The 72,089-nt window shown below is 38.3% G+C and overlaps 1 protein-coding gene and 1 pseudogene across 3 annotated transcripts; one reads left to right on the plus strand and one right to left on the minus strand.

Moving 5' to 3' along the window:
- The first annotated feature begins 17,855 nt into the window (after positions 1-17,855).
- Positions 17,856-21,698, plus strand: LOC137242204 (uncharacterized). Of its 3 annotated transcripts, none has more exons than XR_010950131.1 (5): positions 17,856-18,600; positions 20,472-20,553; positions 20,764-21,065; positions 21,129-21,288; positions 21,508-21,698. XR_010950131.1 is itself a non-coding variant. In XM_067769579.1 (4 exons), the coding sequence occupies exon 1, from the start codon at positions 19,010-19,012 to the stop codon at positions 19,937-19,939; it is 930 nt and encodes a 309-aa protein (XP_067625680.1). In that variant the 5' UTR covers positions 18,680-19,009; the 3' UTR covers positions 19,940-20,553; positions 20,764-21,065; positions 21,129-21,288; positions 21,508-21,698. The 3 variants fall into 3 exon arrangements, 1 of the variants encoding a protein (XP_067625680.1); XR_010950129.1 differs by having other exon boundaries at positions 17,856-18,588; XM_067769579.1 differs by lacking the exon at positions 17,856-18,600 and having other exon boundaries at positions 18,680-20,553.
- Positions 21,699-25,912: 4,214 nt separating this feature from the next.
- Positions 25,913-43,112, minus strand: LOC137240389 (vacuolar protein sorting-associated protein 33A-like; annotated as a pseudogene).
- Positions 43,113-72,089: the final 28,977 nt, after the last annotated feature.

The following is a 72,089-nucleotide window of genomic DNA, read 5'->3' on the forward strand; positions in this document are numbered from 1 at the left end:
GAGAAAGATGGTGTGGGGATTGTCGGGCGGTATGTCGCCAAGAAAGAAATAAATACCGGTTGTGGTTGGTGTTGCGCCGCCAATATAGCAAAAATGGTGTAGTTGTTGTTGGGCGTTATGCCACCAATGTAAAACAGATGATGTTGTGGTTTTTGTTGGGCGGGATGCCGCCAATTTGGCCTTTAGGCCGCTGACTGAAACTTTCAATTGTGTGCCCAGTGGGTTCTTTCCAAAAGTGCCCTGGAACTTCTGCTGCTGCCTTGCGTCGGAAACTGCTTGGTGTTTGGCCGGAGATCCCTGGCCTTTATCCTTTACTGCCTTTCACGTTTCGCGAAAACTATTCGGCGCGCACCGTACCTAACATCACATTGAAAGGATTTTTTTTTTTTTTTTTTTCACTCGATTAAAAGCGCGCACAACAAACTTATAACTTTGAAAAGTTCTCGGGGAACAAACCTTTTATTAAACTACACTCATCCACACTGGGCACTAATAAAGTAATACTTTTTCCGTTGCCTAACGTTGTGCCCTTTTATAGCTACCGCCGTGGCAGGGAACGTTACTCAGAAACGGAAAATTCCTACCTATACATGCCAAACATTCACACGCTTACCGCTCCACAAAACGAACACCTACAGAGATACACTTGGTTCGTGCCTTGACCGCTCACACTGATGCATTCACACGCTCATAGCCTTGCACCAATACACATCCCCATACAGAATACCGAACAAAGCAAGCATATAGGTGCATGACATTCATCAATGTTGCTATGTTGTTAGCAGTATGGTGACATTTTATTTGTTATAACAGCATGATGCCAAGCAACACATTATTTCCGCTGCAACATTGTGTTCACTATCGGTACAATGTTAATGTCATTATGTTAATATGATGTTGATGGCAACATTGCGGCCAAGGCACGGACCTGGACACAAAACACCTAAACACATAGTCACATATACACGCAGCCACTCATTCAAGCCAGTATGGAGACAGGCTGTCGTTACAGGCTCGCAACCGCCGATGGTGCCTGCATTATGGAGCGTGTGCGTAAAAGGTTTTCAGCGTGGCCTGGCGAGTATCATTTCCCGCGTCCAACGTGTGGCCTCGACCCACGACTCAATGCCGGGCCTGTATCTACCGTAATGCCTGTATTTCATTTATCTACTGACTAAGTACTGGGCTATTTCTACTCCTTATACCATACTACAACTATCTCACAGATAAAAGGTAAAAAAATAAGATAAAATTAATCTTTAAATATCACGGATAAAGATGTTGAAAATAAAAAAATAGAAAAAAAATAAATAAAATATCACAGATATATGTAATCTAAAATCTAGATAGGATCTAAAATAAAATGTCACTGGTAATAGAAAAGATGAAATAAAAGGATTAAATAAAATAAAATATCACAGATAGCAGAACCATAAAAAAATCTAAAAAATAAAATATCACAGATGGCAAAAAAAAACGTATAAAAAAAAAAATATCACAGATCAAATAGTCAAGTAGGTAAAATAAATAAATAAATAAAAATAAAAAAAATAAATAAATGCGAAAATAATCAAATAAATAAAAAGGTAAAAAAAATGAATAAAAATGACTTAATAATATAATCACATACGTCAATAAATTAATAAATACAATACGTCGATAAATAAATAAATAACATAGAACGAGAGTACTAGCACTGCAAAAAACATTAAACTATTTTGCAAAAATGCCTTTAGCGTGGTATACGCCGATCTTTTTCCCATTGCTGTCGCCAAGCTCGTACATTGCATTACCTATAGAATTAAGTACGATACACTTTACTTGTTTCGGAGCTAGCTTGGCGTTGTAGTTATCGACCTGGGAACTTTGCTTAAAGTTTCGGCGATATACCACTTGTCCAATTTGAAACTTAACATCCCTACTCCTAGTGTCATATACCTTTTGGCTTCTTTCATGGGCCAACTTCAGCTCTTTCATAATTTTGTTCCTAATTAGTTGCAGTTTATCACCTGAGGCCTCTACCTCGCAATCCACATCCTTCACCGCTGCCAGCTTTCGGTATAGCTCATATGATGCAGCATGCTGTATCATAGGCATACCGAAAGTGGCGTAGTACGGCGACATGTTGATTGCTGCATGTGTAACGCTGCGGAGTGCAAATGCGGCATCACTGACGCATTTGTCCCAATTTTTCTGATTCTCTTTTATAAATGATCTAATGATCTGTAGGACAGATCGGTTTACCCTCTCCGCAGCGTTACCCTGAGGTGAATAAAAGGCCGTTTTCACATGTTTTGTGCCATATTTCTCTAAAAAGTTACCGAACATCTCAGAAACAAACTGCTTTCCGTTGTCCGAATGTACATATTCGGGCACGCCAAAAACATGAAAAACATCCTTTTCCAAAAACTTGACTACCTCAGCTGAAGTCCCCCTTTTCATGGGTTTTAAGAACACGAACTTTGAAAAATGATCTAAACATACAAAGACATACACATTACCAACACTAGAACGTGGATAGGGACCCATAAAATCAATGAAAAGACGCTGGAAAGGTCGCTCTGTGACTTTTTGTTTCCCCATTAACGGTTGTTTAAAAACGTTTTGTGTCTTATTTGCTTTGCAAGTTTCGCAATCTTTTATATGGGCGCATACATCTGTGACCATTCCTGGCCAGTAATATTTCTGACGTAGTCGGGACAGCGTCTTGTGAATGCCACCATGGCCAGCGGACGGTGAGCTATGAGACGACTCTACCAGCCCCGGTCGCAGTTCCGACGGAACCCAGAGCTTCCAGGTCTGGTCCGCTAGAAGGTCATCCCCCCTGTCGAATTGCGTCCTTTTGTAAACGTAACCGTCCGATAAACACAAATCCGGTAACTTGTCTTTATTCTCGGTCACCGTCTTTTTCAACTCCGTATACTCCTCCGACTCGAAGCACGGTGACTCGAGACATACGTCGATGGATCTGTCGTTAGTCTGTATTTCGTCCATGTGCATTCGTGAGAGTGTGTCGGGAACCACGTTTTGCACACCCTTTCGATGTTGGATATCGAAATCATAACCCTGGAGTTTCAAACTCCACCTTGCCAACCTCCCAGAAAGATCTTTCTGATTCATGAGCCATTTGAGGCTGGCATGATCAGTTATGATGGTGAACGGGGTTCCTTCCACATAAGGTCGGAATCTTTTAACACTCACGATCGCAGCATAGCATTCTAGTTCTGTTATGCTGTAGTTCTTCTGCGCTTTATTTAGTTTTGCCGAAACGTAGGCAATCGGTCTTTCGTTCTGGTCATCGTCCAACTGAAACAAAACCCCTCCCACTCCGTCAGTTGATGCATCACATTGAATATAAAAACGACGCTTAAAGCCAAGGTTGTGTGAGCACCGGTGCCGAAACCAAACTCTGCTTTAAAATTTCAAATGATTTTATTGCTTCTTCCGTCATTGCAAACCTTTTGATTTTGTCTTTCTTGAGGCAGTCGTGCAGCGGGGCTGCAATAGTCGCATAGTCCTGTATAAAACGTCGGTATCAGCCCGACATACCCAGGAACCGTCGTAGTTGCTTCGGGATTTTCGGAACTGGGAAGTCCCTCACAGCTACCACTTTATTGGCGTCTGTCCTAATACATCCATCCCCGACTACGTATCCTAAATAGCGAACCTCTTTAAAACAAAACTTGCTCTTTTCTACATTTATAGTTAACTTAGCCTCACGAAGACACCGAGCGACTTTTTCCAATAAACACATATGGGACTCGAGATCTACAGAACAAACTAACAAATCGTCAAGATAAACAAAAACACATTCACGTAAATCGTCCGGAATGACCTTGTCCATGAGACGACACATTCGTTGTGCTGCAGCACAACCCGAAAGGCATGACGGTAAATTGGTAAAGGGGTCGGCCACGGACAGTAAAAGCAGTATTTTCTCTTGACTTCTTCTCCAGAGGAATCTGCCAGAAAGCGTCCTTCAAATCTATCGCGGAAATAAATCGTGTATTTTGTAGTCGGCTGAGGATTCCATCAATGTGTGGTAAGGGGTAGGCATCCTTAATTGTTCGTTCGTTGACTTTGCGAGCGTCAAGGCACAAGCGGTTTTTCGTCCCTTTTATTACCAGCGATACCGGCGAATTCCAGCTGCTGTTGGACTCCTCGATGACTCCCATGCCCAACATTCGATCTAACTCTGCGTATATGAGTTTTTGAATAGCTGGTTAAATCGGGTACTGGCGCTGCTTTACTGGCAGATTCTCGTCAACCACCTCGATGACGTGTTCCTCCTTATCTGTTTGGCCTAACCCTAATACCGCGAAGGACGGGAATTGGGCATTTACACGCTCCAACCTATTATTTTGCTCCGGCGTTAAAACGTGCTGCACAGCATCGAAAGACAAGTCACCCTCGGCGGGCACGAGCTCCGCCACACTGGCACCATTCACACTACCACTCCCACCCTTACTCACAACACTCATACCGAAAGCCTGCCAAAAATCTATCCCAAAATATACTTCCTGTTGTAGATCAGGAACTATCAAGAATTCTAATTCCCTGGTCGTATTATCCCACTCGACTGGTAACTTTATGACCCCTACCACGGCGGTTTCCTCCCCGTTCGCGGTTCGGATATTTTGACCCCTGATTGGCACAATCAAGGCCTCTTTACCGCACAGGAGTGCCGCTGAGCCTTTTCCTAAACAGCTGGCACTCGCCCCTGAGTCCAAGAGAGCTAAAACTTCCCTACCTCCTATCGCGGTTTTTGCAAAAAATCTATTGTCACCTTTTACAGTGACAATTGTCGCGACAATTTTGCTGCGCAACTTCTTAAAATATCTCCTTTTCTCCCTCATCTTATGAATCTTCTTAAAATTTCTCTTTTTCCTATTAGTACTTATGGTTTCACAAAATATCCTTCTTCTTGCTTCTTCATACTCTATCTTTCTTTGGTGTAAACTCTTTCCCTCGCGTTTTTCCACCGTCCCTTGTGGTTTCCTAACCTCCTCTCTCTGTTCTATTTCTTCTTTCTTCAAAATTTTTATTTCAGGTCTGCCGGGTTGCCTAACTCCTGGCTGGAGTCCCCGGTCAACTCCGCCAGCCTCGGGTTTCCCTGTTTGGGCTTAAACACGCAAAAGGACGAATCACTTCCACACGCAAAACAGATCATATTGTGGAACGAGGACGAACATTTATTTGGTTTTTGTGCTTCTGCCGGGTTTTTCACAAAGTGATCCACCGGCATACCGCACGAAAAACACAACATCAAGTGGAAGGGTGATGCACAAAAGGAATTGACGGTACAGTTGGACACGGAAGGACTAACAGAAGGACGAACACTATTGGGATTGGCTGTGGTTTGGTGTTGGGGTAAGGATTGGGATTGGTGTTGGGGTTTCCTATCAAAGGCTTCGACTTTTGTTGCCTCTCCTAACCTTGACTGCTCAAAATCGACCTCGTTAACTACCCTAGTCCTACTCTTATTCTCTTTAATAAGTTTTTCGGCTCTCTTGCATTCCGACTTGAGCTCCGCCAACGAGTCCATTTTTATGGCGAAGGTGAAGTTGGCCAGGTACGGTTTGAGATTGCCCCTGATGATGCCAACCAACTCCCTCTCAAGGATCCTCTTCCGCAAACGGAATGTCATATTGTGGACTTCGGCATAAAAGTCATCAAAAGCTTCCGCGGGCAGCTGTTTCCTTTCCATGATTTCACGGATGATTTCATAGTCGGACTCGGCGGATTTGAAGTGGCTTAGCATTTCGGCTTTCAGCCCGAAATAGCCGAAATCGGGTTCGTCTGCGTGGTCCTCAAGGACCTGCCAATACCACTTCAAAGCACCGCCGGAAACCAGACTATGAAAGTCCGTGAAGAGCTGGAAGTAGGAAATATTATGCTGCTCGCGCATCCTCTCCACCCGAAAGATGAAGCTTTCGACGCTTATACCTTTACTGGTCCCATCGAATTTGATGTGCCACTTTTCAAGGTCGAGCTTCTTCCACCTGGGAGGATCGCTGGCATCTCACCCGGTACTGTAACTGACCGTTGGCTCATTGACGCGCTCTGCGTTTCCCCTCTCCGGCTCCGAGGCTCAGGCGTAGATGCCAAGGCGGACCGATGTACAGACGCTTGCGCAGTCGTTTCTATGTCTGCTACGCGGCCACCAAGGTTATCGACACTGGTCTTAATGCTCATCACCTCATTTGCCATTTGCGCCACAAAGTCGTTTTGTTGCGCCATCATCGCCATCATTCCGCTCAGCTGTTCGACATTATTTGCATCTTGGGCGGTGTGGCTTTGAGGAGCATTAAGGCTAATGCCGACATTCGTTGATTGTGCGTTCTGCGCCGGAACATCACCCCCCTGGCCACCTAGGTTTTCCTTGTCGACCATTTGGCACACCAAATCAATTTTTTGGGAGAAGTTTAGACTATTTTCGGACTCGTTTAACGACACCCCGTTCGCGAAAGAGACCCTAATTGGACGCTCAGGGCCAAAAGTTCCGAAGATCCGCGACGGACACCTATTAAAATAGTCCGTAGGGACAAAGTCAACGGGCCTCGGTATACCCGTGTCAATTTGGTTAAAAACTGAACCAACTATTTGGTTTTCTAGGGCTCACGCAAGGCTCCTAGTTAGACGCCTCTGGGAGTCGAGGATACCCAATCCCCCAACAACTCTATTTTCGACTTCCTTCTCCGACATCCACTGTCGGTATGTGAAAAAAAAAATTTGACCAAAAAAAAAAATAATAATATCAACTAATATAACAAAAAACTCAATATGAAAATATTACAATTAAATTTAGTATGAATGCGTATATATATGTGTGTGTGTAAAAATGTGTATATGTGTATCTTAAGGATAAAGGAAATTCAAGTTTGAAACCAAAAAAAAAAAAATATTTATGTAGTATATATACTAGAAAAAATTCAAGTATCGAAATTAATAAAAACCAAAATTAATTTCAACCCCTATATTTGCGGTAAAAATTGCCAGAAAAACAATAATAAAAGGAATATCTGACAATGTATGGATGTATAGGATAAATGTAGAAAATAAAATAATGCAACAAAAAAACTAAAAGCAAAAACACTATAAAAAATTGATAAACTCCAAAATTTCTAAAATCAACGTGGACACTTTTTGAAAATAATCTTAATGATTATGAAATAACCAACAACCAAAAAAAAAATATAAATAAAATTAATAAAACTGAAAATTTAAAAGTATCGAACTTAATGGTTGAAAATAGGTTAACTGAACTTGAATATATATGTCTTGGTGTTTTTGGTGCTGCCTTGGCGAAGGTTCGGTGAAGGCAGTATGTCCGTCCGTATCTAAACATCTAGTGTCAAGTCCGCCGTCATGCTGTCCGTGGAAGTGGGGCACATCACGATCATGGACTTATCCCTTAGAGTGGATGCCACACCTCCTCTCCTAACTATCGTGGCGACGACTGTAAACCTCTCTTACCGGTAATGCTGGACTCCCGGTAAGGTAGCCTGGACAGCTCGCCACGATCTCCTACCTAAGTCCGTCACTAGCTAAGTGTCATACCAGGTACCACTTAGTCAAATTGCAGGAACCCGAAGAAGGAACCCTGGTATGAGCACGTCGCTAATCCCTATCTAATTGTCATGATGACACTTGTCGGCCAGGCTAACCCAAACGACGTTGCCATCATGACGGTCCCTGTCCAGTCAAAAGACGGAAATAAGGATTGGGTTTGAAAGGAACATGGGATAAAAAACAAAAACAAGGAAATCTGGAATAAAAGTGGGAAGATTAAAGAATAGTGACAAATAGAGTTACTTGAAAAAAATGTGGGAAATAAAAAGATTATCGAGCTATTAACGTTGGGCGCCATTGTTACGTGGCTGACTGTTTGGGTGGTGAGGAGCGGCGGCAAGCAGGTATGCTTGCGGGCCCAGGCTAGCTCGTCGTCTTGGGCGGGGTATTGCACCACCGACCTCACCCGCAGCCACATGAACAAAAAGAGGGTTCATACCTGCATGTGTATAGAAAGGAGAGAAAAAGCTGAAAAAGATAGAAATAAACGTGAGGGGCAGAGTTAAGAGGGGAAAAAGATGGGGGCCTGTCCTGTCAGGTGGAGTCTACCCTCCCTCTGCAGTGCAACTTGCACCGCACCGTGGGCACTGTGCTGACTCCTATCTACTTACAGTGCCCCCAAACCTGACACTAGTCTGTCCGTCTGTCAATTGGTCATTTTTCTCTACCACTCACCTTCACCTTACCTTGCCACGCACAAGCGCAGCACCAACACCAAAATTCGACTTAGCCCTGCATTATTGAAAATATTAAAATTTCATCCAAACATAATTCTTATGATTTATTTACAAAATTTTTGGTTTCCAAATTACCAACTAATACCCTACTACCAGTTCAATAATTTCAACAAAACTTTAAAATCAAAATTTACTACAAAATTACTCAAAGTAAACAAAAAATGCTCAAATATAATACTGAACCTTATTACTAGCTAACAGTACAAATTCATGGGAATGCAGGAAGAAGTAGATAAATTTCAAATTCCATACAATACAAGATACTTATGGCTAATAGACAAAGTGTCTGAACTCAAATAAAAAAAATTAAACTTTTAGGGCCACCCTAATGCCATATTATTACCAGGAGCTAATTCTAAATCCTAAAATTACAAATTCAATTAAAATGAAACAAAATAAGAGGGCGAACAAAAAAATATCCAAGTACCCTAATCTCTGACCTACCGCAACCGCTCAAGTAAACATAAGATCAAATATGTAAAGCGCAAAAGTAGGTCATCAAAGCAAACGAATTTATATGTTTATGAAAACAAAAGGAATGTATGTAAGTACAAATGTACGTTTGTGACGTTTTTCATGCATGTACATATGTTCGTTGCAATCTGTTTTTATTTTTCTGATTTGCTAATTCCTGTTCTATTTTTGCAAGAGCAGGGATCTGTGCTAACACATGTACATACAACTAAACAGGTGTATTAGGAAAAATATTGTGCTCAATTTTCACTCACCCATATACTCGTACTCCAACGGCGCCCGTGCGGTTGAGTGGATGTGCTGAATTCGCTGAAATAGCAAGAGTCAAAAACATACATACATATGCTCACGGTAGCCACCCTCAATCACTCAACCAGACCGCTCGCTTGTAACCTTGGTTATTGAGTATTTTGATAGTATTAATTTTACCAGCGCGATGGTTAAATGTAACAATACAAAAAAATTATATTAGCCGAGGAAAAATTATTATTAGTGCTGAAAGCACGTTATTATGTAGAATCCCGGGGTGTGAGGCTAACAGAAAGGTATGGTATGTTAGAATTGGCCATAAATCATGAAAAATATAAGTGTAAAAAAAATATAAAGCAAAATTCAAAATTCGAAAATTTTGAGCTGGTACTACCATAGGTAGACGAAAACGCGTGCAAAAAAAATGTGTATATTATAAAGAAAGGTATCAAACGACCAAGAAAAATTTAATGTCAAACCGAAGTAGACAAAATTAAAAAAAAGGAAAAAAAACAAGAGAATGGAGAAACGAAAAGAAAGAAAAACTTATAAACTTATAAAGTATGGTGGGAGCGTGAAACTCAGAGTGCCCCCCTTTTTGCCCGTTTCCTACCACTATTATAGTACTTAAATAAAAACAATATAATAATATGAAAAATGTACAAGAAATAATAGTATATCCAAACTCATATAACTCCGGAACAGCTCCTCCCTCTGCCTGCGTTGATCGTGGTTTATGGATCAGGATTAATTGCGCCGGCTCAAAAATGCACCAAATCTGTCGCCAAAAATGTGTTGTGGTTGTTGCTGGTGTCTTCCTTTAGTGTATTTGCTCCTGTTTTCCACTTTGCCAAACTCAGCTTGTATATATATTTTTATTTTATTTTTGTTGTATGTGGTGTCGTGGCTGTCGTTGTTGCGACCCAACGCCGCTGGTAAAAATTTTATATGCAACGTAACGAAATTCTTGTAGATGGTTCTGTGGTTGTTGTTGTTGTGGTGAGCGCCGGCAAACAAAATTATAGTGTAGTGCTTATGGTTATTTAAGATGCATATACGTGTTGTTGGACGGTACGTCGCCGAGATTCAAATGTGCACAGGTGGTGGTTGGACGTTACGCCGCCAATCTAACAAAAATGGTGTTGTTGTCGCCGGGAAGTATGGCGCCAATATAATATAGTTGCAGTTTGGCGGTGTTTCGAGAATATGAGAAAGATGGTGTGGGGATTGTCGGGCGGTATGTCGCCAAGAAAGAAATAAATACCGGTTGTGGTTGGTGTTGCGCCGCCAATATAGCAAAAATGGTGTAGTTGTTGTTGGGCGTTATGCCGCCAATGTAAAACAGATGATGTTGTGGTTGTTGTTGGGCGGGATGCCGCCAATTTGGCCTTTAGGCCGCTGACTGAAACTTTCAATTGTGTGCCCAGTGGGTTCTTTCCAAAAGTGCCCTGGAACGTCTGCTGCTGCCTTGCGTCGGAAACTGCTTGGTGTTTGGCCGGAGATCCCTGGCCTTTATCCTTTACTGCCTTTCACGTTTCGCGAAAACTATTCGGCGCGCACCGTACCTAACATCACATTGAAAGGATTTTTTTTTTTTCACTCGATTAAAAGCGCGCACAACAAACTTATAGCTTTGAAAAGTTCTCGGGGAACAAACCTTTTATTAAACTACACTCACTCACACTGGGCACTGATAAAGTAATACTTTTTCCGTTGCCTAACGTTGTGCCCTTTTATAGCTACCGCCGTGGCAGGGAACGTTACTCAGAAACGGAAATTTCCTACCTATACATGCCAAACTTTCTTTTCGGCTTTCCCGTATTTTTCATCCATATGTTCATACAATCATGCACTCATACATTCACACGCTTACCGCTCCACAAAACGAACACCTACACAGATACACTTGGTTCGTGCCTTGACCGCTCACACTGATGCATTCACACGCTCATAGCCTTGCACCAATATACATCCCCATACAGAATACCGAACAAAGCAAGCACATAGGTGCATGACATTCATCAATGTTGCTATGTTGTTAGCAGTATGGTGACATTTTATTTGTTATAACAGCATGATTCCAAGCAACACATTATTTCCGCTGCAACATTGTGTTCACTATCGGTACAATGTTAATGTCTTTATGTTAATATGATGTTGATGGCAACATTGCGGCCAAGGCACGGACCTGGACACAAAACACCTAAACACATAGTCACATATACACGCAGCCACTCATTCAAGCCAGTATGGAGACAGGCTGTCGTTACATACCTTAATGGTGCTTGTTACCGGAACGTACCGGATCTGCATCCGGAAAAGCACCATCAGCATCGATAACACTCCCCAAGGCCTTCGAGGAGTGTCCTTATCGCTACAACAACAGCAACAATAACATATCGAACGCGCGAAGAGATCATTTTGGTCTACTTATCTTGATACGGCTTCAGAGTTTTGATATTTCAAAATAGTTTTACAATTACGGAAAGCCACTTCTGATCTACAGCTACCAAAACATTGACTTAAGATGTGCCGTAACGACAGGGTAATTCGCGAACTATGTAGTGAATTATTTTAAGCCTCAGGGGTCGTCTTGACAGCCTGTATAGTGTAAAAGTTAAAACTAGCTCGTAACTATAGAAAGGTTTATGCAGCGGGTGGCCAAAGTCATATATTTTACAAGAATCACGCTAATATACTTGCATACATGCGTGGGTTAAAAAAAACAACACGGCTATTATGTATATGGGGTATTCCATCCCATTTCGCCCAATTTTGAACCCAACCCATTTAGATTGGCTGAAAGTTTTTCTTCTTTTTCTAGCTTACGAAAGACGTTTTTTCAGAATTTTTTAAAATTTTTTCATCCAACTCAAAAAAAAGTTATGAATTTTTAAAAAACACCGTTTTTGTTTTCAAAATGCTATAACTTTTTCAAAAATTTACCGTTTGGGATCTTTTTTTTTTTTAAATTTGTTTTTAAATGTACTTTTCGGAAAAAATACAAAAAAATTTTTAAAGTTTTTTTTGAACTTTTTCAGTTTTTCGAGATTTTTCGAATTTCGCCATTTTTTTTTCTCGTAAAAAACTTCAATCAATTCTGCAATCATCCCCACTAATCCCGGAGTGGGCCGATAATTTTTTTTTTTTATTTAATTGAAAAAAAAAACTTTAAACATTTTTTTGTAGTTTTTCCAAAAAGTACATTTAAAAAAAAAATTAAAAAAAAAAGATCCCAAACGGTCAATTTTTGAAAAATTTATAGCATTTTGAAAAAAACACCGTTTTTTTTTTTAATCATAACTTATTTTGAGTTGGACACCGTTTTTGTTTTCAAAATGCTATAACTTTTTCAAAAATTTACCGTTTGGGATCTTTTTTTTTTTTTGAATTTGTTTTTAAATGTACTTTTCGGAAAAAATACAAAAAAATTAAAAAAAAATTTTTTTCAATTAAATAAAAAAAAAAATTATCGGCCCACTCCGGGATTAGTGAGGATGATTGCAGAATTGATTGAAGTTTTTTATGAGCAAAAAAAGGCGAAATTCGAAAAATCTCGAAAAACTGAAAAATTACAAAAAAAAAAACTTTAAACATTTTTTTGTATTTTTTCCTAAAAGTACATTTAAAAAAAAATTAAAAAAAAGATCCCAAGCGGTCAATTTTTGAAAAAGTTATAGCATTTTGAAAAAAAACACCGTTTTTTTTTAAATTCATAACTTTTTTTGAGTTGGATGAAAAAATTTGAAAAAATTCTGAAAAACGTCTTTCGTAGGCTAGAAAAGAAAAACTTTCAGCCAATTCTAAAGGGGTCGGGTTCAAAATTGGTCGAAATGGGATGGAATACCCCATATATATATTGACTTTATTTTAGGAAGCACTTCATGTAAGAAATCTGGCAATAGCCACATACATATGTAAGCATGAATAATATATATACCATTAATATATAAGATTAACTATAAATTTTATTAATCGAAAACTATTCTGTATACCTATTATATCTATCGTTAAACACAGCAAGGTAATTGAGTTACATAAAAATAAAATATATTTCAACTAATAAATATTTAAACCAATATCCAATTCATTTGTGATACGTATAACAGTTCTTCAAGAACATAATAACTTCGGTTTTATATAAAAAAAATACCTTAAAGGCATCATGAAAAAGCTATAGTTGAAAGTGGACAAGTAGTGGGTGTATCTATAATTATGTACATACATAGATTCTTGTAAATACAGCGTTAATAAAAAAATAACTTTTGAAAATAAACTTAAAAAGAGTTACATTTTTTCAATTATTATGTACAACGTATTGAAATTCCAGTCTTCTAAAAGACTACTGCATTAGTTTTCACATTAAAGCCACCGGAAAATCAAATACCGACATTTCAGATTTGGATATAAATTATATTAAACCTTTCCAGAGATCAGCAAATATCACAAATAACAGTTCCCGAAACCGATATTTTCCATAAAAACTGTTATTTAATGACCACTCTTCAAATAACTGGTAGATACGGGCACTGAAGAGGTTTCGGTTTCTTGAAGAATAGAAAAGGGAAGGAAGGTAAAAGAAAGAAAATAAAAGTGAGGGAGAAAAGAAAGGAATAGCGAGAAAAGGAAAGAAACCGTTATCGGTTGGTAGGCGTGTTATACATTTTTTTATCGGCTAGTTATATTCGAGTTACCGACCTGTTATCGATTGCTATCAATAGCAAACTTTATTAATTGAGTTAAGCGCCAAATACAAGACACGAACATTCCCGTTATGTCATGTTTCTTCGACCTTTTTCTGTCGAGTATGGTGGTGTTTGCCAGTTCGCGCAAATGTTCGCCAAAAATCAAAATATTTTAATTTTTGGCGAACATTTGCGCGAACTGTTCGTGCGTGTATGGCGAAATAGCTCATAATCGTAGTAATTTCTGAACGGAACAGACGTGCGCGGAAAAGTAAAATGGACAATACAAAATTTCTGAGTGAATTTATTGAAATGTATAAATCTTTGCCATCATTGTGGCAAGTAAAAAGCAAAGATTATTGTAATAGAATTAAAAAGAACAAGTAAGGAAGGTTAAGTTCGGGTGTAACCGGTGACAACATAAGGGAAAAATAACCATGTAGGAAAATGAACCGAGGGAAACCCTGGAATGTGTTTGTATGACATGCGTATCAAATGAAAGGCATTAAAAGAGTATTTTATGAGGGAGTGGGCCATAGTTCTATAGGTGGACGCCATTTAGGGATATAGCCATATCAGGGTTGACTCTAGAATGCGTTTGTACGATATGGGTATCAAATGAAAGGTGTTAATGAGTATTTTAAAAGGGAGTAATACTTAGTTCCATAGGTGGACGCCGTTTCGAGATATCGCCATAAAGGTGGACCAGAGGTGACCCTAGAATTTGTTTGTACAATATGGGTATCAAAAGAAAGGTGTTAATGAGTATTTTAAAAGGGAGTAATCCTTAGTTCCATAGGTGGACGCCGTTTCGAGATATCGCCATAAAGGTGGACCAGGGGTGACCCTAGAATTTGTTTGTACAATATGGGCATCAAGCGAAAGGTGTTAATGAGTATTTTAAAACGGAGTGGGCCTTAATTCTATAGGTGCACGCCGTTTCGAAATATCGCCACAAAGGTGGACCAGGGGTGACTCTAGAATGTGTTTGTACGATATGGGTATCAAATTAAAGGTATTAATGAGGGTTTTAAAAGGGAGTGGTGGTTGTTGTATAGGTGGTCGCATTTTCGAGATATCGGCATAAAGGTGGACCAGGGGTGACTCTAGAATGCGTTTGTACGATATGGGTATCAAATGAAAGGTGTTAATGAGTATTTTAAAAGGGAGTAATCCTTAGTTCAATAGGTGGACGCCGTTTCGAGATATCACCATAAAGGGGGACCAGGGGGGACCCTAGAATTTGTTTGTACAATATGGGCATCAAACGAATGGTGTTAATGAGTATTTTAAAAGGGAGTGGGCCTTAGTTCTATAGGTGGATGCCGTTTCGAAATATCGCCATAAAAGTGGACCAGGGGTGACTCTATAATGTGTTTGTACGATATGGGTATCAAATTAAAGGTATTAATGAGGGTTTTAAAAGGGTGTGGTGGTTGTTGTATAGGTGGTCGCCTTTTCGAGATATCGCCATAAAGGTGGACCAGGGGTAACTCTAGAATGCGTTTGTACGATATGGGTATCAAATGAAAGGTGTTAATGAGTATTTTAAAAGGGAGTAATCCTTAGTTCCATAGGTGGACGCCGTTTTGAGATATCGCCATAAAGGTGGACCAGGGGTGACCCTAGAATTTGTTTGTACAATATGGTACGAATGGTGTTTGTACGAATGGTGTTAATGAGTATTTTAAAAGGGAGTGGGCCTTAGTTCTATAGGTGGATGCCGTTTCGAAATATCGCCATAAAAGTGGACCAGGGGTGACTCTAGAATGTGTTTGTACGATATGGGTACCAAATTAAAGGTATTAATGAGGGTTTTAAAAGGGAGTGGTGGTTGTTGTATAGGTGGTCGCCTTTTCGAGATATCGCCATAAAGGTGGACCAGGGGTGACCCTAGAATTTGTTTGTACAGTATGGGTATCAAAAGAAAGGTGTTAATGAGTATTTTAAAAGGGAGTAATCCTTAGTTCCATAGGTGGACGCCGGTTCGAGATATCGCCATAAAGGTGGAGCAGGGGTGACCCTAGAATTTGTTTGTACAATATGGGTATCAAAAGAAAGGTGTTAATGAGTATTTTAAAAGGGCGTGGGGCTTAGGTCTATAGGTGGACGCCTTTTCGAGATATCGCCATAAAGGTGGACCAGGGGTGACTCAAGAATGAGTTTGTACGATATGGGTATCAAATTAAAGGCATTAATGAGAGTTTTAAAAGGGAGTGGTGGTAGTTGTATATGTGAAGGCGTTTTCCATATATCGACCAAAATGTGGACCAGGCTGACCCAGAACATTATCTGTTGGATACCGCTAATTTATTTATATATGTAATACCTGCCAAGATTTTAAGGGTTTTTTATTTCGCCCTGCAGAACTTTTTATTTTCTTCTACTTAATATGGTAGGTGTCACAACCATTTTATAAAGTTTTTTCTAAAGTTATATTTCGCGTCAATAAAACAATCCAATTACCTTACCATGTGTCATCCCTTTTTTCGTATTTGGTATAGAATTATGGCATTTTTTTCATTTTTCGTAATTTTCGATATCGATAAAGTGGGCGTGGTTATGGTCGGATTTCGGCCATTTTTTATACCAAGATAAAGTGAGTTCAGATAAGTACGTGGGCTAAGTTTAGTAAAGATATATCGGTTTTTGCTCAAGTTATTGTGTTAACGGCCTTTTTGTTAAAATTTTACTTTAAAAATTTTTTTTTTAAAAGTGGGCGTGGTCCTTCTCCGATTTTGCTAATTTTTATTAAGCGTACATATAGTAATAGGAGTAATGTTCCTGCCAAATTTCATCATGATATCTTCAACGACTGCCAAATTACAGCTTGCAAAAGTTTTAAATTACCTTCTTTTAAAAGTGGGCGGTGCCACGCCCATTGTCCAAAATTTTACTAATTTTCTATTCTGCGTCATAAGTTCAACTCATCTACCAAGTTTCGTCGCTTTATCTGTCTTTTGTAATGAATTATCGCACTTTTTCGGTTTTTCGAAATTTTCGATATCGAAAAAGTGGGCGTGGTTATAGTCCGATATCGTTCATTTTAAATAGCGATCTGAGATGAGTGCTCAGGAACCTACATACCAAATTTCATCAAGATACCTCAAAACTTACTCAAGTTATCGTGTTAACGGACGGACGGACGGACGGACGGACATGGCTCAATCAAATTTTTTTTCGATCCTGATTATTTTGATATATGGAAGTCTATATCTATCTCGATTCCTTTATATATGTACAACCAACCGTTATCCAATCAAACTTAATATACTCTGTGAGCTCTGCTCAACTGAGTATAATAATGATTATGGCAAAATTTTTTGTAAAAGTTTGTCAAATGTTGCTTTGCTCATACGAACGTAATTTTTAAAATCATTTTGTGACGTGAATTCCAGTTCTTTAATAAGCTCACTTTGTCCAAGAACTGCTCGTTTTTTAAACCATTCTTTGCACCAAATCCTTTTTTTGCGATCTTCTCTTACGCTTAATTGCCACAGCGAGCAATATTGCTGCAGCACAATTGTTGTCCGTATTCATCGCTGTCTGAAAGAGAACTAATGTTCGGCCAAAAGTTCGTATGGTGTATGGCCAAAGCTGCGAACAAGATTGCAGAATGTTCGCGGAAATATTCGTGTCGTGTATTTGGCGCTTTACCGGTTTGTTGTAATCAAAATTGTATCGAAGAGTTATCAATAAGCTAACGCTATTTTATCGAACAAATACCGATTTGTTTTCGAGAAAATGTCGATTTGTTATTGCAGGGTTATTAATTTGTTATCGGCAGCAATTTGTATCAATAACATTACCGGTTTGTTAGGCAGAAAGGTCCCAGGGCCACGAGGCAGGGCAGCCGCATAGACAAGACAAGTGGGGTTAGTAACTACCACGAAAGCTGTAAGTCCCCCAGCAGGTTAGGGGGCTTAGAATATACCCGCTGTAGGTATGCCTGTTGTAAGAGGCGACTAAAATACCAAATTGATTCAAGGGGTTGCCAGCGCAATATATAGCTCCTCCAACCAATTGTCAACACCTATCAGTGGCGAATCCTGTTACATTAACAGCCGAGGCTTTAATGTGGTCATATAAACAGAGTGCGAGGCAACGAACCAGGTTAATGAGTAGCAAGATGAAACACGGGTACGGCAAGAACAACAATTCGGAAGGTTTCTTTGAGGGAGATTTGGTACTTTTATATAACCCTCACCGGCGGTAGGGTTTTCCATCCAAATTTTGGTGCAGTTGGGAAGGCCCGTACAAAGTTGTGAAGCGGATCAGTGATGTCATCTACCGCATACAAACAATTGGGAAACCACGAAATAGAAGGGCGGTTCATTTGGAGAAGCTAGTAGCGGTTGGATGGGAAAATTTGTCTGATCGGTTTGTCTGATCGGTCATCAGCCGATCCCAGCCCAGCGGACCAAGTTCGATTAATTTGCGAGACTTTCGCAAAATGCTCAGAAGTGAGCTCATATCTGAACAAAGGAAAATAAAAACTTTATTCTTATCGCAAAAAACCTGTAAATAAGCTCGTACGCGATCAAAAAGCGATAGAAAATTTATTTACCGCATATCACTCGCATAATGTTTGCAGGAATACTCGCAAGCAAGCAAATAACGATGCTAATTTTTGTGACGCAAAATACTTTCTTATAAGCTTTGCAACACGTGTTTTGTGACAAAGACCAAAATACAGACAAAATTACGGTTAATAATTTCGTATGTAGCGTTATTTCTCATATCGATGCGCAGCGCAAAAATAAGAAATAAAACAATTGTTTAGTTGAATGATATCCGCGAAAGTGAATAGTTGAGTGCTGTGTTCGAAAAATTATTTAATAATTTGAAAAATTATTTATTATACGCATATAGTTAAGTGGAAAGTACAAACGTGATTTTACATATTTTTGTTTTATTCAATAATGCCTCCTAAAAGGAAGGGAAGAGAATGTATTTGCGAGGCGAGGCATGTTAGACGGAATGCAGGGGAAATTATCTTAGACAATAAAAATATTGAGAGTGAAATCGAATTAAATTCACCTGTCACTGAAGCTATATCTATAGATAATGATAGTCCAAGTGACTTTAGTGAAATCGATTTCAATACTCGGTTAGCGCAGTGGTTGTCCATTAACAACATCAGCAAGGTCGCAGGTTAGGAGTGAAAAAATTCCAAACCTACCCAAAGATGTTCGTACTTTGAAATGCACTCCTCGTGCCTGTCTGAAACGAATTGTACCGCCGGGGGAGTACGTGCATTATGGCATAAAAGATGCATTAACTGATTTTCTGATGAACTTCACTTATTTGTCTTCCATAATAAGTTTAAATATCAATATAGATGGTCTACCGTTATATAAAAGTACAAAATTAGAAACCTGGCCCATTCTAATTGACGTTAATGGAACAAAGCAAGTTTTAGTAGCTGGAATATATGCAGGTTACACAAAGCCGTGTGATCCCAACGCATATTTAGAAGAATTTGTTCACGAATTGGGAAATTTAGTTGAGGTGGGCATGATGTTTCAAGATAGAATATTTCAAATAGAAGTAAGAGCATTTATTTGCGATGCACTAGCCCGTGCCTTTATTTTGGGTGTGAAATATCACTCAGGGTTTTTTTCATGCAATCTTTGTGTTCAGAAGGGTGAAAGTTTTAGCGGTCGAAGAATTTTTAGAAAATCATGTAATCTACCACGAACAAATGAAGGCTTCCGCAGTCGCCTGCAACAAGATCACCACAATATACAAGCCGAACTAGCCCTTGAAAAATTGCCAATAGATATGGTTAATCAATTTTCCTTAGATTACATGCATGTTGTTTGTCTTGGTGTTATGAAATCGATCCTAGTAGCTTTAACGATAACAAAAGGTCATAAGTTTTCTTTAAGTAAGCACTCGTTATCTTCATTGAATAATAAGCTTGAGCATTTAAAAAAAATTTTACCCAGAGAGTTCAATAGAGAAGTAAGATCCCTTGATAATGTTATGAGATTTAAGGCTACTGAGCTTCGTACTTTTTTATTATATACTGGACCTATAGTATTGAGAGGTATTTTAGATACTTCCTTATACAATCATTTTCTACTACTCAGCTTAGGAATTAGGCTTCTCCTTCACACCGAATACTGCGTTACGCAAAACTCCCTCGCATCGAGTTTATTAGATGACTTTGTAAGCCAAGTCCCCTTTTTTTTATATGGTTTCAATGCTAACATTTAATTTTCATTGTCTAACTCATCTATGCCAACAAACGCTTCGGTTTGGTTCCCTTCAGACCATAAGCTGCTTTCCTTTCGAGAACTTCTTGGGACATCTAAAAACAATGGTGAAATATTCTAGCTATACCCTGAAGCAACTATACAATAGGATTGTTGAGCGCAGTTTGTTAAACGTCGTCCTTAAAGAAAAGACTTTAAAGTTCAATGGTTCTAATAGCAAAATATCCTATAAACACTGGTATTTCGATGTGAAGGACAGAAATCGATTTTATTACGTTAAAGATAGCAGCAAATATGCTATTTACAAAATAATTAAAATTGAAAATACGACTTTGTATAGCCAGTTAGTTGTTGACTTGGAGCCGTTTTTTACTTTTCCAATTAACTCCACCTTTGTTGGCATATTTTCCTCAAAACAATTTAATTTCGGCCCAAACGTAGTACATCATAATGTAGAGAAAGTCTCAGGGAAAATTCTTCATTTTGAAGATAGCGGCATACATACTTACATCCCTTTAATCGACTAATTACAGAACTAACAAAATATGAATTCGTACAATTTTATTTTGGATGGCGGCGAAAACGGAGTTGGCAGCGAAAATTACATACTCACAGGTAATATAATACATAAATATTTGCATATCAGCGCATATTTAAAACAAAAATAACGTAGGTACAAAATTTAGTTGCAGCTTTCAATAAAATGATTTAACTACCACCAACTAAATACCTACTTTATTTTGATTATGAATAAGCCCATTTTTTATCTATATTATACGTTATACGTAACATAAATATTTAGATTGCATTATTATGTATTTTCAGATATATCTAATAGGCCTGCAAGCAATCAAAACAAGTTTTTTCAAGAAATGTTAAATGTAACAAAGAAAATGTTTGAAACTTAACAGGAAACAGCGAATAAAATTCATCAATTGACGTGTAAAATTGATCGACAGGGTGCCGAATTGATTTCTTTAAGAAATGAAATTGCAATAATAAAGGCTCGAATTTGTGGAGAGGCACACAGGCCAAAAGTGGTACTGTCAGTATCACCTCTTAACACTTACGAAGACTTTGCGGTATTGGAAGAACGTCTTAAAAATGAAAAAACCTTTAAAGATTTGGTATAAAATTTATAAGTAATTTTTCAATTGATATGATAAAAATGTAGTTTTCATTTGCTCAAGGTTGTCGAGTTAGTAACTAGCGCAGAGAAAACTTTTGATAAATTTATAAGGGGCTGCTGGCGTCAAATAATGACGGATGAACTGGCAAAAACGTGTTCCTGGCGTGGAACCGACACAAAAAAATGTGTAAGAGGATTTCTCACAACACTAGCCATACGCCGTGAGTATAATTTTTACAACTTCCGATACAGAAAGTGTCAATATTAATTTATTTTATTAGTTTTTATATTAATAACTTAACTATTATTTATATTTGTAAAAGAGTTCTAAATTTCAGCCTACTTTTTCTATTTCAATCTATATTTTACATAAACCAAAGAGTTTAATTAATTATTTATTTTACTTTATTAAATTATATTTTTCACTTTTATATTTATAGATGCATTCAAACAGAAGTTCGCACTAGAAGACAATGATTTTGATAGAGTAACGCAACAATTTTTCCAATACGCTGCAGAACGCGTAACCAGAACAGCCAAATCGGAGTCAAAAAAACTTAGAACTTAGTAATTGTATATATTAAAATAATAATATTTTACTTGATTTTTTTAATTGAATTAATTTAATTAATTTAGTTATTTTTATTAAACACACTTAATAATAAAAAGTGAAATAAAATACATAAATTAATAAAAATAATATTGTTATATGAACTACAAACTGTTTTTTTTATAAAAAACAAAATTAATAAAAATCTGAAATTAAACACCATGCATATTCGGAAGTCTCTATTTTTTTGAGTGTGCCTCACTGCATTTAATATAGGGGAACACAACGGGAAAAGGAACAACTGAAAATTCGCACATCCTATTTCTTGTGATCATTTTGTAATATCCTTTTTGATACTTATTTAATATTGTTTCCGACTAGGGAAAAAAGTTTTTCCCCTAACCACGGCTTTATGCGGCAGTTACCCACGAACGTACGTAGAAAAAACGTGTCAGCTGACACGACCTATCTTATGAGTGTGCAATGTAAACGAAAACTCACCGACGTGCAACGCCCGTACGTACGTAGCCCGGAACGTAGAAATCAAAACAATTTTGATTTTTTCCGTAAGAACGTGTCAGCTGATCGCCCTCTCACTAGACAGAGTTGCCTAGTAAACTTTTGTGCGCTAATTTTTGACCGTTTGCAATTTTATGCAAAAACGCCTAATTAAAGTTTGAAAAATTGTGGAAATAATTCGAAATAATTATGTAAAAGTGCTGATTATAAATATTTAAGCTATTTATACTTATTTAATATGTATTCCGGCCTTTTACAATATCAAAAATTAAATTGGAAAAAGTTGATGTTTCCATAAGCATACATGCAAAATGGTCAGTGGCAACAGTGCTTATCTGTAAACAATACACACACACAAATATGTTATGTACATGTACACGGACGCACACATTGATTCCTACGGGCTTGAGAGTTCGGTCAAACGTGCTTCGTACGACAAACGTCCTTACGTACGGCACACGTCGGTGGGTAACTGCCGCATTACTCATGAACGTACGTACCAAAAACGTGTCAGCTGACACGACCTATCTTATGAGTGTGCAATGTAAACGAAAACTCACCGACGTGCAACGCCCGTACGTACGTAGCCCGGAATGTATAAATCAAAACAATTTTGCTTTTTTCCGTAAGAACGTGTCAGCTGATCGCTCTCTAACTAGACAGAGTTGCCTAGTAAACTTTTGTGCGCTAATTTTTGACCGTTAGCAGTTTTATACAAAAATACCTAATTAAAGTTTGAAAAATTGTGAAAATAATTCGAAATAATTATGTAAAAGTGCAGATTATATATATGTAATCTATTTATATTTATTTAATATTAATTTCAGCCTTTTACAACATCAAAAATTAAATTGGAAAAAGTTGATGTTTCCATAAGCATGCATGCAAAATGGGCATTGGCAACAGTGCTTATCTGTAAACAATACACACACAAATATGTTATGTACATGTACACAGACGCACACCTTGATTCGTACGGGCTTGAGGGTTCGGTCAAACGTGTTTCGTACGACCAACGTCCGTACGTACGGCACACGTCGGTGGGTAATTGCCGCTTAACTTCCACTGTACTTGGGGGTTTCAATTTAAGTTCTGCTTGCATGTTCAAGTTCTACTTGTATGTAAATATGCATTTGGCAGAAAAATCTGGTATTTAAAATGTTTATGTAAAATAATATGTATATAAATTTGGAATTTTAATAATTTACAAAAATATATAAATATGTACATGTAAATTTATGTGCACATAGGTAAATAATTCAGTAATTTGATTTTATGCACAAAGTATTTACATTTTAATTTTCAATTCAAGATATATGTTTATAGTGTTGTTGGGAACTTCAAAGCCTTCGGATTTGGGGTCCTCACAAACTGTTCTCGAAACAACTAGATCTTGGGAGAAGAATGTGGACGAGCCGTCTTTTGACAGCTCTCTCGATATTTGTGGTAGCGTATTAGCAGTCGAACCCTCAACTAGACTTTTACCGACAATTCAAACACCAATTAACTTGTAATTAAAAACTCTTTAAGAGCACATTTTTTATAAAAAATAAATAAATAAATTTAAGACGCAATAACCTCCGAAGAGATTTTAGGCCGAGCTTCTCTTCCAATTTGCGTCGTACTCCTTTTTTAATTTTTCCTACAAATTGGCGGGACGGGACCTACTTGTTTTATGCCGACTCCGAACAGCATCTGCGAGGCAGATGAGTTTTCACTTAGTGCTTTTCATGGCAAAAATACACTCGGAGTGCTTGCCAAGCACTTCCGAGGGGCGACCCCGCTTAGAAAAATTTTCTTCCGGGGTGTGAACCCAGGGCATTCGGTGTGATAGGCGGAGCAGGCTACCATCACACCACGGTGGCCGCCATGAAATCAAATTCTATTTTTAAAATTGTTGCAAAAACCGTGCAAAAAAAATGGTTCTGGAGCACATTTTTTCACGCAAAGAAAACCACATACGCAAAATTTTACTCTCTATGATATTCCATTGAGAAAAAAATGGCCCGCAATATTGATGCTAGATATTTTCATTTCCACACCTTGGACTTGAATATTTTCCATACAAAATTTTATTTTTCAAATACTTTAAGTATTGAGCATTTGAATATTTGTTTTCTTTGGATATTTCTTTTTTGTTCTGTAAAGTGTTTGAAAAATAAAATTTCTCGATCTTGGGGTGGATGTCCCTAGGCCGCAATTGCAGTTGTGGCCCTGGGACTCGACGTCCCTGGGTAAGCATTGTGCTACCCGGTGCATTTGGATTTGTGGCCTGACAACATGGCGCAATGAAGCCCGTCGAGGGGTTTCCGTCGTGGATACCAGAACATCTATTAAAGCAGCACGGTCCAAGGCAGGAGCTGCATTGGGCGGATGTCGCAAACATATATATTCTGTGCTGACAAACGGTGCAAAAGATGTTGGGACTAAGAGTATGTTTCCCTGACCTACACGATTGCTGCCGGAAAAGAGGGGGAAGAAGACGGGGCGGGGGCTGATACTCGGCATTGTTAGCCACTCTACTACGGAGATTGTAGTTATGAGTGGGAGCGGTATGAGCTGGTGGCGCCATAGGGCGCGAACAGCAGCGGGTACTTGTTGTGGTTTGCTGAGTAGCAGACCTGCTGGAAAGTAGTGGGGGCGCTAAGGCGTAGACTACGGGACGCCCTTAGGCGTGAACAGCAGGGAGCCACAAAAGATTTATAAAAGTTGCGAGGACGTCTGGTTTTAGGATCTAGCCCAGAACAACCTGTCCGATGCAACCATCCATTGCACGTGACACACTGATACAAGTATGACCGTCCTAAAAAGATTCTTTTCCGGCAAACGCAGCAAAATCATTTCTCAATACCGGGGTCAGCAAACGGACCCGATACCTTCCCGGAGCAGTAGAGTATGGCGCAGTCCTGCTGCAAGGAGCTGCTGGGAGAATGGCAATTTGTGGGAGGGACACAACAAATTAAATGGGGTTACACTGAAATGACAGTCCTTGGTCGGGAAAAATCCCGACCGATCTGACAAAAAAAAAACAGCGACTACATTATGAAAACATCGAGTAATTTGCCACAGTATCGAGTGACGGCTCTTAACAAATAAAAACTCTTTGACTTCGGTCTTATAACATGTTCGCGGACGTGAAAAATCTTTCAATTCCTCCATTGCCATACCTACCTGTCAAATAATAGCTGACAGCAAGGCGAATTCTGTACCAGGTGTTGTTATCCCATCAGCTGATTGCTTCTTCTGGATAATTTTCCATATAAAGCCTTGTACAACAAAATGTCAGTTAAGCGGCAGTTACCCACGAACGTACGTAGCAAAAACGTGTCAGCTGACACGACCTAACTTATGAGTGTGCAATGTAAACGAAAACTCACCGACGTTCAACGCACGTACGTACGTAGCCCGGAACGTAGAAATCAAAACAATTTTGATTTTTTCCGTAAGAACGTGTCAGCTGATCGCTCTCTCACAAGACAGAGTTGCCTATTAATCATTTTGTGTGCTATGTTTGGACCAATTGCAGTTATTATACAAAAAGGCCTAATGATTGTTTAAAATTTTGTTGAATTATCCTAAAATTATTATTTAAAATTGGAGGTTACAAATAAATGAAAGAAATTCTTATTCAGTATTTGTTTCTGCCATTTGCACAATGAAATATTGTAATTCCAAAAGTTGGTGTTTGCATAAGCATGCATGCAAACCAAATATTATCGAAAATAAAGATGTTGCAGGCGCAAACTTCGGTGGAAAGCAGCGGAACTTCACAAAATCTAGTAGGTCACTTTCACCACACCAAAAACTTTAACACAATTTTTAACATAATGTAACAAATTTACTTGCAAATCCTCTTATTTGCCCTTTTGCTAAGTTCGTATCACTAAACTGTTGAATAAATAACTCCAATATTGAATAATGGAAAAATGGCCTTGATTAAATTACTTCACAATAACACTTATACTTCGCACCTAGCTGTCTTATTAACCAAACTGATAGCTTAAATGAAACTGACTTTCAAAATAATACTGCTATGGCTCGCTAGATAACGTCTTAATTGAAACTGCTTGATAGCTCAAATCAAACTGAATTCCAGCACCTCTACATTTGCTGCCTTTTATACTCTCTGATTTCAACATTCGCATCTTCTAGGCGCTTCCAGAATCTACTAGTTGCCATCAGCTCTCAAACTTCTTAGCTGTAACTACAATTGCACGATTTTATAGCTTCTCTCATTGTATACTTTCAGGAGTATCTCAGATATATGCATGTGTTTGTGCTTTGATTCCCCGCTGCTCGTATACGCACATGTTACATATGTGTAGACGCAATTATTGTTTCGTTTATGTAGATACATAATGATTGAATTATTGATGTGAATTCACGTCACTGCTTAGCATCGGCTTAGAGATAGCAGCACCCCTTAGTTTTGCTAATATTCGTAACAATAATTTAAGCACGGAAATACACTGATTGGAGTTTTAGAGAGTAAAAGGTAAAATTCTGAACACATTAACTGAATAAAAAGTGTACAAATAATTGTTAAATAACAAATACAGACAGTGGTAGTTTAACAAATTCTGCTGTGGTAAGTGGTGAATGTGACCTACTAGAGGTTTTGTGAAGCTTGCTTCACACGATTTTTCGTCCCTGCAACATCTTTAATTTCGATAATCTTTGTGCAAACTGCTCAATGGCAACAAACGGTGTGAAGTTAGCCCCCCCCAACTAAAAATGTTTAATTTTTTAAAATGCTAATCGTTTGATAGTCGTTTGATAATGATTGATACGCTTCTATTTTCGTTTGATAGTTATTCGTTTGTTAGAAAAAAAAAATTTAAATATCTATGTGAAGTTAGCCCCCCCAACTAAAAATTTTTAATTTTTTAAAACGCTAATCGTTTGATAGTCGTTTGATAATGATTGATACACTTCGATATTCGTTTGATAGTTATTCGTTTGTTAGAAAAACGAAATTTTTTAAAATATCTATGTGAAGTTAGCCCCCCCCAACTAAAAATTTTTAATTTTTTAAAACGCTAATCGTTTGATAGTCGTTTGATAATGATTGATACACTTCGATATTCGTTTGATAGTTATTCGTTTGTTAGAAAAACGACATTTTTTAAAATATCTATGTGAAGTTAGCCCCCCCAACTAAAAATTTTTAATTTTTTAAAACGCTAATCGTTTGATAGTCGTTTGATAATGATTGATACACTTCGATATTCGTTTGATAGTTATTCGTTTGTTAGAAAAACGAAATTTTTTAAAATATCTATGTGAAGTTAGCCCCCCCAACTAAAAATTTTTAATTTTTTAAAACGCTAATCGTTTGATAGTCGTTTGATAATGATTGATACACTTCGATATTCGTTTGATAGTTATTCGTTTGTTAAAAAACGACATTTTTTAAAATATCTATGTGAAGTTAGCCCCCCCAACTAAAAATTTTTAATTTTTTAAAACGCTAATCGTTTGATAGTCGTTTGATAATGATTGATACACTTCGATATTCGTTTGATAGTTATTCGTTTGTTAGAAAAACGACATTTTTTAAAATATCTATGTGAAGTTAGCCCCCCCAACTAAAAATTTTTAATTTTTTAAAACGCTAATCGTTTGATAGTCGTTTGATAATGATTGATACACTTCGATATTCGTTTGATAGTTATTCGTTTGTTAGAAAAACGAAATTTTTTAAAATATCTATGTGAAGTTAGCCCCCCCAACTAAAAATTTTTAATTTTTTAAAACGCTAATAGTTTGATAGTCGTTTGATAATGATTGATACACTTCGATATTCGTTTGATAGTTATTCGTTTGTTAGAAAAACGACATTTTTTAAAATATCTATGTGAAGTTAGCCCTCCCAACTAAAAATTTTTAATTTTTTAAAACGCTAATCGTTTGATAGTCGTTTGATAATGATTGATACACTTCGATATTCGTTTGATAGTTATTCGTTTGTTAGAAAAACGAAATTTTTTAAAATATCTATGTGAAGTTAGCCCCCCCAACTAAAAATTTTTAATTTTTTAAAACGCTAATCGTTTGATAATGATTGATACACTTCGATATTCGTTTGATAGTTATTCGTTTGTTAGAAAAACGACATTTTTTAAAATATCTATGTGAAGTTAGCCCCCCCAACTAAAAATTTTTAATTTTTTAAAACGCTAATCGTTTGATAGTCGTTTGATAATGATTGATACACTTCGATATTCGTTTGATAGTTATTCGTTTGTTAGAAAAACGAAATTTTTTAAAATATCTATGTGAAGTTAGCCCCCCAAACTAAAAATTTTTTATTTTTTAAAACGCTAATCGTTCGATAGTCGTTTGATAATGATTGATACACTTCGATATTCGTTTGATAGTTATTCGTTTGTTAGAAAAACGACATTTTTTAAAATATCTATGTGAAGTTAGCCCCCCCAACTAAAAATTTTTAATTTTTTAAAACGCTAATCGTTTGATAATGATTGATACACTTCGATATTCGTTGGATAGTTATTCGTTTGTTAGAAAAACGAAATTTTTTAAAATATCTATGTGAAGTTAGCCCCCCCAACTAAAAATTTTTAATTTTTTAAAACGCTAATCGTTTGATAGTCGTTTGATAATGATTGATACACTTCGATATTCGTTTGATAGTTATTCGTTTGTTAGAAAAACGACATTTTTTAAAATATCTATGTGAAGTTAGCCCCCCCAACTAAAAATTTTTAATTTTTTAAAACGCTAATCGCTTGATAGTCGTTTGATAATGATTGATACACTTCGATATTCGTTTGATAGTTATTCGTTTGTTAGAAAAACGAAATTTTTTAAAATATCTATGTGAAGTTAGCCCCCCCAACTAAAAATTTTTAATTTTTTAAAACGCTAATCGTTTGATAGTCGTTTGATAATGATTGATACACTTCGATATTCGTTTGATAGTTATTCGTTTGTTAAAAAAACGACATTTTTTAAAATATCTATGTGAAGTTAGCCCCCCAACTAAAAATTTTTAATTTTTTAAAACGCTAATCGTTTGATAGTCGTTTGATAATAATTGATACACTTCGATATTCGTTTGATAGTTATTCGTTTGTTAGAAAAACGACATTTTTTAAAATATCTATGTGAAGTTAGCCCCCCCAACTAAAAATTTTTAATTATTTAAAACGCTAATCGTTTGATAGTCGTTTGATAATGACTGATACACTTCGATATTCGTTTGTTAGAAAAACGACATTTTTTAAAATATCTATGTGAAGTTAGCCCCCCCAACTAAAAATTTTTAATTTTTTAAAACGCTAATCGTTTGATAGTCGTTTGATAATGATTGATACACTTCGATATTCGTTTGATAGTTATTCGTTTGTTAGAAAAACGAAATTTTTTAAAATATCTATGTGAAGTTAGCCCCCCCAACTAAAAATTTTTAATTTTTTAAAACGCTAATCGTTTGATAGTCGTTTGATAATGATTGATACACTTCGATATTCGTTTGATAGTTATTCGTTTGTTAAAAAACGACATTTTTTAAAATATCTATGTGAAGTTAGCCCCCCCAACTAAAAATTTTTAATTTTTTAAAACGCTAATCGTTTGATAGTCGTTTGATAATGATTGATACACTTCGATATTCGTTTGATAGTTATTCGTTTGTTAGAAAAACGACATTTTTTAAAATATCTATGTGAAGTTAGCCCCCCCAACTAAAAATTTTTAATTTTTTAAAACGCTAATCGTTTGATAGTCGTTTGATAATGATTGATACACTTCGATATTCGTTTGATAGTTATTCGTTTGTTAGAAAAACGAAATTTTTTAAAATATCTATGTGAAGTTAGCCCCCCCAACTAAAAATTTTTAATTTTTTAAAACGCTAATAGTTTGATAGTCGTTTGATAATGATTGATACACTTCGATATTCGTTTGATAGTTATTCGTTTGTTAGAAAAACGACATTTTTTAAAATATCTATGTGAAGTTAGCCCTCCCAACTAAAAATTTTTAATTTTTTAAAACGCTAATCGTTTGATAGTCGTTTGATAATGATTGATACACTTCGATATTCGTTTGATAGTTATTCGTTTGTTAGAAAAACGAAATTTTTTAAAATATCTATGTGAAGTTAGCCCCCCCAACTAAAAATTTTTAATTTTTTAAAACGCTAATCGTTTGATAATGATTGATACACTTCGATATTCGTTTGATAGTTATTCGTTTGTTAGAAAAACGACATTTTTTAAAATATCTATGTGAAGTTAGCCCCCCCCCCCCCAACTAAAAATTTTTAATTTTTTAAAACGCTAATCGTTTGATAGTCGTTTGATAATGATTGATACACTTCGATATTCGTTTGATAGTTATTCGTTTCTTAGAAAAACGAAATTCTTTAAAATATCTATGTGAAGTTAGCCCCCCCAACTAAAAGTTTTTAATTTTTTAAAACGCTAATCGTTTGATAGTCGTTTGATAATGATTGATACACTTCGATATTCGTTTGATAGTTATTCGTTTGTTAGAAAAACGACATTTTTTAAAATATCTAGGTGAAGTTAGCCCCCCCAACTAAAAATTTTTAATTTTTTAAAACGCTAATCGTTTGATAGTCGTTTGATAATGATTGATACACTTCGATATTCGTTTGATAGTTATTCGTTTGTTAGAAAAACGACATTTTTTAAAATATCTATGTGAAGTTAGCCCCCCCAACTAAAAATTTTTAATATTTTAAAACACTAATCGTTTGATAATGTTTGATACGCTTTTATATGCGTTTGATAGTTATTCGTTCGTTAAAAAAAATTTAAATATCTACATATGTCAAATTGCCCCCAGTTGATAATTTTTCAGGCTCTAGAGGCCTAGGAGCTCGAAGCGATGTCTATGTCATTCTCTGGTTGATAATACGTGATAATGCAACTGGCTGCACTCCCCTCGTTGCGGCTCTTAAGTTAGAAGGGCATACAAATTTTATGTCATTTTTATATATAGGAAGAAGATAAACATTAATTTCAGGGTACCTCTTATCCGTAGTTTTGATTATATCTGTTAAACGGCTTTAAATAAACCAAATAGTTTACTTTTATGTCATCAGCATCTTTATTTGATATCCATTTTGTACAATTACATAAAAAATTCCGGGGTCCCTAATATGGGTTTCGACACCATAGGCAATAATAATAAAAAAGACTTTAGCCGATTGTCATATCCAATAGGTATACAAAATTTCATGAGAATCGGTCCAGCTGTTTCGGAGGAGTATGGTAACGAAAATTGGGCCACGAGAATTTTATAAGGAGAGTTACATACATATGTACAAACTTACATACAGGTTCAATTAATAAAAGAGTGTTAAAAATATTAAAATTTCATGTGAAGTTAATCCCCCAATTGATCAGTTATAATTTTTTCGAGTTGGGTACATGTATGCATATTTTTCTGAGTTTTGGTATTTTTTCATAACGAATTTTGGTCCCAAAAATAAACGCGTTGTGGCAACAATATAATGGAGTAGAATTCAAAACTACATACATATATTAAAATTTTAACCTTTATTTTTCATTGATTGTTGTGCCGTTAACTTCAAGTGATAGCCACGTCGGCGCCGACGAAAATCAACATACTGTAGACCATTTAGTTGAATAATTAGGGCTGATCACATTCAACACGGCGTCTACAGACTACAACCACAATAAAGATAAGCTTGGCGACAACCGTAGCGAATGTCAGGGTCAAATAGATCATATTGCACAGAGTAGTGGGTGATGAAAGCAAGTCTTTTCTGTGACGTTGTAACCGTGTGCAACTCCAGAACTTCTAGGAAAGTGAGACCGCCCAAGGCAGGAACTGCACTGGAGGGATGACGCAAACGTATATATTCTGTAGTTGCAAACAGTGCACAACGGGACAGGTACTAAGAGATTGTGTCCACGACGTGCTTGTGTGTTTTTGCTGGAAAAGATAGGGGAAGATGGGGGCGGGGGCTGATGCTCGGCATTGCTCCTGACTGTGCTACTATGATTATAGTGATGGGTTGGAGCGGCCGTAAGAGTAGGAAGCGCCGATCGGCGCCAGCAACAGCGGGCAGTAGATATAGTATGCAAAGCAGGGTTGCTGCTGGAGTGTTGCACAGGTACGCTTCTGCGTCGGCCGCGGGGCATCGTTAGACGTGAACAGCAGGGAGCCACAAATGCGTTGAAAATTTTTCGGGGACGGGTATGGAGCAAACCAGCTGCAGGGAACTGCTCCGAGGATAACAATTTATGGGAGGGACGCAACAAATAAAACGGAAATTGCAGTTATGCTAGTTTCGAAATTAAAAATGAAGTAAATGTAAAATTATCAATATTTGTGATTATTTAGAAAATAAAACTATGTAACACATTGTTTTAACACGAAAATAAAATAATTAAAAAAAAAATTTTAAGTTAAACGGTTTCATTGAAAACAATACTTACATGAAGTAATAATAATACGAAAAGCTAGAAAATAATTAGGTAGGTCCTAGGTACTAGTCATCACACTCCTTATCAATCTATGGCATAGATCAGACAATTAAATAAAAGCGTTGGGCGCGCAAAATTTCTAAAAATGTGAGGCGTAGCATAACCTGATTACGATTCAGTTGGCTTTACTTATGACTATCTATAGAAATATGACGCGGAAGCAGAAGCGTACCTGTGCAACACTCCAGCAGCAACCCTGCTTTGAATACTATATCTACTGCCCGCTGTTGCTGGCGCCGATCGGCGCCTCCTACTCTTACGGCCGCTCCAACCCATCACTACAATCATAGTAGCACAGTCAGGAGCAATGCCGAGCATCAGCCCCCGCCCCCATCTTCCCCTATCTTTTCCAGCAAAAACACACAAGCACGTCGTGGGCACAATCTCTTAGTACCTGTCCCGTTGTGCACGGTTTGCAACTACAGAATATATACGTTTGCGTCATCCCTCCAGTGCAGTTCCTGCCTTGGGCGGTCTCACTTTCCTAGAAGTTCTGGAGTTGCACACGGTTACAACGTCACAGAAAAGACTTGCTTTCATCACCCACTACTCTGTGCAATATGATCTATTTGACCCTGACATTCGCTACGGTTGTCGCCAAGCTTATCTTTATTGTGGTTGTAGTCTGTAGACGCCGTGTTGAATGTGATCAGCCCTAATTATTCAACTAAATGGTCTACAGTATGTTGATTTTCGTCGGCGCCGACGTGGCTATCACTTGAAGTTAACGGCACAACAATCAATGCAAAAATAAAGGTTAAAATTTTAATATATGTATGTAGTTTTGAATTCTACTCCATTATATTGTTGCCACAACGCGTTTATTTTTGGGACCAAAATTCGTTATGAAAAAATACCAAAAATCAGAAAAATATGCATACATGTACCCAACTCGAAAAAATTATAACTTATCAATTGGGGGATTAACTTCACATGAAATTTTAATATTTTTAACACTCTTTTATTAATTGAACCTGTATGTAAGTTTGTACATATGTATGTAACTCTCCTTATAAAATTCTCGTGGCCCAATTTTCGTTACCATACTCCTCCGAAACAGCTGGACCGATTCTCATGAAATTTTGTATACCTATTGGATATGACAATCGGCTAAAGTCTTTTTTATTATTATTGCATATGGTGTCTAAACCCATATTAGGGACCCCGGAATTTTTTATGTAATTGTACAAAATGGATATCAAATGGATGACATAAAAGTAAACTATTTGCTTTAATAAAAACCGTTTAACAGATATAATCAAAACTACGGATAAGAGGTACCCTGAAATTAATGTTTATCTTCTTCCTATATATAAAAATGACATAAAATTTGTATGCCCTTCTAACTTAAGAGCCGCAACGAGGGGAGTGCAGCCAGTTGCATTATCACGTATTATCAACCAGAGAATGACATAGACATCGCTTCGAGCTCCTAGGCCTCTAGAGCCTGAAAAATTATCAACTGGGGGCAATTTGACATATGTAGATATTTAAATTTTTTTTAACGAACGAATAACTATCAAACGCATATAAAAGCGTATCAAACATTATCAAACGATTAGCGTTTTAAAATATTAAAAATTTTTAGTTGGGGGGCTAACTTCACATAGATATTTTAAAAAATGTCGTTTTTCTAACAAACGAATAACTATCAAACGAATATCGAAGTGTATCAATCATTATCAAACGATTAGCGTTTTAAAAAATTAAAAAATTTTAGTTGGGGGGGCTAACTTCACATAGATATTTTAAAAAAATTCGTTTTTCTAACAAACGAATAACTATCAAACGAATATCGAAGTGTATCAATCATTATCAAACGACTATCAAACGATTAGCGTTTTAAAAAATTAAAAATTTTTAGTTGGGGGGCTAACTTCACATAGATATTTTAAAAAATGTCGTTTTTCTAACAAACGAATAACTATCAAACGAATATCGAAGTGTATCAATCATTATCAAACGACTATCAAACGATTAGCGTTTTAAAAAATTAAAAATTTTTAGTTGGGGGGGCTAACTTCACATAGCTATTTTAAAAAATTTCGTTTTTCTAACAAACGAATAACTATCAAACGAATATCGAAGTGTATCAATCATTATCAAACGACTATCAAACGATTAGCGTTTTAAAAATTTAAAAATTTTTAGTTGGGGGGGCTAACTTCACATAGATATTTTAAAAAATGTCGTTTTTCTAACAAACGAATAACTATCAAACGAATATCGAAGTGTATCAATCATTATCAAACGGCTATCAAACGATTAGCGTTTTAAAAAATTAAAAATTTTTAGTTGGGGGGGCTAACTTCACATAGATATTTTAAAAAATTTCGTTTTTCTAACAAACGAATAACTATCAAACGAATATCGAAGTGTATCAATCATTATCAAACGACTATCAAACGATTCGCGTTTTAAAAAATTAAACATTTTTAGTTGGGGGGGCTAACTTCACATAGATATTTTAAAAAATTTCGTTTTTCTAACAAACGAATAACTATCAAACGAATATCGAAGTGTATCAATCATTATCAAACGACTATCAAACGATTAGCGTTTTAAAAAATTAAAAATTTTTAGTTGGGGGGGCTAACTTCACATAGATATTTTAAAAAATGTCGTTTTTCTAACAAACGAATAACTATCAAACGAATATCGAAGTGTATCAATCATTATCAAACGACTATCAAACGATTAGCGTTTTAAAAAATTAAAAATGTTTAGTTGGGGGGGCTAACTTCACATAGATATTTAAATTTTTTTTTTTCTAACAAACGAATAACTATCAAACGAAAATAGAAGCGTATCAATCATTATCAAACGACTATCAAACGATTAGCATTTTAAAAAATTAAAAATTTTTAGTGGGGGGGGGGGCTAACTTCACACCGCTATGGCAACAGTGCTTTGCTGTAAACAATACACAAAGAAATATGTTATGTACATGTACACAGACGGACACATTGATTCCTACGGGGTTGAGGGTTCGGTCAAACGTGTTTCGTACGACAAACGTCCGTACGTACGGCACACGTCGGTGGGTAACTGCCGCTTTAATCGAAATCAGTGAAAATTTTCTTCTGACTTGACATTCATCCAATGTAAACTTTACCAAGTACCTCTTTCACTGAATTCGAGTTTTGTTCTACAAGGCTTTGTATGGAAAATTATCAAGAAGAAGCAACCAGGTGTTGGGATAACACCACCTCTACTGAATTCGCCTTGGTAAACAATTGCCGTCTTTCAGAGAGTTTTACAGCTCCGACTCACGCTCAATTCTTACGGGAATGCTCTGGATCATTGAGAAGCAGATGTGGTGAAATTTTCGCACACGTGAAATGTGATAGGCAGATGTCGCCGCTGTTTTTCATTTAACTCATACGGCGAAAGGCTAAGCAGAGACATCTATTTTTGAAAAAGTAGGTATATTAAAGGCCGCGTTGCCAACCTATAAAGAAGTAATTAACAAATTATCTGGCTCACAAATTGAACCAGACTTCTTATCTGGATTTATCTGGCTCAAATCGTTGTTGTTGCATTTACATGCAAAATTATTTATCTGGCTCAGGATTTTGCCACCGGATGATAGCTAATGTTCATCTGCACGGCGAATTGATTGAATTCGCTTTGCCACCACATGGTATAGATTCGCCTTGGCTGACAGAGAGAACGGCCGTCGCGAATGGCCAGAGAATGGAAGAAAGGTGTGTTTTTTGCTCACGATTATTAATTTGAAGTGCCATGAATTGCCCGTTTGTGTTTCAAATCAGCTTTTCTTTTAAACGTCTATACAGAAAATCAGACTACATATTATTATTAATTTCTAAGATATAGTTAATAGATTAAATGTGAGCAGCCAGTTAAGCAAGTATTTTAAAATATGTAAATATTGCAATGTACCAGTCGTTTACAAAAATTTTTGAAAACACTATTGAACAAATAAGGCTGTTTACTATTGTGAACGTTTTTATCAAACATTCGCCTATGGTACAATTAACTGGTAAAGGCACCAGAGTTGCATTTTACATGTTTTTTCATTCGAGGCTGACCATAGATTGTGAAACTTTGTTTACATTTTTTGTTTATTTACATTTGTTGTGAAAAATTTATATTTCGCAGTTTTTTTTTCAAATAATTTACTAATTAATACTGTAACGAATTTTCTGCAAATCCTCTTATTTGCAATCCTCTGCTAAGTTCGAATCACTAAACTGTTGAATAAATAACTCCAATATTGAATGATGGAAAAATGGCCTTTATTAAGTACTTCACAATAACACTCAAACTGTGCAACGAATAGCTTAATAACCAAACTGATATCTTAAAGGAAACTGACTTTCAAAATAATAGTGCTATTGCTCGCTAGATATCGTCTTACTCGTAACTGCTTGACAATTCAAATCAAACTGAATTCCTTCTTACTCGCTGGCGCCGCTTTTATAGTTTACGCTGCATACTTCTAGGCTCTTCGATTTCCAGAAGTTACTAGTTGTTTCGGCTACAAAATCGCCAGCCACAACTACGTGCACAAATTATTGCTCTCTCTTGTGACAACTCAGATAAGGTATATGCATGTGTTTGTAGTTTACAGTCTCCCGCACACACATAAGCGTATAAGTAAATTCATCGGTGTGTGACATCTCATCTCTCGCTGCCTTGTATGTAAATGTTGCTCGTCGGAATGTGTACATATGTGTAGACGCAATTATTGATTCGTTTATGTAGATACATAATGATTGAATTATTGATGTGCATTCACGTCACTGCTTAGATCGGCTTAGAGCTGGCAGCACTCCTTAGTTTTGCTAATATTCGTAACACTGCCCTCCACCTAAGTCTGATCGTCCCGATCAGACAAATCTCTCGATCTAAACGCTGCTAGCATCGCCAAATGTACCACTCTTCTACTCCGTGGTTTCTCAATGCTTTGTATGCGGTAGATGGTATCACTGAGCTTCTTCACAATCTTGTACGGGCCTTCCCAACTGCACCGAAATTTGGATGGAACAACTTTCCGCCGGTGAGGGTTGTATAACAGTACCAAATCTCCCGCCAAGAAACTTTTCGAATTATTGTTCTCATGGTACCTGTGTTTCATCGTACCACTCAATACCCTGGTTCGTTCCTTTACACTCTGTTGTTTGGCCGATGAACTACTTCGTAGAGCTTGCGCTGGACGGATTTGCTTTGCATAATCAGTATCGTTCCCACGTTTCCCCACAGTAGTGCGCTCTGGATTGAAACTACCCTCGCATTCCTTCTCGAAAATTCGTTGCTTAATTTTCCTGCGTCTTTTAGGTTTTGTCAATGCCAGTGTTTCTCTCGCAGGTACTTTTGATTTTGATTTATTTGGCCCATTCGATCTATCAACCTTTGCCTTCGACTTTCGTGGTCTTTGTCGATTCTTTTCCACCAGTACCCGATTACTGCTGAACCCTTTTTCCAAACTACAGTTAAGTGGTATGTCCTGGTTCTTATAGCACATAATTTTTCTCCGCATATCGATCCTGATGTCATGGTCAACCAAGAAGTCCACTCCCAATATGACTTCATCAACGATCTCCGCCACAACAAATTTGTGTAGAACCATGACCTTCCCAATTAGGACTTCACATATTACTTCTCCCTGAACTTGGTTATATTCGCCTGTGACCGTACGCAACCTCGCTCCAGGTAATGACTTTATTCCCCTGTAGACCAAATCAGATCGAATCAAGGAATGAGATGCCCCCGTATCTACAGTCAGTACACGCTCTTTACCATCCACATTCCCTCTGATGGTAAGACTGCTTGATTTCCTTCCAATCTGCGACACAGATATCACAGGACATTCAACAGCCGGGGCAAGTTTTCGTTCTTTACTTTCGACACGCTCTTGCTCATTTCCGCCAGCTTTGCGTTTACGGCCACCCACATTGTTGGAACTATTAGGACCAAGATCGCAATGACGTGCAATGTGACCTGGGTTGCCGCACTTGAAACATTTAATAACTCCGGCATTCTTCTGTTGAGATCCCTTCAGTGCTTCCAAAATTGTTTCTACCCACTCTGGCCTTTCTACTTCCACACGGCGTGCTTTGAAAACTGGCTTACACAGAAGCGACGCTGTTTCCTGTATCAGAGCATGCGATATCGTTTCAGCAAATGTTAGTTTGGGATTCGCATATGTAGCCCGCTTCGTTTCCACATCTCGTATGCCATTTATAAAACTCTGGATTTTTACTCTCTCGGTGTATTCCACGGGTGCGTCCGCATTTGCGAGATGAGCCAACCTTTCAACATCTGAAGCAAACTCCTGCAATGTCTCATTTGCTTTTTGGTAGCGGTTTTGCAACTCAATTTGGAATATCTGTTTTCTATGCTCGCTTCCATAACGTCGTTCTACAGCAGCCATCAATGCTTCATAATTGTTCCGCTCTCCTTCGGGAATCGTCTGCAGGATTTCCGCTGCTGGTCCCTTCAATGCCACGAACAGAGCTGCAACTTTATCTTCAGCATTCCATTGGTTCACTGCTGCGGTCTTCTCAAACTGTAGCTTAAAGACCTGAAAAGGAACAGAACCGTCAAAGGATGGTGTCTTTACCTTTGGATTACTCGCTGAAACAGCTGGGCGGTTTAGTTGTAACTGCTCCATACGACCTTTTAACGCTTCTATTTCGGCATCAATTTTGTCCTCGAGTTGTAAAATTTTTGCATCCTGCTCTTCCAGTTTCACAAAGAGCTGCGCTGATACCTGTTCCGAAATTTGTGCCGACATTTCAGATATACGTGCCTCTTGCGCTTCCAGTTGAGATGCCAAATATGTCTTCTGTTCTTCCATCTTGGATGTTATACGTGTCTCCTGCGATTCTAGTTGTGATGCCATATATGTCTTCTGTTCTTCCATCTTGGATGTTATACGGTTCTCCTGCGATTCCATATATGTCTGCTGTTCTGCCAGTTGAGATGACACTGTCGATGTTTGAGCAGATATTGCAGCTAAAATCATGTTCAAGTCTGTACTGGTAACCGTCTGCGATGTTTCGTTCTTCTCTTCAATTTTTGTTGTCTCCTCGCCATCAAGATGAAAGACATGCTCTTCCACATCAATTCCTTCTGCTTCCATTGCTTCTCGTAGCCGTGCCTGAAGTTCGAGTTTAACGCCGCTTGTATTCAATCCACGGCTCTCCAACTCCTTCTTCAGTTGCGGGATCTTCAATTCACTTAACTTTGCCATGTCCTTGTTGTCCTCTAGAATTTATTCAACAATTCCTCTTCTGACACCAATTGTAACGAATTTTCTGCAAATCCTCTTATTTGCAATCCTCTGCTAAGTTCGAATCACTAAACTGTTGAATAAATAACTCCAATATTGAATGATGGAAAAATGGCCTTTATTAAGTACTTCACAATAACACTCAAACTGTGCAACGAATAGCTTAATAACCAAACTGATATCTTAAAGGAAACTGACTTTCAAAATAATAGTGCTATTGCTCGCTAGATATCGTCTTACTCGTAACTGCTTGACAATTCAAATCAAACTGAATTCCTTCTTACTCGCTGGCGCCGCTTTTATAGTTTACGCTGCATACTTCTAGGCTCTTCGATTTCCAGAAGTTACTAGTTGTTTCGGCTACAAAATCGCCAGCCACAACTACGTGCACAAATTATTGCTCTCTCTTGTGACAACTCAGATAAGGTATATGCATGTGTTTGTAGTTTACAGTCTCCCGCACACACATAAGCGTATAAGTAAATTCATCGGTGTGTGACATCTCATCTCTCGCTGCCTTGTATGTAAATGTTGCTCGTCGGAATGTGTACATATGTGTAGACGCAATTATTGATTCGTTTATGTAGATACATAATGATTGAATTATTGATGTGCATTCACGTCACTGCTTAGATCGGCTTAGAGCTGGCAGCACTCCTTAGTTTTGCTAATATTCGTAACAATACAATAGAATTTCGTTTTACACGGAAATAAGTTTTAGTAAAACATTTTGTGTGGAAGCTCCAAATAGATTACACAAACAAATCCGAAACAATAACTAAAACCAGGAAGAATTCACTGGTGCTTACCATGTACGCTAATCTTTATAATTGGTATTAACCGATTTTGAGGATAATACTGCATTTGCTGCGCATCTTTTTGAGCAACTACATCATTGTTGTTGTTGTAGCGATAAGGATAAGGACACTCCCCGAAGGCCTTGGGGAGTGTTATCGATATTGATGGTCCTTTGCCGGATGTAGATCTGGTACGTTCCTGTAACAACCACCATTTAGTATCCGACCATCTCGGGAACGATTTCGTAAGATCACATGAAACCTAGGCCATCCGCCCTGCCACCCCCTATATCCATGAGGAATTTGGTGTCGCCAGAGCCTCGGCTGTTAAAGAAACAGGATTCGCTACAGGTAGGTGAGCTTGGCAACTGGGTTGGAGAAGCATATATATTGTGCTGACAACCCCTTGAAACGGTTGCGCTAAACAACCCCACACAGGCATACCTGCCGCGGGTACATTCTAAGCCCCTAATGCGCTCGCGCATTTCTTCGCATCGGATAGCACTTTGACCCCGGAATATGGATATTTTACCAGGCTATATACCCCTGGGTAGTGTCATCAATACGACAACCTGCGGAACTGACAGATGAGATATGGTGCAGATACGTAAAGAACATTTTTGTCGCCAAACGGGAAAACGGTTGCTAAGCCACTAATATGGGAGTACGCTACGCTCACGTTGCGATCTTCCGTACTCCGTTATTAATATTATTTTTATGTATTGTTTTTTTTTTTTTTTTTTTTTTTGTTCTTAATTTTATTATTATTAGTTTTACATTACTAATACAAAAAATTTTATATAAAAATAAAACAAAAAATATATTATTCTAGTATATTTTATTATTTTGCAATCAATAAAAGTATGCTTATTTATGTTTGTTGTTGCTATAACAAATTCAACATTATTATTCTCCTATTGCGAAAGAAATCTTAATAACAATGAGCCTTCCGCAAACGTACAACCGCCACTGAAAAATATTAAAACTACTCGAGGAATGCTTAGAGCTGAACCTTCGATTGGGGTAGACTAATTATGACGACCACCAATACCAATCAATTGAGCTTGAAAATCTTCAAAAGTTGGACACGGTAGATTATTGATTTCACTCTTTAATGATAGCCAACCTAATGTTTTAATTGTTTGTTCAACAATACGTGCGGTCTGTGGTGCATAAAAACTATGAACATAGCTTATATCTTTCGGTTCCACTTCGATCACATCGTCAACAGTCAAATTAAGAGTCTATAAAATAATGTATAGAAATTTAATAAAAAAGCTTATTCATCCCGTTGTGCAAGGAAATATCTTTCGTAATACTGCATATGCACGTGATTCGGACTGAGTATACAAACGCCCAGCCTTCTCCAAATTGCTTATTTTAAGCAAAACATATCAACACCATATGCATGCACCAGCTCACGCTTGTAATAATTTAAAACCTACAAATAAAGATATGCAGTCAACATCGGGTATTTACAATGACTGTGTGATATAAAATTCACCTTCTCTTTAAATCCGGAAGCCGCAGCACATTGCATTGTTATTAAACGTAAAACATTTCGTAGAACACCTTTTTTAGCTATCATGTCCTCAATATATGCACTAACATTTTATATATCTTCGCACATCATAAATTCTTGCTCAGCGGTAAGATCATCGGAAAATTCAAAGTCGTCCAATTTATTACGAATTAGTTCAGCAATGGTTGTATGAACTGCTACAGATTGCTTCTGTACCAATAACGCCGGTAGCGTCTACAAAACGTTTCATATTCTGCACCGATGCATCCTGTGCATTAGCATTCATTTGAACACTAAATTCACGAGCATTTCGGGATAGTATTTTCCCTACCTCATTAAAGTTTTTCTCTCGTAGTTCAGCATACAAATTTTCTCCTGAATTCATAAAAATCGGTTTATTTCCAGCATGGCGGAATGATACAAGGTCGCAGCATGGTGACATACCTACAAACATAAATAAAAATTCCATGTACTTGGTTTTTGTAAATTCGATGGACAAATGTCAAAATCGTACTGCGCCGGAAGTTGATGTATCAAATCAAATAAAAAAAAGTTTATAATCCGCTGTTCCACGCTGCCACCTTGTATCGTTGCGCCATGATTTCCGGCTACAAGTTGTGATTGCTATTGTGAATGATAACAAAGTGTGATATCTTCTGCAGAGACGTCAAAATTCCAAAGTGATTGGATCACCTGATTTGTAATTGACTATCGCTGTCTCATTCTGTATCTCTTTCTGTCAACCGCTGAAGATAGGCGCCGCCATATCGAACACCCTGTCAAAACGCTAAAAAGTAGCCATATTGAACATCCTGTCAGGCAGTTGACAGATAAGATATCACACTTACTTATCATTGGTGATTGCACAGAACTTTGTTCATCCGTATGCATGTTGTTTTTTTTTTTTTGCGAAAAAATTAAGTGTCATTTCTCTTCATACATCAATTTTGACAGAAGAAATTGAAAAAAACGATTGACAGTTTATGGTCAAGCGGCAACAACAAAATACACGGGAGGGTTGCATTTCCACTTATGCTTACAATGCAACCCTGCAAAAATCGTGTGACCAAAAACGCACACAGCCACACGAATTTTTGACAGGGGTGACGATTTGGAATGAAAAATTGTGCAAATGAAATAGCATGCTGACAAATTTTGCTTTCCCACAATGTATCGTGCTCTCTCGCACCTATTATTTTCATAGGGATAGCAAAATACGTCATTTTTGCGTGCAAAAAATCCGCCATTTCTAATTCTGCAGAAAAGTGGAAAATTTTTTCAATTTCTGTGATTTACATTTTGCAGAAATTAATATACGCATTCTTTAATATTTTTTGGTCTTCTAAAGTGTGTTTTAGCAAAAAAACTCATATCAATGTGTGCATGTTTATAAAGAAAGAAAGTGAAATATGTAATTGCATAGTATAAATAATCGTGAGCAATTCTAATGCAGAATAGTAAATTTTGATTTCCACATACCATGGTTCAATTATGTACAGGTTGGCTCATCTCATCAGCTGATTTTATTTATGTCATTGCATGGTCGAAGGGATTGTCAAAAGGAGATGGCAAACTCAAAATGAAACCAACACATTGGCAACATTTTACTTACACATACAAAAACTGCTAAGTTTTATGTTTCCATTCCCTACCATTCGCACCAACACCAATACACAGATTTTGACAATTTGAACAGGCATATTTTGTTGCTTTACAGATGAGCCAACCTGTATATAGTTGAACCATGCCACATACATACAAGAAAAAAAATCTTGTTACCATTAAGATTTATTATCCAAAATTGAAAAAAAAAAATATTAGAAAATCATTCGTATATCGCACTTCAGCCGAAGCAGACGAAGGATATAGCACCTTGCTAAAGAAAACGTTTTCATAAAAAAATTTTTCTATAAAGAAAAACGCTTACATTGTGAAAATAAAGAAGGTGATACAAAAAAGTGTTGAAAAATCGAACCACGTGTTTGTGCAGTGAGGTGAATCGAGAAAAATTATAATTTCCGAAATCTTTCATGAAAATTATTGGTAAAAATATTTTAAAATAATGAAAATGTGCATTTCTGCACGTGTTTCACAACAAAATTTGGAGAAGAGGGCATAACAGCCATACAAAATTTTCTATAAAGAAAAACGCTCTCGGCATACGGCGGTAGTACGTGTTGACAGCTATTTCCACGTTTATTTTTAAAAAATTTTAACAAAATTAATTGACCAAGCTGAATTGCTAGAAAAAAGAACAGCCGTAAAAAAAATTTCTATAAAGAAAAACGCTCAATTTTCAAGTACGCTAAATCAAATCCGCAACGAAAGAAAAAGTCATAAAGCACACTAAAAAATTTTATAATCGGACTTTACAATTGTAATTGCAATTGCTTTTAATATATTGAAATCACAATAAAAACGAAGCAAACAAGTGAATCAAAGCGTCTGCAAATACAAAAAACCAGCTCAAAACTGCCGCTGCAAGGAGTCGCTAAACCCACGCACGTGGGTAAATTTTTAAAATCTTGACAAAAAGTTGATTGAATGGCGTAAAACAACTTTAAAAAGTGCAATAAATTAAATAATACACATAATACAAATAGAGTCCTTTCCCAACTTAGCAAACAAAGTACGTGGACGTGTCTGCGCGCAAGTGACTCCTCTTCCTTAGGTGCCAATATAAAAAATAATTAAACGGAGTCCCATCAGGGCGTTTGTCTTTTTCCTTGAAACCTAACCAGGTGAGTGATTCTGTTTTTCAAAAAACCAAAAACTTTAGCAAGTAGAGGTGGTGTAGTCTAGGCCCTTACCTTTATACGTGTTCCATTTCTTTTCTAAACTACACATTTTCTTAAAAATGCTGACTGGAAAGAAATCAAAACCCGAAACGTGTCACGTACACGTTGCTTTGGTTCCAGATGGTGGCCCTAGCTAGCTCAGTACGTTTGGCAGGCCGTGGTTCTCAACCCGCCATCTTGGAACCGGACGCACACATATATTTACTTACTTCCGTTCACCTCTTCGGATTCACTTACCCACCGCATCACAGGAATCCCACCCAACCTTGGACCGCTCGCATCATGCAACCCACTCTGCGGTCACCCTAATGCCATGCTCCATACTCCTACTTACCTCCTTATCATTCCATCCTTACATCCCGCCCCAAAAGAAATTAGCAAGCCATACTACTTCTCTTTCCACTTCAATGACGCATTTTAATGAACATAATCTTAAAATCTATACACGAATGAAATAAATCTTATACAAAAAAAATCAAGCTTCGCTTATATTCAATAATTTTTTTTCTTCAAACAACTTAATTTATATATACATATATGTAAATTTGAGTTTAACGCATATGGTTTCTTTCCTCGCAAAAAAAAATGTATATCTTTACACAGACATATAAAAGTAAATAATAAACGTATTAAAACAGTATTTCTGAACATATAAAGAAAATATAATAAACCAAAAAAAATCAAAAATGTGTACATAAATTCCGTATAAAAAAATAAAAAAAAAACATCTATGACTAATATTATTTTGGGACCATGTACCTGGGCCTTTCCGTCGCCAAAATCACCAAACTCTTATCTACTCAACTGGAGTTATGCAAAAAAAGTAGTTTTAACCACACCCTAATGCCTGCCTAAAAGAGCTCTTTTATGTGGGGATTGGGGGGCATATTGGTGCAGGGTTCATACCCTCTGCAAAAAAAAAAAGGTAAGAAAAAAAACAGTCTAAATCGTTTTGGTATATCTTGTGACTGATAGACACCTTACAATTTTAAAGAATTTTCGATCTACTCTGAACATTACGTTTAAGACTAAAACGAATAAGTGACTCGGATATATGTCAATGCACATACATGTGATTTTCGAATTTTAAAACATTTTACAATTTGGGATACGAAAAAAGCAATTTTAAGACTACCCTTACTTGTTTGTTAATTTTCTATCTACCATAAAAAGCTTTTGTACAAATTACATTATGGTGAACTTTTTTGATGAATGCTATAATGAGGTAGGTCGCTCCAACGTTAGGGTAAATGGCTAGGTGAATAAACAAATCCAATTGGACGCAGCTTTCCGAGACGCAAGTAAAAGGATTTATTGGTGATGAAATGGTAATACCAAAATCGTGATGAGATGCAATTACGATTTTTGCTTGATGAAAATGTTGTAGGGTTTTGATAGATCGGAGATCGAATTGTATCGGATTTGTAGGCAATGACGCTGAGTTTGTATAAAATGACGTCGAATATGTAGAAATAATATGGACTTTGTACAAAAACGGTGTTGATTTTATAAAAATGGTTGATACTCGTAACAATTTTGATGTTGAAGTTGCAAAAAGAATTGTTGCATTTGTAAAATTTGATACCGAATTCGTAGAAATTCGTAGTTTTCGTAAAAATTCGTGATTTGTAAAAATTGTGATTCGTAATAAATGTGATTCGCAAAAAATGTGATTCCCTGGCGCTTTAAAAAGGCTTCACTGGCCACCTCCGGTTCCCACTACGAGAATGAAATCTCAATTAGCGCCAATTAAATTCTTTCATTAAGGCTCCCAAAACCGATTTGGCGTTCACGCGCCTTATGTCACACATACATTAATATTATATTGCCCTCATACCTACACGCAATATGAAACGAATGTATCCGCAAAAATTTATTATTTTAATCAAAAAGAAAAATCAAAGAGATAGTCAATTTTTAGAATTTGGGATTACGCAAAAAAACACTGCTTGAGTGGAAATCTTCACCCAGGAAAATCCGTGCCTGCGGATTTATTGAAGAGGCTGGTGACCGAAGTCAAAATCGAGGTCGCGTGAACCCCAAACGGCGCGAAAGTCTAGATGATAATAAAAAAAAATCCTTTAACATTTACGGACTCACCTGATTATTAAATATTCCACATCTCTATGCCGCGAGGAATGCTGTCCTGGTGGTTGGGTTTTGTGTCGCCCTTCTCCTTACCGATTATTGACCGAAACCGCGCTTTGAATTGAAGGCAATTTGCCTTATATAAAAAAACTCTAGAATTATTATTTTCGGCACTACACTGACCCTTTCTGGGTCTCCGCGCACAGGGAATTTAAAAAACCTTAAACGCACACAAAATTTCAAGGATATCTTCCTTTATCAGAAAAGCGGCGCGCGCACTTTAGCTCGATAGGCCGCTATATTTTACTTTACATTTGTTCTCCTTCAGTTACCCTCTTTTATACTATCCGAACCGCTGAAAAGAACCGTTTCCTTATGCCGTTTCCCACGGTCTTTCTTTTGTCTATTGCAATCATAACCACTCTCTATCTATCCCTGTCCTTATTCTCACCATATCATGCACGTCCATCTGGCAATCTTCAACCTAAAGCTTTTTTCATCATTGTGAACTTACGTGAGTTCACCATGGTGTTTTTTTGGGACATTTTCATTTGACGTTTCTCGTGTTTACCTTTTTGGTAAACACAATTTTATAAATTTTATTATATTAAAATACTGATGTGTTACCACAAAAAAAATATCTAGAGATGTTTCCCCCGACGCGTATTAATCTCGAGAACAAAGCTCCGAAGGCGGAAAATAAAAATTGTATCTCTGTCCGGAGATACTTGCAGTGGAAGTTGGTGATTTTCAGGTGATTGTTGTTCTGTTGTGCAATACCCAACAAAAAAAAACTGTGAACATAAGTGCTTTGCGTGGATATAGTTTTGGTCTCCAAACCGGTGTTGGACCTACCCAGGGTGCTGTTTTATAAGCGCGGCCGAAGGCTGCTAACGTAGAAAAGTGTTCCGCGCAAACATACTGTGGATACCACCCCTGGTTTAGGAGGGACCCGCTGGTAACTTTTTTTTTGTTCATATATTTTGAACGATCCAAACATTTAATATTGCTGTTTTAACAGCGTACTCCACCTCAACATGTGAGGCTCTCTACATTAAAGCGGGCCAAGGTCTGAATGAAGCCCAACGCGGGGACGACCCACGACCTGACACTGTCTCCTGCTTCGCGAGCTATGCCGGGCATTTGTGTATGTACTGCATATTGGACCTCCCCGGACGACTTGACCCCCATCGCCGGAGAGAGATTTACGGGAAGTATTATAATATACAAAACTCCCATATAAGCACGTTACTTTATGGATACTTTGTTTATCTTTCTTTCAGGTTGGCTGACATAATGGATCGGTTGTGCTCTCCGGACGACTTGACCCTCGTCGCCGGAGAGATAGTGAGTGAATGAAGGAGGACTATTGTTTGAGGTCCTTGGTATGCCACGCACCTAAGCTTTTTCCCGACAACGTTTCCAACAGGTACATGTTTTTACCTAACGCTCGCGTTACTCTGCATTTAACAAACTTTTTGCAAAACTTTGCGTTTATATTTTTATTAAAGTCGCTTAATACGAAGTTGCGCTTATATATTTCTTGTCCGGGTACAAAGCGCACTTCACGGATTCTTTTGTTGTACCGCGCCGCGTTTGTTTCATAGGTTGCGTGTAAGTTTTCTTTAATTTTCTCTCATCTTATTCTGTCGCTGTCGTTCAGCAACAGTAATTCGCTGTCGTTAAGGGAACTTAGTTTCCGAGCCAGCTTATAGTCAACGCCGCTGGTGAACATGTTCACGCCGAATAAGGCGAAATATGGCGACACACCCGTTGCAGAGTGTACGGCACTGCGCAACGCGCACTCAATCTCTGGCAGATATAGGTCCCAATCCCTCTGGTCTGTTTTTAAATATGAACGGATAGCAGCCAAGACCGATTGGTTGACCCGCTCAGCGGCATTTGATTGTGGCGAGTAAAACGCGGTTTTCAAGTGTTTAACGCAGTACGTTTCTATCATTTTGGCAAAGTGTTTAGAGGTAAACTGTTGCCCATTATCTGAGTGTATTATTTCCGGCACACCAAACTTATGAAAGATTTCCTCGGTGAGGAACTTCACAACATTGGTGGCCGTAGCCTCGCGCATTGACTTTAAAAATGTGAACTTGGAGAAATGATCCACAACTACCAAGATATAGGCGTTGCCTCGTTTGGACCTAGGGTATTTGCCTAAAACGTCTATATAAATTTTCTGAAAGGTCGTTCGGTAACTACCTCCGATCCTATACCAGGTTTCAAAATAGCGTTACTGGGCTTGCTTTCCTTACAAACCTGACAGTCGCGGACGTAGTTTCGGACTTGTACTACCATGTTTGGCCAATAGTATAAGCGTCGCAAGCGATGCAAAGTTTTCGCCATACCGCCGTGCGCAGCAGTTTCGCAACAGTGCGCATTCTCTATTAAGGTCGATGTCAATGCTGCCGGCACCCACAACTTCCATTCATTTTCCTCCAATTCTACATCTTTCGCAATCATTTTTTTGAAAACAAACCCGTCTTCGACTTTCAGGTCCGGCAGCCGCTCAGCATTTTTTTCTATCGTGCCTATCAAATCTAAATATTCCTCCGACTCAAACTCTACCGTATCCATCCCCGCTATCGGTGCTTGAGCTAGCTCCTCGATGCACCGTGACAGTGTATCTGCAACCACATTTTCGGAGCCCTTCCGGTGCTCTATTTCAAAATTAAATGCTTGAAGGTGCAAAGACCATCTCGCTAACCTACCACTCAGATCTTTTAGCCCCATGAGCCACTTAAGACTGGCGTGATCTGTCACCACTGTGAATGGCATCAGATCAATATATGGGCGAAACTTTTGCACCGCCATCACAGCCGCGAGGCATTCCTTCTCGGTAGTGCTATATTTGCGTTGGCAATCGTGTAGCTTCTGAGAGAAATAAGCGATAGGGTTTTCGGAATCATCGTGATTTTTTTGAAATAACACCGCTCCTATGCCATAATCCGAGGCATCACATTGAACCCAAAAACGTTTAGTAAAATCCGGGTGTCTTAGGACAGGCGCACAGGTAAGCGCTCTTTTCAATTTATTGAACGCCTCGACTGCTTGAGGTGTCATCTCGAATTTGTTCGTCTTCTTAAGGGTATCGGTCAACGGGGCCGCTATCGCAGCAAAATCCTTAATGAACCGTCTGTACCAACCGGCTGTTCCTAGGAAGCTCCGAACTTGCTTCATGGTTTTCGGTACCGGGATGTTCGCGATCGCTTTTACCTTTTCGGGATCGATCTTTAACATGCCCCCGCCCACAATATATCCTAGATACGGCAACTCCTTGAAACAAAACTTTGACTTTTTTAATCCTATTGTTAATCCTGCTTCTCTAAGACACATGGCAACTTCTTGCAACGTATGCAAATGCGAGTCGAAATCGGGAGCGATTATAAGTAAATCGTCCAAGTATATAAAGACATTTGCCTTCAATCTCTGTGGTATGACTCGATCCATCAATCGGCATAATCGTTGCGCCGCATTGCATAGTCCGAAAGGCATGACCACGAACTGATATAAGGGACGCCCCGGGACTGTGAAAGCGGTGTATGGTTTACACTTGTCTTCCAGTTCTATCTGCCAAAAAGCGAACTTAAGATCCACGCTACTAATAAAATGGGTATCATCTATGCGGCTAATTATGCCTTCTATATTCTGCAGCGGATAAGCGTCTTTAATGGTCAAATCATTTAATTTTCGGGCATCTAAAAATCTATTTTTACCGGGTTTACGTACTATAGTGGTCCGATTGCTCCACGGGCTCTCACTTTCTTCAATTACCCCCAATTCTAACATTTTGTCTATTTCTGTGTAAACTATACATTGCATGGCAGGTGATAGTGGGTAATGGCGATCTTTCACAGGGACTGCATCTTCCACGAGTTTAATGGAATGTTTTTCCAGCGGTGTACGACCTAAACCATCCTTTTCAAACGTTTTGAAACTTTCGACGACCTGATTTAAGCGCTGTTGTTGTTCAGCCGTGAGGTCATGAAGCACACGCCGTTCATTCCTGTCTTCCGCCGTCACCATCTGCTGCTCTAACTTGGACAAATCGATTTCATTTACATCTATGACATTCGGGGCCAATTGGAAAACGCGCCAGAAATCTATCCCGAGATAAATGTTTTGCTCAAGCTATGGACATAAGTAAAACGTTATTTTATTCTCAAAATCTTTGTATTTGACAGGTATAGTCATCTTTCCTAATACTGTATGTGCGCCACCACCTGCAGTTGTAACCTTCGAAATGAAACGTTCGATAGGTACCCCTAACTCCTCGACTAACTCACGGCATCCTCTACCTAATAGACTAACAGATGCACCTGTGTCCAGTAGCCCTCGTTTTTGGACACCGTTTATTTCGATGTCCGCGTACACCCGTGGGTCATCTCGGTCTGCCCTTTTAACCGTGGCAACAACTGCTCGACGTAGCATCTTCCGTTTTCGAAATCGATCCCTTGCCTTCCGTATCTTGCGTGACACCCTGCGACGACCTAGTAACACGCCGTCTGCAAAGATTCTTTCGCGGGCTTCTTCGTACCTCCTCATACGTTCTTCAAGGGACAGTCTAGCCGGGTTATTTGTTTTGTTATTAATAGTATAATTTGTTAGTTTTGGTTTTATCCGTGATATCTGCTGATCGCCCCCTCTCACGAGGTCTTCATCTACTGTGTTAGTCGACGCGTCTACTCTAGCGGGAATTGTGTGGAGCGCGATACCCCCGCTGTCATCGCGTTCCGTTTCGCGTTTCCCGATAGGTTACATATTGGACACTTCGGCGTGATGACGTCCGCCTTCCCACACTTAAAGCAAAATATACGCCTCTGAAGCGACATGCAGTCGGTGAATGCATGTCCTTCGGCACCGCAATTCCAACACACCAGGTTTTTACGACTTGCTTGGTCACGAGATGACGGGTGTTTGGTAACGCGCTGATAACGGAGCTCCTCCACGGAGACTTGACCCTCATCTCCGGGGGACTCCTGCTCTTCCGGCGACGTATCAACTATTTCGTTCACTTGGTATGAACGAGGCACGAATCCACCTTGAGGAACTCGATCCCTACGAGGAAAACACCTTTCGATTTCCTTACACTCCATACGGAGTTGCTCTATAGAGTAGACTGCAATGGGGTATACTAATTTGGCCAACGATTCCCGCAAGTTCCCTTTGACGAGCCGAACCATTTCGTATTCGGGTATGGGGTTCCTTAGACGCGAACGCAGTATGCCGACAGCGTGAAAAAAGTCATCAATCGTCTCTCCGGGTTTTGTTTGCGTTCAGTGATCTCTCTCATTAGATCGAAGTCCGTTAGCTGAGATCCGAACTGCCGTTGTAACGCGAATTGTAAACTTGGCCAGTCTAGGTTGCGATTTGTTCGGATGTACAACCAGTACCATTCGCGCGCCTCTCCACTCAGCAGCCGATGAAAGTCTCTAATGATCTCAGTCCACGAACACCCGTACTGCTCTTTCAAATACTCCACCCTGAATAAAAAGTTCTCTATGGTCATGGAATCGCGGTGACCCTGATAACTGATCCCCCACTTTTCTATATTCATTTCAGTTCGGTAGGTACCAGCTCTGTATTGAGGCTCAGGTAGTAATCTTTGTGAGGAAGAACGATGGCCTGGTGCTGCAGGGCCTAGGATTGGACGCTGATTCGCTTGATTATTGAACGCCGGTAACGGGCCTACCGCCGACCTACCAGGAATATTATTATGTGCATTAAGATTGTTGTTGACGTTTTCATTAACTCTTTCGTTTTCAGGTATCGAACGCCTCGACTCTGCTGACTCGCTGCTAATGTTATGCCTCCTTTTTTTATACTGTATTCGTGGCCTATTTGTCTGACGGCCAGCTCCCACTTCGACACTGGAACTGCGTACGGTTTCAAACATCGCCTGCATGCCTGCGCGCATTTCACTTAAAAGGGCTTGTTGAGTTTCCGCCATCATACTTTTTATTATGGGCGTCACTTCCTCACGTATGTTTGGTGTTATAGGCCTACTGGCCGTAACATTAGTCGCGAAATTGAGAACCGGAGGGGGCGCGGAAAGGGTAACGACGGTGGCCGGATGAGTACCGATTGGGTAACTTGGGCTTGACCATATTGTTTGGGCATTGTCCCCGTGCTAGTTGTTAATGCTTGCACACCACCTTGTGGTGCGCCTTGCCCACTACCGCCTACATTTTCATCCCCTTTGTTTTTCGTACCTACGAACCTATCTGAAAGATCGATGAATGCGGGATCACCCTCATTCATTTGCTTATTTGCGTCTTCTGCTGGCATGTTGGCTGTCTTTGTTCTTGCTCGTGTATTATGGGCTGGTGGAGAGTGACTCATACGAGTAATGCAAAAAAAAAACAATTTTTTAGGACAAAAAAAAACTTTATGTAACGAGGCACCAAAAAAGACACACTGTAAATGTATATATGTATATATATGAACTCTTTATGTAACCCTAAAAGGGAAAACTATAATATGGGAACACAGAATGTATGCTAACTCCTATGAGCCTTAAATGTCTAGAGACACGCCTTCACGTACTAGCGCTTTAAAAAGATGAAAAGAAAATTTATATAAAAGAAAATTTAAATCAATATAAGCTATATGTATATGCGGGTTAAACCCTATGCGAACTTATATATATCACGTATTAAACAAACAAAAATTTTTTGGTAATGAACCAATTTAAAAACCATGTATATAAGTCGAAATGGCTGCGTATGTATGTATGTATATTAGATCCTATAAAAATTTTATCTCGGCTAGCACACACCACTGTATCAGCGCCGCTCGTAAAAAAAATCCCTTTATATCGGTACTAAGGTAAACAAAAATTCTTGATGTAATCAAAAATAAAGGAAAAATATACGAACTAAGGATAGTATATGGACGTTAAAGTTAGCAAACCGTGTAATATAAAAAAAATTGAACATGTATTAAAAAAAAAAATAAAACATGTGTCATTAAGAAAAAGTATTTATATGTAAAAAGGAACTATAAAATAGGATGTCTGTACATGTATATGTTCAATCCTATAGGTACTGAATCTAACATGTAATAAAAAAGATATATCTATATAGATAAAAAATATGTGTATTGATGAAGAGATATGAATATCGTATCTCTGTAGGTTAAACCCCTATGCAACAACAATACACCAAAAAAAATCAAATCTTTGTAAAGACTGCCTCCAAAAAAAACAATACCAAATTTAAGATAAAAAGCTCTCCAACATAAAAAATGTATAAAAAAAATTAAATAAGTTAGACTATTATGAGTTGGCGGGTGTTCGGATGGCCTGACTACTTGAGGAGGCTTAGGGTTCTGGAGCATAGTTGTTCGTTCCTGTGTGGGTTGGTATGTGAATCCTCACTGATAAGCTAAATAAACGAAACAATTCAAAAAGAAAATTATTTTATGCTTCACAACACCTACCATTCGCGATGTAGTTGTGGTCACAAAATCTACTACTTATGGAACAACAAAACTCAAAAATCTGTTTTGGCTTCCACATTTGTAGCCATATTTCTGAAACTAAAACTCTCTATAAAAACAAACTGAAAGGAAAAAGAAATCTAAAATAAAATTTTGTGTCGTAAAATGTCGATGCTAATGGTTCACCCTCATGTTTTGTGTCCATGCCACCCTTTGGTTATTGTATCAGATATGGTGGGCTTGCTCCTAACTACTGGTGCAATTAAACTTTGTAACACATAGACAAGCAAGTCACCTAACTAGCTTAGATACCCGCTTACACCATATCTTTTTTTCAAATGAACGTTTTTTTTTTTTTTTTTTTTTTTTTTTTGAAAGCTTGAATACATTTGTAAGTGCAAGATCAGTTGAGTAAAAAAAAGACAATTATATCTTTGTATTTCTACTAGATGTTACAGAAGGATATTTAATTTCTTGCGAGGGCGCCAATTCAAGCTTCTTTTCCTGCGCTCTGTTGACTTATAAAAAAAATTATTTCTCGGGTGCTATAAGAAATATAGCGATCCCTTCATGTGTTTTTAGATTGGGCGCCATTTATAAATATATGTCACGTACACGTTGCTTTGGTTCCAGATGGTGGCCCTAGCTAGCTCAGTACGTTTGGCAGGCCGTGGTTCTCAACCCGCCATCTTGGAACCGGACGCACACATATATTTACTTACTTTCGTTCACCTCTTCGGATTCACTTACCCACCGCATCACAGGAATCCCACCCAACCTTGGACCGCTCGCATCATGCAACCCACTCTGCGGTCACCCTAATGCCATGCTCCATACTCCTACTTACCTCCTTATCATTCCATCCTTACATCCCGCCCCAAAAGAAATTAGCAAGCCATACTACTTCTCTTTCCACTTCAATGACGCATTTTAATGAACATAATCTTAAAATCTATACACGAATGAAATAAATCTTATACAAAAAAAATCAAGCTTCGCTTATATTCAATAATTTTTTTTCTTCAAACAACTTAATTTATATATACATATATGTAAATTTGAGTTTAACGCATATGGTTTCTTTCCTCGCAAAAAAAAATGTATATCTTTACACAGACATATAAAAGTAAAAAATAAACGTATTAAAACAGTATTTCTAACGTATAAAGAAAATATAATAAACCAAAAAAAATCAAAAATGTGTACATAAATTCCGTATAAAAAATAAAAAAAAACATCTATGACAAATATTATTTTGGGACCATGTACCTGGGTCTTTCCGTCGCCAAAATCACCAAACTCTTATCTACTCAACTGGAGTTATGCAAAAAAAGTAGTTTTAACCACACCCTAATGCCTGCCTAAAAGAGCTCTTTTATGTGGGGATTGGGGGGCATATTGGTGCAGGGTTCATACCCTCTGCAAAAAAAAAAGGTAAGAAAAAAAAACAGTCTAAATCGTTTTGGTATATCTTGTGACTGATAGACACCTTACAATTTTAAAGAATTTTCGATCTACTCTGAACATTACGTTTAAGACTAAAACGAATAAGTGACTCGGATATATGTCAATGCACATACATGTGATTTTCGAATTTTAAAACATTTTACAATTTGGGATACGAAAAAAGCAATTTTAAGACTACCCTTACTTGTTTGTTAATTTTCTATCTACCATAAAAAGCTTTTGTACAAATTACATTATGGTGAACTTTTTTGATGAATGCTATAATGAGGTAGGTCGCTCCAACGTTAGGGTAAATGGCTAGGTGAATAAACAAATCCAATTGGATGCAGCTTTCCGAGACGCAAGTAAAAGGATTTATTGGTGATGAAATGGTAATACCAAAATCGTGATGAGATGCAATTACGATTTTTGCTTGATGAAAATGTTGTAGGGTTTTGATAGATCGGAGATCGAATTGTATCGGATTTGTAGGCAATGACGCTGAGTTTGTATAAAATGACGTCGAATATGTAGAAATAATATGGACTTTGTACAAAAACGGTGTTGATTTTATAAAAATGGTTGATACTCGTAACAATTTTGATGTTGAAGTTGCAAAAAGAATTGTTGCATTTGTAAAATTTGATACCGAATTCGTAGAAATTCGTAGTTTTCGTAAAAATTCGTGATTTGTAAAAATTGTGATTCGTAATAAATGTGATTCGCAAAAAATGTGATTCGCAAAAAATGTGATTCCCTGGCGCTTTAAAAAGGCTTCACTGGCCACCTCCGGTTCCCACTACGAGAATGAAATCTCAATTAGCGCCAATTAAATTCTTTCATTAAGGCTCCCAAAACCGATTTGGCGTTCACGCGCCTTATGTCACACATACATTAATATTATATTGCCCTCATACCTACACGCAATATGAAACGAATGTATCCGCAAAAATTTATTATTTTAATCAAAAAGAAAAATCAAAGAGATAGTCAATTTTTAGAATTTGGGATTACGCAAAAAAACACTGCTTGAGTGGAAATCTTCACCCAGGAAAATCCGTGCCTGCGGATTTATTGTAGAGGCTGGTGACCGAAGTCAAAATCGAGGTCGCGTGAACCCCAAACGGCGCGAAAGTCTAGATGATAATAAAAAAAAATCCTTTAACATTTACGGACTCACCTGATTATTAAATATTCCACATCTCTATGCCGCGAGGAATGCTGTCCTGGTGGTTGGGTTTTGTGTCGCCCTTCTCCTTACCGATTATTGACCGAAACCGCGCTTTGAATTGAAGGCAATTTGCCTTATATCAAAAAACTCTAGAATTATTATTTTCGGCACTACACTGACCCTTTCTGGGTCTCCGCGCACAGGGAATTTAAAAAAAACTTAAACGCACACAAAATTTCAAGGATATCTTCCTTTATCAGAAAAGCGGCGCGCGCACTTTAGCTCGATAGGCCGCTATATTTTACTTTACATTTGTTCTCCTTCAGTTACCCTCTTTTATACTATCCGAACCGCTGAAAAGAACCGTTTCCTTATGCCGCTTCCCACGGTCTTTCTTTTGTCTATTGCAATCATAACCACTCTCTATCTATCCCTGTCCTTATTCTCACCATATCATGCACGTCCATCTGGCAATCTTCAACCTAAAGCTTTTTTCATCATTGTGAACTTACGTGAGTTCACCATGGTGTTTTTTTGGGACATTTTCATTTGACTTTTCTCGTGTTTACCTTTTTGGTAAACACAATTTTATAAATTTTATTATATTAAAATACTGATGTGTTACCACAAAAAAAATATCTAGAGATGTTTCCCCCGACGCGTATTAATCTCGAGAACAAAGCTCCGAAGGCGGAAAATAAAAATTGTATCTCTGTCCGGAGATACTTGCAGTGGAAGTTGGTGATTTTCAGGTGATTGTTGTTCTGTTGTGCAATACCCAACAAAAAAAAACTGTGAACATAAGTGCTTTGCGTGGATATAGTTTTGGTCTCCAAACCGGTGTTGGACCTACCCAGGGTGCTGTTTTATAAGCGCGGCCGAAGGCTGCTAACGTAGAAAAGTGTTCCGCGCAAACATACTGTGGATACCACCCCTGGTTTAGGAGGGACCCGCTGGTAACTTTTTTTTGTTCATATATTTTGAACGATCCAAACATTTAATATTGCTGTTTTAACAGCGTACTCCACCTCAACATGTGAGGCTCTCTACATTAAAGCGGGCCAAGGTCTGAATGAAGCCCAACGCGGGGACGACCCACGACCTGACACTGTCTCCTACTTCGCGAGCTATGGCGGGCATTTGTGTATGTACTGCATATTGGACCTCCCCGGACGACTTGACCCCCATCGCCGGAGAGAGATTTACGGGAAGTATTATAATATACAAAACTCCCAACGTTACTTTATGGATACTTTGTTTATCTTTCTTTCAGGTTGGCTGACATAATGGATCGGTTGTGCTCTCCGGACAACTTGACCCTCGTCGCCGGAGAGATAGTGAGTGAATGAAGGAGGACTATTGTTTGAGGTCCTTGGTATGCCACGCACCTAAGCTTTTTCCCGACAACGTTTCCAACAGGTACTTGTTTATACCTAACGCTCGCGTTACTCTGCATTTAACAAACTTTTTGCAAAACTTTGCGTTTATATTTTTATTAAAGTCGCTTAATACGAAGTTGCGCTTATATATTTCTTGTCCGGGTACAAAGCGCACTTCACGGATTCTTTTGTTGTACCGCGCCGCGTTTGTTTCATAGGTTGCGTGTAAGTTTTCTTTAATTTTCTCTCTCATTAATCTTATTCTGTCGCTGTCGTTCAGCAACAGTAATTCGCTGTCGTTAAGGGAACTTAGTTTCCGAGCCAGCTTATAGTCAGCGCCGCTGGTGAACATGTTCACGCCGAATAAGGCGAAATATGGCGACACACCCGTTGCAGAGTGTACGGCACTGCGCAACGCGCACTCAATCTCTGGCAGATATAGGTCCCAATCCCTCTGGTCTGTTTTTAAATATGAACGGATAGCAGCCAAGACCGATTGGTTGACCCGCTCAGCGGCATTTGATTGTGGCGAGTAAAACGCGGTTTTCAAGTGTTTAACGCAGTACGTTTCTATCATTTTGGCAAAGTGTTTAGAGGTAAACTGTTGCCCATTATCTGAGTGTATTATTTCCGGCACACCAAACTTATGAAAGATTTCCTCGGTGAGGAACTTCACAACATTGGTGGCCGTAGCCTCGCGCATTGACTTTAAAAATGTGAACTTGGAGAAATGATCCACAACTACCAAGATATAGGCGTTGCCTCGTTTGGACCTAGGGTATTTGCCTAAAACTTCTATATAAATTTTCTGAAAGGTCGTTCGGTAACTACCTCCGATCCTATACCAGGTTTCAAAATAGCGTTACTGGGCTTGCTTTCCTTACAAACCTGACAGTCGCGGACGTAGTTTCGGACTTGTACTACCATGTTTGGCCAATAGTATAAGCGTCGCAAGCGATGCAAAGTTTTCGCCATACCGCCGTGCGCAGCAGTTTCGCAACAGTGCGCATTCTCTATTAAGGTCGATGTCAATGCTGCCGGCACCCACAACTTCCATTCATTTTCCTCCAATTCTACATCTTTCGCAATCATTTTTTTGAAAACAAACCCGTCTTCGACTTTCAGGTCCGGCAGCCGCTCAGCATTTTTTTCTATCGTGCCTATCAAATCTAAATATTCCTCCGACTCAAACTCTACCGTATCCATCCCCGCTATCGGTGCTTGAGCTAGCTCCTCGATGCACCGTGACAGTGTATCTGCAACCACATTTTCGGAGCCCTTCCGGTGCTCTATTTCAAAATTAAATGCTTGAAGGTGCAAAGACCATCTCGCTAACCTACCACTCAGATCTTTTAGCCCCATGAGCCACTTAAGACTGGCGTGATCTGTCACCACTGTGAACGGCATCAGATCAATATATGGGCGAAACTTTTGCACCGCCATCACAGCCGCGAGGCATTCCTTCTCGGTAGTGCTATATTTGCGTTGGCAATCGTGTAGCTTCTGAGAGAAATAAGCGATAGGGTTTTCGGAATCATCGTGATTTTTTTGAAATAACACCGCTCCTATGCCATAATCCGAGGCATCACATTGAACCCAAAAACGTTTAGTAAAATCCGGGTGTCTTAGGACAGGCGCACAGGTAAGCGCTCTTTTCAATTTATTGAACGCCTCGACTGCTTGAGGTGTCATCTCGAATTTGTTCGTCTTCTTAAGGGTATCGGTCAACGGGGCCGCTATCGCAGCAAAATCCTTAATGAACCGTCTGTACCAACCGGCTGTTCCTAGGAAGCTCCGAACTTGCTTCATGGTTTTCGGTACCGGGATGTTCGCGATCGCTTTTACCTTTTCGGGATCGATCTTTAACATGCCCCCGCCCACAATATATCCTAGATACGGCAACTCCTTGAAACAAAACTTTGACTTTTTTAATCCTATTGTTAATCCTGCTTCTCTAAGACACATGGCAACTTCTTGCAACGTATGCAAATGCGAGTCGAAATCGGGAGCGATTATAAGTAAATCGTCCAAGTATATAAAGACATTTGCCTTCAATCTCTGTGGTATGACTCGATCCATCAATCGGCATAATCGTTGCGCCGCATTGCATAGTCCGAAAGGCATGACCACGAACTGATATAAGGGACGCCCCGGGACTGTGAAAGCGGTGTATGGTTTACACTTGTCTTCCAGTTCTATCTGCCAAAAAGCGAACTTAAGATCCACGCTACTAACAAAATGGGTATCCTCTATGCGGCTAATTATGCCTTCTATATTCTGCAGCGGATAAGCGTCTTTAATGGTCAAATCATTTAATTTTCGGGCATCTAAACAAAATCTATTTTTACCGGGTCTACGTACTATAGTGGTCCGATTGCTCCACGGGCTCTCACTTTCTTCAATTACCCCCAATTCTAACATTTTGTCTATTTCTGTGTAAACTATAGATTGCATGGCAGGTGATAGTGGGTAATGGCGATCTTTCACAGGGACTGCATCTTCCACGAGTTTAATGGAATGTTTTTCCAGCGGTGTACGACCTAAACCATCCTTTTCAAACGTTTTGAAACTTTCGACGACCTGATTTAAGCGCTGTTGTTGTTCAGCCGTGAGGTCATGAAGCACACGCCGTTCATTCCTGTCTTCCGCCGTCACCATCTGCTGCTCTAACTTGGACAAATCGATTTCATTTACATCTATGACATTCGGGGCCAATTGGAAAACGCGCCAGAAATCTATCCCGAGATAAATGTTTTGCTCAAGGTATGGACATAAGTAAAACGTTATTTTATTCTCTAAATCTTTGTATTTGACAGGTATAGTCATCTTTCCTAATACTGTATGTGCGCCACCACCTGCAGTTGTAACCTTCGAAATGAAACGTTCGATAGGTACCCCTAACTCCTCGACTAACTCACGGCATCCTCTACCTAATAGACTAACAGATGCACCTGTGTCCAGTAGCCCTCGTTTTTGGACACCGTTTATTTCGATGTCCGCGTACACCCGTGGGTCATCTCGGTCTGCCCTTTTAACCGTGGCAACAACTGCTCGACGTAGCATCTTCCGTTTTCGAAATCGATCCCTTGCCTTCCGTATCTTGCGTGACACCCTGCGACGACCTAGTAACACGCCGTCTGCAAAGATTCTTTCGCGGGCTTCTTCGTACCTCCTCATACGTTCTTCAAGGGACAGTCTAGCCGGGTTATTTGTTTTGTTATTAATAGTATAATTTGTTAGTTTTGGTTTTATCCGTGATATCTGCTGATCGCCCCCTCTCACGAGGTCTTCATCTACTGTGTTAGTCGACGCGTCTACTCTAGCGGGAATTGTGTGGAGCGCGATACCCCCGCTGTCATCGCGTTCCGTTTCGCGTTTCCCGATAGGTTACATATTGGACACTTCGGCGTGATGACGTCCGCCTTCCCACACTTAAAGCAAAATATACGCCTCTGAAGCGACATGCAGTCGGTGAATGCATGTCCTTCGGCACCGCAATTCCAACACACCAGGTTTTTACGACTTGCTTGGTCACGAGATGACGGGTGTTTGGTAACGCGCTGATAACGGAGCTCCTCCACGAAGACTTGACCCTCATCTCCGGGGGACTCCTGCTCTTCCGGCGACGTATCAACTATTTCGTTCACTTGGTATGAACGAGGCACGAATCCACCTTGAGGAACTCGATCCCTACGAGGAAAACACCTTTCGATTTCCTTACACTCCATACGGAGTTGCTCTATAGAGTAGACTGCAATGGGGTATACTAATTTGGCCAACGATTCCCGCAAGTTCCCTTTGACGAGCCGAACCATTTCGTATTCGGATATGGGGTTCCTTAGACGCGAACGCAGTATGCCGACAGCGTGAAAAAAGTCATCAATCGTCTCTCCGGGTTTTGTTTGCGTTCAGTGATCTCTCTCATTAGATCGAAGTCCGTTAGCTGAGATCCGAACTGCCGTTGTAACGCGAATTGTAAACTTGGCCAGTCTAGGTTGCGATTCGTTCGGATGTACAACCAGTACCATTCGCGCGCCTCTCCACTCAGCAGCCGATGAAAGTCTCTAATGATCTCAGTCCACGAACACCCGTACTGCTCTTTCAAATACTCCACCCTGAATAAAAAGTCCTCTATGGTCATGGAATCGCGGTGACCCTGATAACTGATCCCCCACTTTTCTATATTCATTTCAGTTCGGTAGGTACCAGCTCTGTATTGAGGCTCAGGTAGTGATCTTTGTGAGGAAGAACGATGGCCTGGTGCTGCAGGGCCTAGGATTGGACGCTGATTCGCTTGATTATTGAACGCCGGTAACGGGCCTACCGCCGACCTACCAGGAATATTATTATGTGCATTAAGATTGTTGTTGACGTTTTCATTAACTCTTTCGTTTTCAGGTATCGAACGCCTCGACTCTGCTGACTCGCTGCTAATGTTATGCCTCCTTTTTTATACTGTATTCGTGGCCTATTTGTCTGACGGCCAGCTCCCACTTCGACACTGGAACTGCGTACGGTTTCAAACATCGCCTGCATGCCTGCGCGCATTTCACTTAAAGGGGCTTGTTGAGTTTCCGCCATCATACTTTCTATTATGGGCGTCACTTCCTCACGTATGTTTGGTGTTATAGGCCTACTGGCCGTAACATTAGTCGCGAAATTGTGAACCGGAGGGGGGCGCGGAAAGGGTAACGACGGTGGCCGGATGAGTACCGATTGGGTAACTTGGGCTTGACCATATTGTTTGGGCATTGTCCCCGTGCTAGTTGTTAATGCTTGCACACCACCTTGTGGTGCGCCTTGCCCACTACCGCCTACATTTTCATCCCCTTTGTTTTTCGTACCTACGAACCTATCTGAAAGATCGATGAATGCGGGATCACCCTCATTCATTTGCTTATTTGCGTCTTCTGCTGGCATGTTGGCTGTCTTTGTTCTTGCTCGTGTATTATGGGCTGGTGGAGAGTGACTCATACGAGTAATGCAAAAAAAACAATTTTTTAGGACAAAAAAAAACTTTGTGTAACGAGGCACCAAAAAAGACACACTGTAAATGTATATATGTATATATATGAACTCTTTATGTAACCCTAAAAGGGAAAACTATAATATGGGAACACAGAATGTATGCTAACTCCTATGAGCCTTAAATGTCTAGAGACACGCCTTCACGTACTAGCGCTTTAAAAAGATCAAAAGAAAATTTATATAAAAGAAAATTTAAATCAATATAAGCTATATGTATATGCGGGTTAAACCCTATGCGAACTTATATATATCACGTATTAAACAAACAAAAATTTTTTGGTAATGAACCAATTTAAAAACCATGTATATAAGTCGAAATGGCTGCGTATGTATGTATGTATATTAGATCCTATAAAAATTTTATCTCGGCTAGCACACACCACTGTATCAGCGCCGCTCGTAAAAAAAATCCCTTTATATCGGTACTAAGGTAAACAAAAATTCTTGATGTAATCAAAAATAAAGGAAAAATATACGAACTAAGGATAGTATATGGACGTTAAAGTTAGCAAACCGTGTAATATAAAAAAAATTGAACATGTATTAAAAAAAAAAATAAAACATGTGTCATTAAGAAAAAGTATTTATATGTAAAAAGGAACTATAAAATAGGATGTCTGTACATGAATATGTTCAATCCTATAGGTACTGAATCTAACATGTAATAAAAAAGATATATCTATATAGATAAAAAAAATATGTGTATTGATGAAGAGATATGAATATCGTATCTCTGTAGGTTAAACCCCTATGCAACAACAATACACCAAAAAAAATCAAATCTTTGTAAAGACTGCCTCCAAAAAAAACAATACCAAATTTAAGATAAAAAGCTCTCCAACATAAAAAATGTATAAAAAAAATTAAATAAGTTAGACTATTATGAGTTGGCGGGTGTTCGGATGGCCTGACTACTTGAGGAGGCTTAGGGTTCTGGAGCATAGTTGTTCGTTCCTGTGTGGGTTGGTATGTGAATCCTCACTGATAAGCTAAATAAACGAAACAATTCAAAAAGAAAATTATTTTATGCTTCACAACACCTACCATTCGCGATGTAGTTGTGGTCACAAAATCTACTACTTATGGAACAACAAAACTCAAAAATCTGTTTTGGCTTCCACATTTGTAGCCATATTTCTGAAACTAAAACTCTCTATAAAAACAAACTGAAAGGAAAAAGAAATCTAAAATAAAATTTTGTGTCGTAAAATGTCGATGCTAATGGTTCACCCTCATGTTTTGTGTCCATGCCACCCTTTGGTTATTGTATCAGATATGGTGGGCTTGCTCCTAACTACTGGTGCAATTAAACTTTGTAACACATAGACAAGCAAGTCACCTAACTAGCTTAGATACCCGCTTACACCATATCTTTTTTTCAAATGAACGTTTTTTTTTTTTTTTTTTTTTTTTTTTTGAAAGCTTGAATACATTTGTAAGTGCAAGATCACTTGAGTAAAAAAAAGACAATTATATCTTTGTATTTCTACTAGATGTTACAGAAGGATATTTAATTTCTTGCGAGGGCGCCAATTCAAGCTTCTTTTCCTGCGCTCTGTTGACTTATAAAAAAAATTATTTCTCGGGTGCTATAAGAAATATAGCGATCCCTTCATGTGTTTTTAGATTGGGCGCCATTTATAAATATATGTCACGTACACGTTGCTTTGGTTCCAGATGGTGGCCCTAGCTAGCTCAGTACGTTTGGCAGGCCGTGGTTCTCAACCCGCCATCTTGGAACCGGACGCACACATATATTTACTTACTTTCGTTCACCTCTTCGGATTCACTTACCCACCGCATCACAGGAATCCCACCCAACCTTGGACCGCTCGCATCATGCAACCCACTCTGCGGTCACCCTAATGCCATGCTCCATACTCCTACTTACCTCCTTATCATTCCATCCTTACATCCCGCCCCAAAAGAAATTAGCAAGCCATACTACTTCTCTTTCCACTTCAATGACGCATTTTAATGAACATAATCTTAAAATCTATACACGAATGAAATAAATCTTATACAAAAAAAATCAAGTTTCGCTTATATTCAATAATTTTTTTTCTTCAAACAATTTAATTTATATATACATATATGTAAATTTGAGTTTAACGCATATGGTTTCTTTCCTCGCAAAAAAAAATGTATATCTTTACACAGACATATAAAAGTAAAAAATAAACGTATTAAAACAGTATTTCTGAACGTATAAAAAAAATATAATAAACCAAAAAAAATCAAAAATGTGTACATAAATTCCGTATAAAAAAATAAAAAAAAACATCTTTGACAAATATTATTTTGGGACCATGTACCTGGGTCTTTCCGTCGCCAAAATCACCAAACTCTTATCTACTCAACTGGAGTTATGCAAAAAAAGTAGTTTTAACCACACCCTAATGCCTGCCTAAAAGAGCTCTTTTATGTGGGGATTGGGGGGCATATTGGTGCAGGGTTCATACCCTCTGCAAAAAAAAAAGGTAAGAAAAAAAAACAGTCTAAATCGTTTTGGTATATCTTGTGACTGATAGACACCTTACAATTTTAAAGAATTTTCGATCTACTCTGAACATTACGTTTAAGACTAAAACGAATAAGTGACTCGGATATATGTCAATGCACATACATGTGATTTTCGAATTTTAAAACATTTTACAATTTGGGATACGAAAAAAGCAATTTTAAGACTACCCTGACTTGTTTGTTAATTTTCTATCTACCATAAAAAGCTTTTGTACAAATTACATTATGGTGAACTTTTTTGATGTAAGCTATAATGAGGTAGGTCGCTCCAACGTTAGGGTAAATGGCTAGGTGAATAAACAAATCCAATTGGACGCAGCTTTCCGAGACGCAAGTAAAAGGATTTATTGGTGATGAAATGGTAATACCAAAATCGTGATGAGATGCAATTACGATTTTTGCTTGATAAAAATGTTGTAGGGTTTTGATAGATCGGAGATCGAATTGTATCGGATTTGTAGGCAATGACGCTGAGTTTGTATAAAATGACGTCGAATATGTAGAAATAATATGGACTTTGTACAAAAACGGTGTTGATTTTATAAAAATGGTTGATACTCGTAACAATTTTGATGTTGAAATTGCAAAAAGAATTGTTGCATTTGTAAAATTTGATACCGAATTCGTAGAAATTCGTAGTTTTCGTAAAAATTCGTGATTTGTAAAAATTGTGATTCGTAATAAATGTGATTCGCAAAAAATGTGATTCGCAAAAAATGTGATTCCCTGGCGCTTTAAAAAGGCTTCACTGGCCACCTCCGGTTCCCACTACGAGAATGAAATCTCAATTAAGGCTCCCAAAACCGATTTGGCGTTCACGCGCCTTATGTCACACATACATTAATATTATATTGCCCTCATACCTACACGCAATATGAAACGAATGTATCCGCAAAAATTTATTATTTTAATCAAAAAGAAAAATCAAAGAGATAGTCAATTTTTAGAATTTGGGATTACGCAAAAAAACACTGCTTGAGTGGAAATCTTCACCCAGGAAAATCCGTGCCTGTGGATTTATTGAAGAGGCTGGTGACCGAAGTCAAAATCGAGGTCGCGTGAACCCCAAACGGCGCAAAAGTCTAGATGATAATAAAAAAAAATCCTTTAACATTTACGGACTCACCTGATTATTAAATATTCCACATCTCTATGCCGCGAGGAATGCTGTCCTGGTGGTTGGGTTTTGTGTCGCCCTTCTCCTTACCGATTATTGACCGAAACCGCGCTTTGAATTGAAGGCAATTTGCTTTATATCAAAAAACTCTAGAATTATTATTTTCGGCACTACACTGACCCTTTCTGGGTCTCCGCGCACAGGGAATTTAAAAAAACTTAAACGCACACAAAATTTCAAGGATATCTTCCTTTATCAGAAAAGCGGCGCGCGCACTTTAGCTCGATAGGCCGCTATATTTTACTTTACATTTGTTCTCCTTCAGTTACCCTCTTTTATACTATCCGAACCGCTGAAAAGAACCGTTTCCTTATGCCGTTTCCCACGGTCTTTCTTTTGTCTATTGCAATCATAACCACCCTCTATCTATCCCTGTCCTTATTCTCACCATATCATGCACGTCCATCTGGCAATCTTCAACCTAAAGCTTTTTTCATCATTGTGAACTTACGTGAGTTCACCATGGTGTTTTTTTGGGACATTTTCATTTGACGTTTCTCGTGTTTACCTTTTTGGTAAACACAATTTTATAAATTTTATTATATTAAAATACTGATGTGTTACCACAAAAAAAATATCTAGAGATGTTTCCCCCGACGCGTATTAATCTCGAGAACAAAGCTCCGAAGGCGGAAAATAAAAATTGTATCTCTCTCCGGAGATACTTGCAGTGGAAGTTGGTGATTTTCAGGTGATTGTTGTTCTGTTGTGCAATACCCAACAAAAAAAAACTGTGAACATAAGTGCTTTGCGTGGATATAGTTTTGGTCTCCAAACCGGTGTTGGACCTACCCAGGGTGCTGTTTTATAAGCGCGGCCGAAGGCTGCTAACGTAGAAAAGTGTTCCGCGCAAACATACTGTGGATACCACCCCTGGTTTAGGAGGGACCCGCTGGTAACTTTTTTTTGTTCATATATTTTGAACGATCCAAACATTTAATATTGCTGTTTTAACAGCGTACTCCACCTCAACATGTGAGGCTCTCTACATTAAAGCGGGCCAAGGTCTGAATGAAGCCCAACGCGGGGACGACCCACGACCTGACAAACGACGCCCTCGACATCCACATCGAGGGAATCACAGGGTACGGACAATTTTGCATGGTTAAACGCAAAATCTACAAAAGCGAAAAAAGAAACGGAACAAAAGCTTATCAAAATAGTCAAGATGCAGGATTTTACGAAAGCAAAATCCTCATTAGCACCCTGCGAGAAAAAAAATGAGGTTAGGAAAAAAGACATGGAAAAAAGAAATGACGCAATGGCTCCCGCCATTAATAACGGTACAAAAAACACACCACAAAATTTTACTGGTACACATATGGACAATACGAACAACGCACAAGAAAGGCAAAATGAAAGCACATACAACCACCATCACGCACAAAGGGGAAATACAGATACGACCATTGTCTTATACCCACCTAATTACAACGGCATATACTTCGTACTTGTTGAGTCATCAGCGTGCAAAGAAATGACAAACGAAAAAATTACAAATGGCCTGAATCTATTCAACTGCATAAAACATCTTAAAATCAAAGACATCCATCTCATTTATGCCATAGGCAAATCGCTATACAAAATTATTTTTAAAAATGCTGCCACTGCAAATAATTTTCTACTCAATCAAAAAATTAAAGAAATAGGTCTTAAACCATTTGTACCCAGATCCGCTTTTGAAACCTATGGAGTAATTAGAGACATTCCAATAACTTACGACGAGGAAGAATTAAAACTACATATACAATCCCACATACCAATTAACTCAGTTCGGCGTTTTATGCGCAAAAACCACACTCAAAATACACTTCTACCGACAACAACAGTTAAATTAGGCTTTATTGGAAACGACATACCAAGCATCATTACACTGGATCATGCCAGAATTCCAGGTGCCTTCTTTGTTCCCCCCTTACGTCAATGTCGAAACTGCGGTAGGCTTGGCCATGTTCAAAACTCATGTAAATCCAAGAAACGCTGCATCAAGTGTGGCCTCCCCAATGCAGCAACGACAACTGCGCACAAAAATGTATTCTTTGCACAAGCACTGAACACATTTCAACGGACAAATTGAAATGTTTGGCATGGGAAAGGGAGCAGACAATAAATTTCGTAAAAACATAAAAAAAATCTCTAGAGGGAAACTCTAGACACATACTTCTCGGACAGATCTAATCAATTTTCACTACTGGCAGTCGACGACACACAGTTTCCCTATCTGCCAGGTACATCGAACAATACAATTGACAGGGACCTCACAATAAACAGAAAACTCACAAAAGTTAGGTACAACACAGTAGCTCAAAAAGCCAACACTGAAAAAAAACTGAACCACCGGACCACAGAATTTAGGGAAAAAAATAAAATAGTGCCAGTATACAACACAACAGAATACCTTAAGGGAAGAGTCACAGAGATGGAAAAGATGATAAAGGATCTGTTCCAAAGTCTACAAAGGGAAGGAGTTAGGGAGCACCTGGGAGATGCCCTGGCAAAAATGGCTAAAATAAAAGAAAAATTTCATGCAAATGCATTAAATGAAGATATCCTTGCAATACAAACAGGGGCTGACGTCCCCTCATTTTAACCTTCACAAAAGGCGCGCTGAAAATTCTGCAATATAACTGCCAATCTCTCAAAGCCAACATAAACACAGTTGAATACCACCTAAATCGGAATGACATAGATATAGGTTGCCTGAGTGAGGTATTCACCAATCAGGAACAAACTCATAGAAACATTATAAACTACAACATCCTGGAGAAAAACAGAAATGACGGCTACGGTGGAGTCCCAATTCTTTTAAAAAAGACAATAAAATTTCACAAAATCAGCTACAGCACAGACAAGGACATCCTTATAATTAAAACAACCAACCTCAAACCAAATCTAATAATTTGTGCAATATATTTTCCACAATCAATCACGATAGAACCCTTTAAGGTGGAAATCACTAAACTTCTGTCCTTCCTTGAAAATCAAAATAACGTTCTCATACTGGGGGATTTCAATGCGAGAGCTAGAATCTGGGGGGACTTGGTCCAAACGTGCAGAGGAAATAACCTGCGAAATATAATGGAGGAATTCAACTCCACCTGCCTCAACAATGGCTCACCCACTTTCATATCTGACGAAACGTCCAACACGGGATCGGTACTAGACCTATCCTTCTCTAACTCAAACATCCCTTTTTCATGGAAGGTGGATAGTATGAGGCTTGGTGGTAGTCACCACCTCCCGATTGTTATCGAAACAAAGTCAATAGTAACGTTAGGTATAAAATTCCGTTCTACCAAAAAACTTATGAAAAATCTCAAACAAATTGACTTTGAACCTGATTTTGATGACATTCACCAAAAATTCAACCAGGAAATAAAAGCCGCCACCCATGTGGTCAAAGGAAAGTATGTTCCCAAAGTATGGTGGGACGAGAACATCGCCAAAAAATATCGGTTCCTTAAAATCGCGTTTAAAAAATGTAGAACCCACCCCTCACCAGAAAATCTACAAGCCCTACAGGATACCAAAAAGGACTGGAAGAAGTTAGAAGTTAGTTAGATTAGCCAAGACAAAAAGCTTTTAAGCAAAAATCAAAGAACTTAACTCAGATCCATCCGCGAAGGAATCTTGGAGATTTGTCAAGGCTATGAGGGGTGACTTCAAAAACTCCAACAATCTCGAATGGTCCCCGGACAACGATAAGGACTATCTTCAAATTCTAAAAGAGCAAATCCCCTCATCAGAAATCCTCCCGCTTAACATTGAAACAAGCCCAATGAACTCACTCGCGATTAGCTTTGAGGAACTCAAAGATATCCTGACTAGCAAAAGGAAGAAGTCTGCGGGAGGGGTGGTTGGCATTACATACGCGATGCTAAGAGCCCTACCGGATCCAATGCTCAATAACATAAGAACTGCGTTAAATAATGCCTTCCTTACAAATCAAATACCCGAAAAATGGAGGACAACGAAGATAGTTCCCATCCCTAAGAAAGGCAAAGACCTAAGTGATTTAAATAACTTCAGACCCATTTCACTCATACCCGTGTTCATGAAATGCATAAACCTATGCATCAAGGATAGAATCTCCAAGGTAATAGAAGCAAATCAAATTCTTCCCAATCACTCTTTCGCCTACAGGAAAAAAAATCAGCAACAGTATGTATTAACTACCTATTACATGAAGCCGCAGTTCTTAAAGATCAGGGTCTCAAAGTCCTTATCTGTTCGACGGACATTAGTAATGCGTACAACTGTGTGAGCATCAAACGCCTCAAAAGCATTTTAGAAAATACAAACCTAGAGGAACACTACATCAGGTGGATCACAAACTTCCTAGCCTGCAGAAGCTTACAACTAGGAAAAGAAACAATAATGACAAACGATGGACTCCCACAAGGAAGCTGCCTTTCCCCCTGTCTGTTCAATCTCTATACAAAAAACTTGCACATTATTGAGGACGCAAACACAAAATTGTACCAATTTGCGGACGATTTTATCCTTATGTCATCGCACAAAAACCTGCAACAGGCCGCAGCAAACCTACAAACCTAACTCACCCACTTCTCTAATCTATGTCAACAACTCAATTTGTCATTCAACCCCGACAAAACAAAGGTTATGGCTTTAAACCAAAGTAACAACTCAAACTTCGATATCACGTATCAAAACAGATCCCTGCAGCAGGTACGAAACATTAAATTCCTGGGTAGGCACATCAGTGCGTCACTAGCGGTCAACGACATAATAAACCAATCTAGGAAAAACTCAAACCTGTTCAAATCTATTACATCCATTAAATCC

The sequence above is a fragment of the Eurosta solidaginis genome, chromosome 1 (assembly GCF_040869045.1).
Source record: "Eurosta solidaginis isolate ZX-2024a chromosome 1, ASM4086904v1, whole genome shotgun sequence".
Taxonomy (NCBI): Eukaryota; Metazoa; Arthropoda; class Insecta; order Diptera; family Tephritidae; genus Eurosta; species Eurosta solidaginis.

What these genes read in the sequence shown, in the direction of transcription:
- LOC137242204 (XM_067769579.1), top strand. Translation starts at nt 19,010, where the DNA reads ATGAACTTCACTTATTTGTCTTCCATAATAAGTTTAAATATCAATATA.